A 53,442-nucleotide genomic window follows, 5' to 3' on the forward strand; every position below is an offset into this window, starting at 1 on the left:
ATCCCTTGGATATTCTGGCATTGGGACAAAGTCCATGCCACTCACTACTTTGAACGGAGTTAGTCCCGTGCTACTGTGAACAGCATTATTGTACGTGATCTCAGCGAAAGGCAGGAGGTCCACCCAATTGGACTGCTGATAGTTCACGTAACACCTCAGGTACTGCTCCACCATGGCATTCAGATGTTCTGCCCCCCCATTAGTGCTCAGATGAAAAGCTGAGCTAAGGCCCTGGGATGACCCAATGGACCACAGGAACTCCCTCCAGAACATAGCCATGAACTGGACTCCTCTGTCCAGATGATTCTTCATGGCTTGAAACTTAACATTAAAAAAAAACTAAGATCATGGCATCCGGTCCTCTCAATTCCTGGCAAATAGATGGGGAAGAAATGGAGGTAGTGACAGATTTTATTTTCCTGGGTTCCAAGATCACCGCAGATGAGGACTGCAGCCAAGAAATTAAAAGATGCTTGCTCCTGGGGAGGAAAGCTATGGCAAATCTAGACAGCGTACTAAAAAGCAGAGACATCCTGCCAACAAAAGTGCATATGGTCAAGGCTATAGTTTTCCCAGTTGCAATGTATGGCTGTGAAAGTTGGACCATAAGAAAGGCTGAGCGCCAAAGAATTGAGGCCTTTGAACTCTGGTGCTGGAGAAGATTCCTGCGAATCCCTTGGATTGCAAGGTGGTCAAACTGGTCAGGCCTAGAGGAGATCAATCCTGACTACTCTTTAGAAGGACAGATCCTGAAGATGAAACTCAAATACTTTGGCCACCTAATGAGAAGGAAGGACTCATTGGAGAAGAGCCTAATGCTGGGAACGATTGAGGGCAAAAGAAGAAGGGGATGGTGGAGAATGAGGTGGCTGGCTGGAGTCACTGAAGCAGTCGGTGTGAGCTTAAATGTACTCCAGAGGATGGTAGAGGACAGGAAGGCCTGGAAGAACGTTGTCCATGGGGTTGCGACAGGTCGAACACGACTTCACAACTAACAACAACAACACTTAAAATGTCACTTCCGGTTGGCACCACCGGAGTCGTGGATGGTCTCCGTGGACAGCCCCGTGATTTCGTAAAAGCTGCTTTGACAGCGTTGAGCAGCTGTCTGGCGGCTTGAAAACCTCTCCATCAGGAGAAGGAGAGGAGAGCCAGTGGGTGTGGGTAGAGCTCCCCAAAAGTCCTCTGGAATAATTCCAGAGGCTTGGAGGGCGAGAGCTCCCCGGTCAGCCCACTGAAGCTCCGGATCCGGGACAACTCTGTTTTAAACAGAGCCAGATGTCACGACCAATTCTGCAAGCAAAAGTGAGTTTGACTGAATACAAGCGCAGACAGAGCAGAAACAGGAGAACAAGCATTTACAAGTAACATTGCTTAACTCTGGGTTTACATTGTTTCTAATTGAATCTCTTTGAGTTGGAGGCTGAAGATGGCACCTTTGTTGTGGGCGTGAAAGTGAGAGTTAGAAACGAAAGTGTTTATTGAGAACTTTGCACTTTGAGAGTGGATTAAAGCTGCTGGGAACTGAGAGCTTGTGGAGAAAAGATTATTTTGCTTGACAAATTATAAACTATAAATTACAAGCTTTTGAAAATTGCTCAAGGGATTTTGTGGCTGTGAAAGGGGAAAAAAAGACTTTTAAAATAAAGATGGCTTCTAATCAAGTTAAGCCAGGAGTTTCTAAAAGTGGAGGAGGTTCTCCAGTAGTGTCAGTAGTGACACAGAAAGCACAACTTCCGGCTGATTCACAGAGCCAGGAGGCTTCTTTTAATGAACTTAAAGAATTTATTAAAAAAGCCATGAATAATCAAACTGCAGCTATGAATAACCTAACAGTAATTGTGGAAGGGAAATTTAAAAAATTTGAGGAGGATATAAAGTCAATTAAGGAAGTTGTTGAAGAAAAGCATGATGAAATAAGAGATGATATTGTTCTAGCAGTCTCAGGATTGGCAAAACTTATTATTCAGGTGGATGAGAGAGTAGAAGAAATCAATGAAGCCAATCTGAATTTGGAAAATAAAATGGGAGACATTATGACTAAAACTGAGAAGGTGGATGATGAATTGGTTATGTTACAATACAGATCTATGGAATTTGCCCTGAGACTGAGAGGGCTAAAAGAAAATGGTTGGGAAAATTTAAAGGATATTTGTGCAGAAGCTATAGCAGGGCAAATCAAAGAAAGTCCAGAAGATGTGGCAAGCCAAATTGATAAAATTTATAGGGTTAATTCTTGGGTGGCAAGACAAAGGCAGTTACCAAGAGATGTGGTGATCTATTTTACAACTAGGAGGATCAGAAATGACATTTTACAAGCTTCCTACAAGAATAAGGTTCAAGTGGCTGGACAAAAAGTGGTAGTTCTGAAAGAGATCCCTCCAAAAATGTTAAGAAGCAGAAAGGACTTTGGCTTTTTGGTAAATGAACTGAGAAACCAACAAGTGCAGTACAGATGGGATGTTCCAACTGGTCTAATAGTGAATTATGGTGGAGAAAGATACCAGTTAAACACAGTCTGGAAGGCAAAAGATTTTTATGTTAATGTTTTAAAGGCTGGACATCCACCTTCACCTTCACTGACACGAGCAACCTACAAACGCCAAGAACAACAACTAAAAGTGCAACAATCTCAAGATTCATCTCAAGAAGTCCAAAAAACAGAAGCAGTGGGAGGGGCGAGGCTGAAGAGTAAGATGGAGGAGGATATTCAGCTGATGCTTTTGAAGCTTCGAAAGGCCAAAGATGGCAACTAAATTCTTATCCTGGAATGTTAGTGGTTTAAATTCACCACAAAAGAGAAAGAAAGTATTTCACTACCTGAAACAATTTAAGAACGATGTTATTCGTTTGCAAGAGACACATATTAGATTATTAGACCAAAAATACTTGATAAATTCAAGATTAGGTACACATTTTGTGGCATCAGCACCAGAGAAGAAAAATGGGCTAGTTATATATGTAAAGAAAGGACTATCAGCTAATTTAACTGAGGCAGATACTCAAGGAAGATATATTGCAATTGAACTATTAACTCAGAGTGGAAAGATGCTTTTAATTGGAATATATGCACCTAATCAACAACAGGATAAATTTTATAAATTTTTACACACTAAAATAATACAATGGGACTATAAATCTTTTATCCTAATGGGTGATTGGAATGGAGTAATAGACACACAGAAAGATAAAAAAAGTTTATCAAAGATCTCAACTCGTGCGAAATTACCTAAATCTTTTTTTGATATGATGGAAGATATGGACTGAGAGATATTTGGAGAGAGCAGAATGCTGAGGAAAGAGATTTTACATTTTTTTCCGATAGACATCAATCCTTTTCCAGGATTGATTTTATACTAATTACAAATGATTTTTTTTTCTAGGGTGAAGAAGACGAAGATATGTCCAAGAATCTTAACCGATCATAGTCCGGTCTGGGTGGAATTTGAACAGGAGAGGGGAGAAAGGAGGTCTTGGAGGTTAAATGAAAATTTATTTAGATATGAAGAAAATGTGAATGAGCTTAAAAAACAAATGAAAGAATTTTTTGCTATTAACATGCATAAGGAAATGGTATGGGATGCAAGTAAGGCCTATATGAGGGGAGCTTTAATACATATGAATAATAAACATAGATTAAAACAACAGAAGAAGAGGAAAGAGATAGAGGAAGAAATAAAAAAGAAAGAACAATTACTTATAATTAATCCAGGAGATAAGAAAGTAAAAGAAACAATAAATATATTACGAGAGCAATTCAATATGTTAATGACTGATCAAGTGGCAACTAGTTTACAATATGCTAAACACAATACATTTTGTAATGCTAATAAACCAGGCAGGTGGTTGGCTTACGTGTTGAGGAAAAAACAGAAGTCAAGTCATTGGTAAGATAGAATTTAGAGGTAAGGAGGTTTATCAACAGAATATGATCAAAAAAGCCTTTTTAGTATTTTACACAAAGCTATATGCCAGTGATGCAATACAAGGTAAAGATATAGCTAGATACCTAACAGAAGGGAATATCTCTGAATTAACGTTAGAACAGAGGGAAGGATTGAATCAGCCAATAACCTCTGAGGAGATTATTGCAGCAATTAAACAGTTAAAAACAGGTAAAGCTCCGGGAACAGATGGAATAACAGCTGTTTATTACAAGAACTTACAGTCTGAAATGGTAGACCCACTTAGAGTTTTATTTTGTAAAATTCAATCAGGGGGAGGAGTCCCACCCTCTTGGAGAACAGCTTTTGTTTCATTGATCCCGAAGGAAGATCAAAATTGTGTCAAACCTGAAAATTTTAGGCCAATAAAACTTTTGAACACTGATTACAAAATCTTTGCCAAGATATTAGCGAACAGATTAATGCCAGTTATGCAACAAACAATTCATAATGATCAATCAGGGTTTATAAAAGGGAGGCAAATGAAATATAATGTTAGACAAATTGTAACCTACTGGAATATTTGGAAAAAAACAACCAAATCCCTGCAGCATTCATATTTTTGGATGCAGAGAAGGCATTTGATTGATTGAATTGGCAATTTTTGTTTAAGATAATAGAAAAAATGCATTTTGGACAGTATTTTATACAATCAATTAGAGCAATATATCAGGAACAAATAGCACAAATAATAGTTAATGGAAGTTTAACAGATGTTTTCAAAATTGAGAAAGGAACAAGGCACGGTTGTCCTTTGTCTCCATTGCTGTTTATTCTAACTTTAGAAGTTTTGTTGAACAAGATACGTGATTCTGACAAAATAAAAGGAATTGTAATTAGACAGCAAGATTATAGATTAAGAGCATTTGCAGATGACTTGGTTGTTACTTATCTTGACCTATAGAAACAGCTCCACACATGTTGGATATAATAAGTCAATATGGTAGGGTATCTGGATTTAAAGTAAATCAACATAAGACAAAGATGATAACTAAAAACATGTCTATATCTCAAAGAGAAGACTTAGGAAGAATAACGGGGTTTGCGAATTTAGCAGAAATGGCGAAAATTTCAGCGTATCTGAAGGACTATAGACAAGAAAGATACATATCAGAATGGAGAAGATGGATTGATTATATTCAAAATAAGTATCAGACAAGAAAATATCAAATAGCTTATGAGTGAATGTTAAATTCTAGCCATAGTGGAGTTAAGGTTTCGGGGGGGATTTGGTAGTTTAAGAATAAGTTAGGTTAATTTAGCTTATGATTGTTAATTGAAATGCCCTGTATTTTGCTCTGGGAAGTCTGGGGGGGAGGGAGGGATGGGAAGGGTGGTGGGGGTGGTGGGGGTGGGGAGGGATAGAGGCTGGGGGGAATATTGGGGGGGGAATTTTCTTTGTAAAACTTTTCAATAAAAACAACAACAACACTTAAAATGTAAAAAGTCCCTAGATCCCCATGAATCCAGCTCCCTGCCTTCCAATAGACTGCTGCCCAGGTTCTACTCGACCACATGTCATGAAGGGAGCCCATCTCTCACACACACACTATCTCTGGGTTTCACAGCTGAACAGTTCTTACTTTGAGGGAAAAAATGGATAACCTTCAGTGACATGCCTTGATAACATAGCCATGATTCCATGCCTCGCCTTCTTCAATGATAGACATAAGGACAACTTTTTCTGACATTCTTTTAGGTATCTCAAGATTGGTGCTATATTATATCTGTCAGCTGAAGCATTTGTATGTCTCCAATGACCAGAAAGCAATAGGACAAAATATGGACCTCAAAGATTACATGCTCAAAATGTGCCATAATTGCATACTGTAACCTTGTTACATGACTTACATGAAAAATTTATATAATAAGAAATACTGGTCTAGTACAAATAGGAACAAGAATTAAAATACTTAGGAAAAGAGGTAAAAAACTTTGGTACAACTGATATCACCTTGATGTCTGGAAGCAAAGAACTTAAAGAATGTCATTGAAGCTTGAAGAATTGTTCTAAAACAGAAAAGGCTATTCTGATGCTCCTTGTTGAAAAAGCTTAGATTATAGGATAAGGCAGTGGGCACAAATAGGCAAAGAAGTTGAAGCAGTTACAGGTTTCCCCTTTCTAGGCACAGGGATGATGACTATAGCCATGAAATAAGGAGGAATTTCTTGCTTGGGAGAAAGGTGATGACAGATTTAAACAAAAATGTAGAGACAGCCTTTTGGCAATCATAAACATCTTGCAAAGCGGTGACTTTCTCTCTTGTAAACTGTGACATCTGGACCCCAAGAAAGATGGAGGAGAGAATAATCAATGCCCACTGCTCCAGGAATCCAAAACTAGTATTCCAAGAAGCAAGCAGTTCAAGAAAATGTCAGTCTTGAGTCATAAACTTCCTTTTCAACACAATTAATTCCTAAAAAAGATTTAGGAATACCTCATTGGTTCTGGATTCTTAATGAAACCAAAATATCCCTTCCAAAGTCAATAAGGTCATAATTACATTGAAAAAATAAATTATAGAAAGTTTATTTACATTTCTAAGTGTTGGTAAAATTATCCTCAGGCAGCCTTTCTTCAGTGCTGTAGACCTCAACGCACCACTTGGGAGGCTGCAAAAATATTAACATACATTTTTACAAGAAATTAGTTGCTTAATGAGGCCAGTAATAATGCTGTTATGATTTTATTGGATTTAAATTCCATTGTAGTAGGATACAATAAAGTGTCTAACATGTAAATGACAAGTTGACTTTATTTAATTTATCTTTGACTGACAAAGTCAGGAGATCAATGTCATCATTTCAAGCCAAGGGAAGAGGCATGATTTCATTCAGAGCAGGGCAAAGCAACAAAACTATTCTGTAAAGAGAGAGCCTTAAACAATACCTTTTAAGTAATGGTGGGCCCAGTGGAGAGAAGCCAATGGTCAGAAAATTTGCCAAGCACAGCCACTCCTCAACAGAACAGCTGTCCTAACCTTCAAAGGATTTCCTGGATAACAAGAGACACAAAGCAAATGACTGACTCACCTGAAGGATTGCCACATAGAAATTAGTACAGATTTCTTTGATACTGCTTGGGAGAAAGATGATGACAGATGTAGACATAAGGGCAGAGACAGCATTATGAATTAGCAGTTTCAAAAACAGCAAAGACCACAGAAATGTAGAGCTGGAAAGATCCTTTAATGGAACTTTTTGAAACATGCAGGGAAAACCAATTAAACCATTCTTGATGAACTGTTCAGATTCTTCTTAAAAAACTCCAGATATGGAGAATGTATCATCTCAGCCAGGAAATTTTGCACTAAGTGAAATCAAGGTAACTGCAACTTGTATTCATTATTTCTGGTTCTAATTTCTGTGGGAACGGAAAAGGGTTCTTGAACTTTTATCCCTTTTTACACTTTTAAGCACTGATAAAATCTCTCTCTTTTGTACTCTCCTCTCCAGACTGAACATCCCATGTCCCCTCATCAGAACTGGTAACCACTGGTTGTTACATCTGTACATAGGATTTCCAACAGATCTCGTTAGCACAAAGAAGAGGGGGATACAGTGCTTTGATACAACACTTCTTTGAATGAAATCCTGGAAAAGATAATCAAGCAGAGGATTTGTGAGAACGTAGAAATGAACAAGATGATCTCTAGAAGCTAGCCTGGGTTTGTTAAAAACAGATCATGCCAGAAAGCCTTATTGTCTTTTTTGATAAAGTGACTAAATTGAATTTACCTAGTATACTTGTACTTCAGCAAGGCATTTGACAAAATAGACCACAGCCTACTTCTTGATAAGATAGAACAATGTGAGATAGACAGCACCACCACCAGATGGATTCACAACAGGCTAACAAACTTCACTCAATGGATAGTCCACAATGGAACTACATTGACATGGAGGGAAGCATTTCAACATCTTCATAATGCTCTAGATGAGGGGAAAGAAGGGGAACTTATTAAATTTGCAGATGACACCAAGCTGGAAGGAATTGCTAATACTTTGCCCCACAAAGCGACCTTGACTATGTGTCAGAATGGTCACACAATTGGCAACTCTAAATCTCAACCAACAGCTCTGTCTTACACCTTGGCAACAAAAATCAGAACACCAAATACAAGCTGGGCAGATACGACCTCGTAGACGACCCCCACTCTGTCAAGGACCTAGAAGTACTCATCTCAAATGATCTAAACCCCAGAACTCACTGTAACAGCATCATCAAAAAAGTATTAAGAGTTGCTAACCTAATTTTGCAAAGCTTCTTCTCCAGTAACATTGAACTGCAAACTAGGGCATACAAAACCTTTGCCAGACCAATTCTTGAATAAAGCTCATCTGCCTGGAATCCACTCTGTATATCGGACATTAATACAATTGAGTGGGTCCAGATGTATTTCACGAGAAGAGTACTCCACTCCTCTGGCCACAATAGAATACCTTATGCCACCAGGCTTGAAATTTTGGACTTGGACAACCTGGAACTACGCTACCTATGGTCTGACCTAAGTATAGTACACAAAATTGTCTGCTACAATGTCCTACCTATCAATTACTTCTTCAGCTTCAACCACAATAATACACGGGCAAACAATAGATACAAACTGAAGGTAAACCGCTCTAAACTCGATTGTAGAAAATATGACTTCAGCAACAGAGTGGTCAATACCTGGAATGCTCTACCTGACTCCGTTGTTACATCCTCAAACCCCCATAGCTTCCACCTTAAACTGTCTACCGTGGACCTCAGCCCATTCCTAAGAGGTCCATAAGGGGACGTGCATAAGCACACCATCATGCCTACCATCCCTGTCCCATTGTCCCATTTATTTGTACTCATTACCTGTGCTCATGTCCATGTTTATATTTATACCTGTTATCTCGTACGTTTGACAAACTAACTAAATAAATAAATCCAAAAGGATCTTAACAGACTTGAGCATTAGACCTTATCCACTCAAATGGAATTCAGTTTTCTTTTTGGGCTATGAATGAAATGAATGAATGCTGTCATTCAAAGGCATCTGGCAAAAAAAATAATGTGTGGATAAGCTTAATAATATAGTATTTCTTTTGCTACAAACAGTGGTGGCGCAGTGGTTACAATGCAGTACTGCAGGCTACTTCTGCTGACTGCCAGCTGCCAGTAATTTGGCAGTTAGATCCTGACCAGCTCAAGGTTGATTCAGCCTTCCATCCTTCTGAGGTGGGTCAAATGAGGACCCAGATTGTTGGGGGCAATAGGCTGACTCGGTAAACCACTCAGAGAGAACTGCAAAACACTATAAAGCGTCATATAAATCTAAGTGCTATTGCTAATACAGATCCTTTGCTATTGATCAAAATAATCCACAGAAATATAAACAAAATATCAAAATATCATTTTAACCCTAGCTGCAAGAGGGAGATGAGGATTATAAACTGTTCCACTTCAACAGTCCAAGAGGAGTTGAGGACTAACTTTTAATTATATTTCATCATTACCTCAACAGGATAAAATTCTCGATAAATCCAGTATTCATTAAACAAAACTAATTTTCATTAATTTTTAAACTAATTTTTATTTTTTATAAAATTATGGTTTTATAATCTTTAATTTTTAATAAGTTAAATTATTATTATTAAATAAGGTTTTAATCTTTTAAATATTTTTTAACTTTTAAAATCTTTTAAAATCTTTTTAACACTTTTAAAATCTTCAAAGAATGGTAGAACCCAAGGTCTAATAAATTACATAAAATTGGACAATATTAGAAATTCTGCTAAAGAAAAGATTGTGCTATTAATAAATTCTGCATTAAATCAATTTCTTTGTAAATAAAGAACCACTTTTTTAAGGGATCCTGGTTTGAAATCATAAGGAACATTTGAGTTACAAGATTAATAATATAGTCATGGAAAAACACATAGTTATGGGGGGGGGGAATTCTAACATTGTTGTGATCTTCAAAATATGTGCCATGTATGTATTCATACCTATAGAAATATAATCATACCAAATTATATCTATACCAAAAGTAAGCTGATTGAATTACTTGAGGAAAACATAAAGGCTCTAGAAGATAGAGCAAAGAGTCTAAAGACAAATCTAGCCACTCTGAGACTCAAGCAAAAAAAAATGGCAAACCCCAACTAAAGGAAGAAGACTGAAATCAAACTGAACACCATAAGGAACAAATAACTGTCAGAAATAGTGAACATTTAGAAATAGACTCTCTAAAAGGTGTCATGTCACTCATAGAAGAAAAAAAATCCAATCCAGTCCAGCCCCACTGAAGCTAAACATAACCTCTTCTTGGAAGAAAGCATGCAGATATCTGGAGAAGGAACATTACCAGGTATGCTAATGACAAGGGGACAAAAGTAGACCAGACCAGAATGTAGATCATCGTGTTCAGGACTTATAGCGGAGGTCATCGTGCAACTTCTAGAAGCCACAGCACTTCCACAAATATAACCGAGAAAATATGGATCAGATGATACCTTCACCACAATAAAATAAGGACCAATTAGAGAACACCCATCAATAACATTTTTAAAGAAATCCAGTTTGCTAGAGAAGAAGAAAATAACAACTCGCCACCCTTCCTGGACATCCTGATCAGCAGAAACCACAATGCTAAAGTAGAAATGCAAGTCTACCGAAAAACCACCCATACTAACCAGGTGCTCCACTACCAAAGCAACAACCCAACCTCCCACAAGAGAAGCTATGTAGGGATTTTATTTAAAAGAACCCAAATACACTGCATCTATACAACACTTTCCAACAAAATGGATACCCATGCAACTTTATCAAAATGTCCCTGACCTCTCAACCTATTACAGCACAGCCAACACAAACCCTAAAAAGAATTACACTACCATACATCAAGAATATCTCAGAAACCACCAAGAGACTACTACAACTACATGGAATCAGCGTAGTACACAAGCCAACTAAAGTCCTTCAAAACATCCTAAGCAAACCAAAAGACTCAGCAACCCCAGAAGAAAAAACAGGAGTCATCTACATCAGGGGTCTCCAACCTTGGCAACTTTAAGCCTGGAGCAAAGCTGGCTGGGGAATTCTGGGAGTTGAAGTCCTCCCCCTGCAGACCCCTGATCTACATCATTCAGTGTAAGAACTGCAGCAACTACTACGTAGGACAAACAGGCAGAAGACTGCCAAAACGCATCCATGAATACCAACTGGCAGTCAGAAGACACAATGAAAATTCTTGAATTTCATAACATATAGACAGATTTAACCATAATTTCAATTGGGAAAATGTGATAATCCTAGACCAAGCCAAGTCCAAAAACGGCAGGGAATTTCTAGAAGCCTGGCACTCTAACAAATCAGGCATCAACAGACACATAGACATTAACAACATCTATAAACTATACAAAAGAGACAATCAACCTGCTCAAAATAGAACAAAGAGGCTCCAGCACCTGTCCACCAGTAATCAGCAGCCAGATCAGTATAGATTAACTCCAAGGTTAACATCAGACCAATAATCATGTAAACAAGACCCCAATCAAGAAACTGCCAAAGAGCCATCAGTAAACAGCCCAACCAAAGAATCTCTTAAGGCCACCCCCCACGCACAGACAAGCAAGTCACTGGAATATATACTAACAGCAAACAGTTAGTTCCCTAGTTAGGGTACTACATCTACATTCAGGGAAGTAAGCAGGGGGGTACCCCAACGTTCTGTTTTAGGCCCAGTAATCTTCAATAGCTTCATAAACGATTTAGATGAAGGGGTAAAAGGGGAAATTATCAAATTTGCAGATGACACCAAGCTGGGGGGAATAGCCAACACTTTAAAAGGTAAGGTCATGGATGGAGAGTTTCTCTTCACTTAATGAAGAGAAATCCAACCTAAAGCTAAGAAGAAATTTTCTGACAATGAGATCAATTAACCAGTGGAACTGCTTGCCTCCAGAAGTTGTGGTGCTCCATCACTGGAGTTTTTCAGGAAGAGATTGGACAGCCATTTGTCTGGAATGGTATGGGATCTCCTGCTTGAGCAAAGGATTGGACTAGAAGACCTCCAAGGTCCCTCCCAACGCTGTTATTCTGTATTCTAAATCAATTTTATAATGTCAATAACTTGGTTCCTCTTTCCTCTAACCTTTAGAATAAACGTTTAGCCAAAACACGGTATCAAACTAAAATTTCTGTGGAGTTCTACTGCCATCTTGTGACTTATAGAGGTATTTATTGTAACTTGCTAGATTGAAATGTATTGTATATATACACAGTAAGAAATAATTTTGAAAATATAGTGCTTAGATTTTTTTCCCAAATAAAGCCTTTGTGCTAATTTGTGTTGTTACAACTTTTCCTAAATGCAAATTTTACAGCTGCTTTTGCAGAATAAAGCATGTGTGGACAAACCACCAAGATGCTGGACGGAGGAAAAGCCATTCAGTACAATAGTAACAGGGAACTTTTGACCTCCAAGTTCTTCTAAACCAAGGCTGTCAAACTCGATTTGAGGGCCGCATCAGACTTACAGTTGACCTCAGGGGGGTGGGATGACCGTGGTGGGCCTGACTGGGGTGGGCATGGCCATGGTGGGCGTGGCCAGCTCAACATCGCTCATGGCCAGGGGCGCCTGCGGTGGCCCAGGTGTGGCTGGGGGGATCCATTGTCTCCAGCAGAGGAAGGCAAGACCAGGATGAGTGCCAAACCTTTGTCCACCAGAGGAGCCTTGCCATCCCTCTCAGGCCACGCGGAGGATCCCCGGATAGTGGCACAGGCTGCCCAGAGCCCTGGTGTGCAAAGGAAGGAAGGCAAAGTGTTTGGGTATACCTTCAACCTGCCTCACTGCTATAGCTTGTAAATCCTAACAACTATATAGTAGGGCCAGCTATCCCAACATTTATCATAAATGGAGGCCTTACTCTCTTGGAAATGGTAACATTCATGCTAAAAATTTGAGGATCACATCCTGTTCATATGGCTGGAGGCCTGAAATCATTACAACAGCCCTGTGGGAGTTGATGGGAATTTATTTATTTTACTTTACTTATTAAACTTTTATGCTGCCCATCTCCTCTACAAGATGACTCTGGACCATAATTTGGTGCAAAACATTTGAGTCAACATGGCTTTGCCTGCCTACCAATTGTAGGCCACTAATTCCATAAATATTTCTTCTACATCTTTCTGCAAAAATGATTTACATGTTTACTCTCGGCAGTGTTTATAGGTTCGAAATAAGAAAATATATAGGACTTCTGGTTGACATCGCGGCATGAATTCCTGAAAAATAGAGGCGTTCCGCCAGGCTCCATGAAATGCAGCCGGCAACTGCTTGCTGGGAGACCCCTATGGGGTTAAGCCTCCCTGGAGGGGTGGTGAAGATAGAAGAGACACTTCGTCGATCGTGAGGAAAACACAATTTCCTTGCTCAACTGAAGAAAGTTCTCCTGAATGGCAGCAGGGACGATGGCCATTTTTGGTCAAGTCACAAGCTGGGACAACTGGGATATTAAGATCTTGTGCTGGAACAGTGTGGACAGAGCAATGAAACTGGATGAGAAAATTTCCAACTGTTGTCTTAGAGACTTAATTTAAAGTTCCAAAAATGTTCTCCAAATGCTAAAAAAGTGGCGATTGGATTTATGGAGAAAAATTAAAAATAAAAACTAAAGAGGAAGATTAAAGATTTAGAAGTAAAAGAAAAACCTAAAGGATGATTTAAAACATAGGAAGCCTGGAAAAACCAAACAACTGTGAAAAGTGACTATTAGGAGAAACTGCTGTTCTAAACAATCAGCTGTTTCTGGATTTTTAAATTCTGTGGAATGCTGGAATTGGGAGTAGGGGAGCCATCTGCTGGAGGAAGATTACTGCATTGTAAATAATCCAAAAGGAAATGAAGAGAAAGTAATAACATCTGGAAAACTATCAGACCTTGACTTTATCTTAGTAGGCAATTGGAATGCTGGGAAATATTTACTGAACTTTTTGAAGATTCAGAAGACAAATTTCTCCCCTTTTTAAATGCAAATTTTAATGTGTTAAATGCAAATTTTAATGTGTTTTTAAATTATGGGGTATTTCAAATTTGTTCAGCCAAATTATTTAATTCATTTTTATTCTATTTTAAATTTTTGTATTTATGTGTTTTATCCTGTGGCTGTTCACCACCCTGAGTCCTTCGGGAGTAGGGCGGTATAGAAATTTAAATAAATAAATAAATACATTAAATTAAATTAAACACTAAAACTCTACTGGAACATTACACTGAAAAGCGGATTTGAAAGATTGGAAGAAATTTGGAGGGCTAAATTCGATTTGGGTTATTAACATTACGTGATAGATCCATGATGGCGAACCTATGGCATGCATGCCGGAAGTGACACGCAGAGCCATCTCTCCAGGCATGCAAGCCATCGCCTGTTGCTCTTCCAGGTTCTGGCACACTGGCCAGCTAGTGTTCACACGCGCGAGAGCTCCAGAAACAAGAAGAGCCGCCGCCCGGTGCTCATGTGCACACCGGGAAAATGATTTTCCGGCTTCCACGCCAGCCACCTGGTCTTCAGGTTTCTGGCACACATGCGCGTGCGAAGACCAACTGAAGCTCTTCCGGTTTCTGGTGCGTACACACGCATGCTCCCATTTCAGCACTTGGTGCCGAAAAGGTTCCCCAACACTGTGATAGATCATCTTACGAAGCAAAAGAAAAAAAGTGACAGAAGGTGGGGGGGGAAGGGAAAAAAACATATGCAAAAAGAAAACATGTAACAGGTGCAAAAGTATGCACGTAGCAAAAAAGTGTCCCCAAGAGTGGCGTAGGAGGCTAATGCCTCCTAAGGCAGCATTTAACATCCAGCTGCCTGCAATTACTGCGAGTTCAATTCTCACCAGGCTCAAGGTCGACTCAGCCTTCCATCCTTTCTAAGGTGGGTAAATTGAGGACCCAGTTTGTGGGGGCAATAAGCTGATTTTGTATAAATAAATAAATACAAAAGTATGAAGGCTATTGCTTAAAGCATTGTAAGCCACCCTGAGTCTCCAGAGAAGGGCGGCATATAAATCAAATTAAAAAAAAAAGAGAGAAATCCACAGCACTGCTTGGCAAAAACATCTGGTTACTTTTGCTTACAAGTTGAAAGAAAACATGGTAAAGCAGAAGACATAATTTCTGTACGGTGTTAATTAGAATCTGCAACTGCAGCCAATAATTCATTCCACTATAATATACCATATTTTTCGGATCATAAGATGCACTTTTTCCCCCCCAAAGAAGAGGGTGAAAATCTGGGTGCGTTTTATACTCCGAACGTAGTCCTGCCCAGCTTCTCAAACGGAGGATTCAGAGGCTGAAAAAAGCATCAGAAACGAAGCTTCAGAAAAAGAGACTCCAAACAGAGCTTCAGTAAAAAAAGCCTCAGAAACAGAGCTTCAGAGGGTTTTTTTCTGAAGCTGTTTTGGAGGCTTTCAGAGGCAGAAAAAAAAGTTTTTCCTGAAATGGAGTTTCAGAGGCAGAAAAAAAATCAAGGCACAGAGCTCACAACCAATGAACTTGTTGCTAAAATTCACCTCTGGGAACAGCTGACTGGGGGTATTCCGTGATGCCGATCCACCCGCCAATCAACGTTTTTCTTATTTTCCTCCCCAAAAACTAAAGTGCGTCTTATACTCCAGTGTGTCTTATACTTGGTGAGTTTACAACTTTCCACTGGAAATACAAAAATTGTATTTCCTTGTATTTAATTCAGAGGAGAGAAACTTGTCGAGATAAAGATCTTTTATTAACGTAGTCTGGGAACATATCCACTCCAGACCTGACCTTCTGGCAGAATGCAATCACCTGTGAAGAGTGTTCAAGCATTTGTTAAACCTTCAACAAACTCACATTGACATTTTGAGTAAAGAACAAAGTCGGAGGCTCTGGAAGTGCTGTCATCATTAAGAGAATGGCATTTACCTGCCCAAACACGGATGATCTACAGGAAGATTCACAGAAAACATTTCATCAGATGGAAAGTATTCTTACTGAAGGATGTTTCACATGTTGTTACAAATGAGCAGAATTGTTTGCAATTTATAACCCAAACCTATAATTGCTCCATTCTCAAAGCCGCACATATTTTTTAAAAAAATAAAATGGCCCTCTTATGTGATCAGGCGGCCTCAAGAATGAAATATGGAATGAAACCAAATGAATTCTAGCCATTTTAGCCATGGCAGGGTGAAATGGAATTATTTGTGAGTGTAAAGGTTTCTCCTGATCAGTCGTGCCCCCCTCTAAGGGACGGCGCTCATCCCCATTTCCTAGCAGAGGGAGCCAGCGCAGCCCAAAGAGGCTTCAGAAAAATAGTGTGAAAGAAAAAACAGTGCAAGAATGAATGCGGGAACCGATATCGAGTGACCAAAAGCTTGACAATTCCAGACATGACATTTCAAAGAGTTCTGCGGACAGTTAGAGCTAGAAAAGCAGATAAGCGCTTTCATTCCATGGGTTTGCAGAGGAGAGGTCACAGGATAGATTTACTTTTTTCAGGCATTGCCACAAAAGTATGCGATAACTCAGGTGGAATGTGTTGAGCAAATAAATTAGGAGCCATGTTTGAATTTCAGAGCCTCTGGAGCACATCCTGAAACAAACAAGGAAGTTCCCCCTTGGAGGAGAGGAGAGGCCGCCTGCCTAAGTATGACGAAAGGCACCACTCTGCACCGTGGCTTCCCCTCATACGGTCACTCCTGGGTGTCCGTCTGAGCTATGACAGCAAGTCCCCAAGGCAGACTCCGCTTGCTTCAAACGAGACGGATGACGTTGTGCCGCCCGTCCTCCGTGCTGCTGCTCCTGCCCTGATCCACACCCAGGGTAGGCAAGCAAGCCCCAGGCCGTCCCGACTCAGTCCTCCTTCGGGGTGCCGTTATGAGTCACTGCTTTCAAATTGGGAATGTTGGCTTGATGGCCGCAGGGGCGGTGAGAGGAAAGGCCCACTTCAAAGACCTCGTGGATGGCCTTCCGGAAGCAGTGGAAATTGTAGTCTATGAGGCCTGCGAAGAAAAAGGGAAGAGAGGCGTCAGTTGGGAAGATCTCAGGAAACTTCTGTTCCTTCAGCTTTCCCACTGACCATGGGATCTGATTATGATGGCAACTAGGACTGCAAAGATTGGGTCACTAAGCAATGCAACTGCACTTTACAACTGCATCATCTAATAACCGAAATTCCAGTCCCAATTGCTGTAAGTCAAGGACTACCTGTACTGTATGGCATTTAATGTAATGTTAGTATAATGCCCTTTTTCTGTGGTTGTCATTTGTGCAGGGGTTCAAACACTGATTTAAGAAAAGTTATATGGCCGCCCACTCACTCTCAGTGACTCTGGGTGGCTGACAAAAATAACGTTTTTTAATTTATTATATGGCTACTTAGCTAAGGTATTCAAGCTAAGAGAAATTACCCTCCCTCCCATGCTGGAATAATTATTTCATTGTCTGGAAGGGCAACCTTTAATGCAGCTTTAAAACAATTTCGCCAAAAGGAGTGATAAGTAACAGTTTTATGGAACATTCCGAGCAGCCTCTGCTTCCAATGAACTGAACAGCTGAAGCATTTCTAAGGTTGCTCTCTGATGCTTGGAACACTTGAGCTATGTTCCAACTTTCACCTCTCTAGGACAGGGGTCCCCAACCCCCACGGCCTGTTCGGCACAGCTCATCTTGTGTGCTACAGTTCCCCTCTTGCCCCTCCCCTGCCGGGTTGGGGACTGCTGCTCTAAGACACAGCCAGCTCAGACTAAATATTTCAGATGAAACTGTTTTGCCCCGAGTTTGAAGCAGGGCCTATTTTCTATTTTGGAAAAAATAACAAAACTATGATTATTGTTTTTAATGGTGGTGTTTGTGCTGCTGGTCCGTGACTGTGATAAAGACTGAAAAAGATTGACGGAACAAAATGATGAGGCGCACAAGCCCATTTGCTCACCTTTGCGTTCAAAGCTTTCTTCTCTGAGGATACACACCAAGGCTAGAAATTTTGTCACTTCTTTTAAATATAAAACAGTTGTGTTATTGAGCTTAATAATTGCCATAGATTCCTCGTCATATGCACTACCGCTGCCATCTTCTTTTAACCTAGAGTAGGTTGAAGGAAAAAGACACAGCATACCTGAGATTTAGACTGACCACTTAAACTTGATACAACTCAGATGCCTCATTTATATTTAAGCAACTGAACAGAACTTTACCACAAACGTACAATCTTTACAATTTATGACAACTTCGGAAATGTACATTTGCTTTTTAGCTTGATTAATCTGCAGATACGTTTTAATATCCTTACATTTATATTAATATATATTTATATTAATATAGAAGTCAGCTTATCATAATACTGAAAGAACTTTGTTATTTTATTTATTCATTAAATTTATATGCTGCCCATCTCACTGACAAGTGAGCAGCAGTTATATTTTGACAGAAAAACCTGTTCTGTGATCATGACGTGAGACATACCAGGTTTCATAAGGATGCTTGCTCAGGATTCTAGACAAAATCAGTTTTAACGACAAAATTATGCCAACCATAAGCAAGGCGGCATAGCATCCCCCACCTTATAAACTAAATCCTTCACAATTTTTAAGGTTATCATGCATTTCTCAAAATATCCCTGAACAGTAAAGGATCTTAGAAGTCAGACTTCTTTCACGATTGCTGTTCCATACTTCCAAAGCACTTACTTACCCATATATGCAAGAAACATCAATGACAACGTCAATCATGTCGCAACATAACTCGTAGGACTGCATGTCAACAGGGGAACTGTCTGTTGCAATATAGATCTTGCTGACAACATCAAAAAGAAAAGCTTTTTCTATCCCCGAGTTCTTCAGAACATGAAAAGACAGGTTTAAATTAAGATTACATTTCACAAATGCCCACATTTGTCCCAAGATTCATTTGCTTTTATTTATTTTGCAATACTTTATTGTACATACTCAGGAGGTAAAAATATCCACAATATAACACACTACATATTTTAATCATTTTTACTAGCGTGCAATCCAAATCTTTGATGTACAAAGATTATTAGTTTAAAATGTCTAATATAAACCAGATAATCTGTTAAAGCTCAGCAAGATTCAGCAGTCTCCAGCCCACCTCTGCTTTGGAGGCAAAAGTTCTCTCCAAGATCTCTTGGTGTCAGTTTCATCATCTCCTAAATGAAAATCACTCATTTGCTAACTTTCACCACATTATTCACCCTTTCAAAATGTGGAATAATTAACTGCTACTTACTGATATAAAGATATTCAGCAAGTTTTCCAAAGTGGGCAGCTGTGGAATGAGCTTCTGCACCACCTTACTGAAGGCCTCAAATATTGAGTGATCATAGATGCTGGTCAAATAAAAGCTAAAAAAAAACAAAAAAAAGAACTCTATAATTAGTTACCGGAATGGTTTCAAATGTTACCTGCTGTTTTGGCCAAACTAATACCACCACTGATACCATTCCCCAACTAGAATCTGTTGAAATTCATTTCTTTGTGCGATTCACAATTAACTAATATAGTTATGATTTACTGAAACCACTTGGATCTGCATGGCACATTAAGATTATGAAATCTGCACTAACATTTTCATTTCAATTAACAAACTGCTTAATCTGTAAATAAATGATCTGTTATACTGATCTACTATATTTATACCAAATCAAGAAGAGGACTAATTGGTGAGGGAGGGAAAGAACTTTGTTTCAAGATGAACCAAATTTCAGTTTTCAGAAATTCAAGAAAACGATAAAATCATTTGATGAGAAAAAGTAGAATTGCTAATTGTGACAGCATTTGAGATTCAGAAAAAGTATATTCTGGGCTTTAGCTGTTAGTGCTGAATCATTAAACAATCGTGCAGGTCATTAAGTGGAGCATGAGGTGCCTCAGGCATGGGCCTTGGAAGCTGAGCAGAGGCCCAGGCTCGCCTGCCCTAACCCTCCCAAGGCCTCACCCACCACCACCTCGATGCCCCATGCTCCACTTCTTGCCCCCTGGCCTCACAGGCCTTTTCCCACTCTCACCGGAGGGCCCATTCACCCAGCAGCCCAAACACCCTCCTCCTCTTCCAGAGCACTGGAATGGATTGCTTTGTCGCATGGCTGCATGGCACAATTCTGGAAGCCGCTGCCACTGTGTCTGAGACAAAATGGCGGCCACTTTCAGGTTGCTATCGTGCAGCCTGGGAACAAGATTTGCCATTTTGCTGTTTAAGGCGGATTGCACAGTGCTTTCTGCAGCTTCCAGACCTTGTTAAGGCAGCAAAATGCAGCTTTTGTTGTTGGGGCACTCGGCAGTGGCATTTTCTGGCCAGGGAAAAACGGCGCCCACTTCTGGAATCGTGCCATGGGTACCATCAAATCAGCATTTCTGTACTGAAAGAGGCCTCCCTGCTATCCACGTGTTCTGGCCCCAACTTGTAATTAGTAACAGCCATTCAAAAGCATGTAAGAAACTACAGAAACGTCACTTGCCTAAGATGTAGTTTTTCTAAGCCGGCATCGGCAAGATCATCATTGGCCCTTTGATGGATGTCCCTTTGAGTTTCAATTTTATGGTCGTCCGATAAGCCGTCCACTTTATGAATAAAAACTTCAAAGTTCATTTCTGGGTTGATTTTGTAGGCTTTGGAAACGGTAATATGGAGCCTGGTTAATGCTTCCATGTAGTCATCCTGTAAAAGAAATGGGATATATCTGTTTTTGCAGGATCCTTTTAGTTTACCGGACACCGTAAAAACGTGCAAGATTTTTGCAGGCCTTGGATCTTTTGAGGAATCCCAAGAGCAGCTTGGACTGGGGGCCATTTCTAGACCCTTGAGAAGCGGAGACAAAAGCAGAGGAAACCGTAACAGGCTAATGGCATCGTTACCGCAAACCCTGGTTAGTTTATGCTGAGCTCAGCGTTGCTGGGGGGGCCTTGGCTGGTCCCCCCTCCCCCACCTGCGCGTCGATGACGTAGATGAGCGCTCCGGTGCCTCGGAAGATCATCTCGTAGTCGAAGGTGGGGTCGAAGAAGTCCATCTGGCCAGGGAAGTCCCAGATCTGGAAGTTGACGAAGGAGCTGCTGGAGACGTCGTCCTTGTAGATTTTGTTGGTGCTCTCCAGGAAGAGCGTCTCGTTGGGGGACATTTTGTGGAAGACCACCTGCCGGACACAAACCACGGGCTGCTCAGGCCGGGCCTCCCCCTCCCCCTCCCCTCCCCTCCCTTCCCTCCCCCTCTTCCTCCTCTCCAACTCCCCCTCTTCTCCCCCTCTTCCTCCCCCTCTTCCTCCTCCCTCCCCCTCTTCCTCCTCCCTCCCCCTCCCCTCCCCCCTCTTCCTCCTCCCTCCCCCTCCCCCTCTTCCCCCCCCGCAGCCTGGCTAGCCCGCCCAGCCCCCCCCCGCAGAGCCCGGCCTCCGCCCAAGGGCACCTTCTGGATCGAGGACTTCCCGCTGCGCCGAAGCCCCATCAGCAGGATGCGGGGCTGCTTGGAGGAGTCGCCCCCGCCGGCCCCCAGCCCGCCTCCGGGCCCCGCCAGGCCCAGCCCGCCGCCGCCGCCGCCCGCCAGCTCGGCCCCGTCGTCCTCCCCCGCCTCGTCCTCGTCGGCGCCGTAGCCGAAGTCTTTGGGGAAGGCATCGGCCGCGCCCAGGCTGCCCGCGGGCAAAGCTGCGCCGGACAGCTGCGCCGGCTCCTCGGAGGCGCCCGCGGCCCCGAACGGCATGGCGGCCATGACAGCCCGGCCCCAGGCGGACGCGCAGCCCATTGGCCGGCGCCGGAGGCCACGTGACAGCCCCTCGCCCACGGACACACCTCCCTGGCGCCGGGCTGCTTCCGGGTCCGGGCCGCCGCGGGCGCCCCCTCCGGCCGGGCGGTTGCAGGGCAGCCAAGCGGCAGCCAGCCCAGCCGAGGCTCCTGCAGCCCCCGGGCGCTTCGTCATCGGCGCCCCCCGAGAGTCCGGAGCCCCGAGAGCGAGGCTGAAGCCGGGGAAGGGAATACCTAACAACTCTATATATTTATCCAATAGAGGTATAAACGTAGTTACTTCTAACGACTAGTTTGTTACATTTGTAGTTGTAAAAAGTATCTTATATTTCTATTACTTCTATTATTTTTTGGTCTTGATTTGCCTGGTTAGGAAAGTTTACCTTACTTTACACCTGTACATCTCAGCTTTTTCTTATTTTCCTTTATTGCCATAACCCTTTACTTCTAAACTAAGATGTAAAAGCATCACTTCATCTACTCTTCCTCCCAATCCTAGGCAGATTTTATCTTTTCAGCTAGTAACAGTTTAACTCTGTAATATGAGCAATTATTCCAGAATATTAAAACATTGTCACTGATCTATAACTTGGGGGAATATCTAAACCTGTGATAGACATACAGGCAATGCTCAACTTGCAGTGGCAATTGGGATACTGTCATCATGGCTTTTTGGCCTATCCCTTAGCAATGGCAATCTCTGTAGTCCCAGGTGCCATCATTAATTGAATCTCACATTATTAGGTGTGGCTACTTCTCGCTGGCTTCCCGCAACCATAGTTAGTGGAGAAGGTAGCAAAAACTTGCAAGTCCAAGGACAGCAGGCAGGCAAGTGGCTGCTGCCCAATGGGAGAGGGAGCAAGGGCATGCTGATCAGGAAGGGTGCATGGGAGAGCAATACCGGTCAGGAAGACCTGCCCAAGTAGAGGGGCTGGGTGAGGATACACAGGTGGATTAGGGGAAGCCAGCAGGGAAGGTGGCAAATGGGGAACGTGCAATGATGGAGCGCTACAATCAGTTGTGTGAACCGGTTGCCATTTGCCCAGATTGTGACCACAGGTGTGCTGGGTGGCCAGAACTCCAAGGATCAGTTGTAACCACCATTCGTTCAGCCTCACTGTAACTTCAAATGGTTGCAGAACAAGTTGCTCAACTTTGCACTGAAAGGGGCCCACCTGAACAGCCCTCCAGGTAAAACCACGGCCACAAGAAAAAGTTGCAAGACCCAGACACGCGTCCTTCCAGATCTTTTATTGAGGCATGTACAAGGCTTATTCTCCCCGCTTCTCTTCCTGCGGCGGTTCGTACTGGGCCAGCTGAAAAGGAGGGCGAGGCGGTTAGTCTCCCCCAGGCGCAGGGAGCCAGCCTGGCAGTCGATTCTCCCCCAGGGAAAGGCCGAGGCCTCCCGGGAGACTGCTTTACCTTGGCTTTCAGCTTCCGGTTTTCTTCCAGCAGGGCTTCGTACTTCTCCTTCATCTCGGCCACCTCCAGGCGGAGAGCTTCCACCTCGGGGTTCTCGGGCGCCGCGGCTCCCAGGTGGTGCTTCAGGAAGCTTTGAGGCGGGAGTCAAGGGCCGTGACGCTTCCCAAGGCCCAGCCCGGCCCTCCCACCCGCTCCGCCCGCCCGGCCGGCCGGCCAAGGATACTCGAGGGCGCAGCTGGGCTTCTCGGGCTCCTCGTACAGCGCCACCAGCACTGCAGGGCGAGAAAGCGGAAGCGGCGCTGGAGACCCGGCAGGCAGAACCGAGCGGCGGCTCCCCCTCCCGCCTCTTCCCCCCTCCAGCGCCGAGCCGCCTCACCTTTGGTCAGGGTGTCCATCACGCCGGACTTCTCCAGGTAGCGCCGGAACTGCTCCCTCTTGGAGTCGGCGGCCTACACCGCAGGGCGGGCGGGCGGGAAGGAGGGAGTCAAGCGCGGCCCGCCCCCCTCCAAGCCCGGTCCCGACAGCGCCCCCCCCTCCCCCTCCCCCTCCCCCTCCTCACCTTGTAGGTGGCCATGGGCGCCTTCGGCTCCTCTCGCTGCTGCTGCTGCTGCTGCTCCCGGGCCGGCCACGCAGGAAACGGGAAGACGCGTGCGCCGCCGCCCGCCTCTTGAGCGCGCCGCGGCGTCCGCGCGTCGCCATGGACACCAGGTGGCACCGCCCCCGCGGGCCCCTCCCCTTCCGCCGCCGGCTTCCCCTTGGGCCAGAGGCGGAGGAAGGGGCGGGGCCTCCCTGTCTGCGCGAGGAGGAAGAGGAGGAGGCCCCGCCCCCTTCCTCGGAGCGGTTGCCTGGCCTCGCGACGCTTCGGCTGAGCCGGGACGGCCGGGACGGACCCGCGTTGCGGAGCCCCTTTGGGCGATTGGGAGCAGTTGGTGCTTGAGGAGCTGCGTGAGTCGGGAGTGGAGGCGAAGGAAAGAGGCAGCTCCGTGCAGCCGTCCTGAGGAGCTCTGAAATGGTGGGGGGCCTCCCCGCTGCCTCCCCTCCCTCTTCCCTTTGGGGGGGCTGAGGCTGAAGTTGCAGGGAGCCATTTTGCTGGGTGAGGGAAAGAGAGCCGGTTGTTTCTACAGAAAGTGTAAGGCAGGGGTCTCCAACCTTGGCAATTTTAAGACTTGTGGACTTCAACTCCCAGAATCCTCCAGCCAGCTATGCCGGAGTACAGTACAGCTAGGCTGGCTGGAGGATTCTGGGAGTTGAAGTCCACAAGTCTTAAAATTGCCAAGGTTAGAGACCCCTGGTGTAAGGGGACATGGCGGCCTTGTCTGCCTTTCTGATCTCCTGAGCCAGGCTGAAGCCTGAGAATTGTAGGCAGGAGCCAGGGTCAGAGGCCTTGGCTAGGCTGGAAACCGGCCTTAGCCAGAATTGGCTGCGAGGACAGTTACTCTAAAGCAGAGGTCCTCAAACTTGGCCGCTTTAAAGACGTGTGGACTTCAACTCCCAGAATCCTCCAGCCAGCTATGCTGGAGTACAGTACAGCTAATGCTCGCTGAAGGATTCTGGGAGTTGAAGTCCACCCATCTTCAAGCTTCCAAGGTTGAGAAACACTGATTTAAGGTGTGTCCACTGTACCTGCGTGTGCATGGGGGGAGGGGAGAGAGTAACCTCTTTGCAAAGTAGTAAATAAAATCATTGTTTTCTCTTCGAAGTTTGAGCTGGTGTTGGTTTACTTCAAAACTAGACAACGAATCCCACATGGGTTGGAGTTGAGGCTGTGACGGCTTGTTCCGAGGTTCACTCACGGGACTTTCTGGAGCTCTTGGTGAGGTTGATTTGGGGGGCACCAAAGCCAGAATTGCTTCCTTGATGTAATATTGCCTGCCCCAACCCTCTGGATGCTGCCTAGACTAGTAGCCACAAACACGGCACTCTGGGCCAGTTTATTTGCTAAAGGGTGGAAACCAGGCAAGGGCGAGTTCTAGTCCCCTTAGCTGTGAAAGCTGGCTGGGCGACTCTGGAATCAGTCCCCCTCTCTCATCCCAAACCACCTCACAGGGTTGTTGTTTGGGTTAGGGTTTGGGGGGAAATGGGAGGAGGAAGGAATATTAGATATGCTTACTGCCTTGAGTTATTTATAAAAGTAATATAAATGGAATATAAATAAAATTAGAAATCTTAGCGGCTAAAAGTGGAATGATTTTTTTTTTTGCCCCAGGACATACGTTAACCGGTTCTGGGGTTTTTTTATACGTATAAATTGTGTTAATGTTTTTCTTTGTATGCCACTTAAGAGTCACTTAGATTACATGGGCAATATACATTGTCTAAAAACAATAAGGAAATGAAAAACTACAAGCCAACATAGAATCCCACCTTCTGTGTAGAGAAGAGCTGGGTTCCCACAACCCATAACAATCCCTCCTCTTCTACTTTCCCTTCCTGGCCTTGCCTCTTCTCCCTTTTTGCTGCTGCTGCTGCTACCTGTGTCCGTTGGGCCAGTCACTTACTCTCAGCCCAACTCTTGTATTTATCATGATTAAATGTCACTATTTTCAGCCAGAAGCCTGTTTGCTTCTTGAATAATAACAATAGCAATAGCACTTAGACTTACATACCACTCCATAGTGCTTTACAGCCCTCTCTAAGCGGTTTACACAGTTAGCAAATTGCCCCCAACAATCTGGGTCTGTCAAGATTGAATTCATTTATGCTTCCTATGAATATTAGTGCTTTTCAACTTGCCAAAGAATTGGGGGGAGGGAAGAGGAAGATGGAATGTGGAGGCTGCAGACTCCAACCGTGAGTCCAGCCCCCACCAAGGACACTTCTGCAGGTGTTGGCCAAGACGTGAACTGTTCTCAAAACAAAAGAACAATTCATAATTGGACAGTATAACCTGTCCAATGGGAGGAGGGGAGAACTCTATTCTTTTAACTATATTATACGGGAAAAGTTAGAGCCAGTTTTCTTTCTTCAGTGCCGAAATGATGTATTCAATAAAGTTTTGCTTTGGGGATTTCAAAGTTCCTGAGAATGTCTACGTTTGTTGGGTTTGTTAGTCAGACTGATGACAGAGTCTTTATTTTACTGACCTCAGAAGGATGGAAGGCTGAGTCAACCTTGAGCCGCTCAGAATTGAACTCCTGGAGTGAGCAATGAGTTAACCTGCAGTACTGCATTCTAATTTAGTTTAGCTATTGGAAGAACACGGAGAGAGGAAGTTGGAACTACCTTCCTTTTGCCTTATGCTTGAAGAACATATGCAGGGGCCTTGAAGACTCTTTAGGAGAAAATAACAAACACTTCCAAATATCTCTTTGTGTCTCAATAAGCAAGCCAATTAAAGTTGCTTCCCCAAAACTTGCTGGCTGGGAATTTTGAGAGTGGTAATCCAGCACATCTGGGAAGTACCAGTGGCAGAAGCACTTTCCTTCCTTCATTGCTACAGTTTAAAGAGGGAGCTTGGACAAGCTTATCTCTTCATACCAAAGGAACAGGATTTATGGAATAAAAATGCTAACATTTTCTATTCAGTCTCTTCAAACACCACCACATACAATTGTTTATTTAAAGTTTAATTTTATTTATTTAAATTGATTTATCTGGCCACCCATCTTGATTCTGGGCAGGTAACAAAGATTTAGAAATGCAACATAAATTATATATGTGTGTGTGTGCATATATATATACACACATACATAAAATTTTGTAACAAGTGGTTCCAGAAACACCGTTCACCAACCTTTACCCCCATGCCGAGGAAAACAGGTGTTCTGGACCTTCTGGGAGGTAACTGAGTCAGGACCAGCCAAACTGGTTGGGGTTTCAGGAGGCAGACACAGAGGGAAACAGTTTGCTTTCTGGGATGTTGCATATAACAATCCATGATTGACAGGGCCTAGAGCACGGGTGTCAAACTTGCCGTGTCATGTTGCCATCATGTGATGTTTTGTTATGTTTTTCCCATTCACGGAGCTGGGGTGGGCGTGGCCTGCGCATGATGCATCCGGCCCACGGGTCGCCAGTTTGACACCCCTGACCTCGAGTGAGCCCCTTCTGCCTGACCTAATGCTATGGATAAAAAATGCAGGGATAAAGCCATCCTTCAAATACTTGGCCCTATGTCATGTAAGACTTTATAGGTAATAACAAGCACCTGTAGTTGCACCTGGAAGCAAATTGTGAGCCAGTGCAGATTGCAAAGCAAAGGTATAATATGGACATAATGAAACACACCCATAATTGCCTCTGCTTTTGCATTCTGGACCAAGTGGAGTTTCTTCGAGGGCAACTCCGTGTAAAGTGCATTGCAGTAATCCATTTGAGGGGAGATCAAAGCCTGACTGGCCATGTACAGTACCTCTTCACCCAGGAAAGGGAACAATTGATATTAAACATGAAGTTGTGGAAATCCTCTCTCCACATTCTATCCTCCCATCAACACCGATTGCAACCAATTCCAGAGAAAGGAGGAGAATCAGCAGCACACTCTGCACCCAACTCATATATGTTCAGAAGAATATCATGGACAGTATGTACATATCAAAGGCCCCGGAGGGTAAGGATAGACATGCTACCCCCATCTTTCACCCACAAGTGCAGTCCGTGCTGTTTCAGATCCATATCCCAGCCTGAAACATCCCTTAATAAAAAATGTGTTGGCCTCCTTTCAAAATGAATGTATTTGTCCACTCAAATCAGTCTATTACCATTTATGAGTATTACCATTTATGAAATGATGCTGGAGGAAATGCAATGCTGATGATCTGAGAAGGTTTCCTCTAAAGCATCTGGACACCAGCAAGCTTTCACCTTTCTCAAGGCAGGCCATCTGCGCACGATTGGCTTGTCAGTTATCAGCAAGTTTTTGTGCAAATGAAACTATGGCACAGCACTGCAAATAATTCACCAAAGGCAAGAGTCATTGGAGCAGCCCCTCAATGCTTAGAAAAATCAAGTCAAAAAGGAAGGTGACAGAAGGCCTGGCAGCTAGAAGCAGGAGCTAAAAACTCAAATCCATTACTGACAAAAAATTCTAGCAAAAGACTCCATAAAAATCATAACGACTCTGAAAGTCTGGACAATTTAGCAATTAAAAAGCTTCATATTACAATATATTGTCATACAAACTATAAGATGATAACATGAAAACAAAACAAAGATTTTTAAAAGATTTTTAAAATTATCCTTCAGAATTATACAATGTTATTGAATGTTGCGTTCTACTGGTTTGCTGGTGAGAAAAACACATTGAACAATACAGCAAGCACCACAAAGATTAAAAATGCACTTATACATATCCAGAATCTAGGATCTTTAATGAAATTTTTATCAAAATTGCTGAATATGACATAACCTACTGACATTCCAGCAAGGCCGCCTGCAATGTGGGCCACAAAGGAAACCTTAAGGGGAAAAAACACACACATATATATATTTAATGGCTGTATTTCTGCTTGGAGTGTCAACCTTTGATGCAAACAACCAAAGGACAACACGAAGATTGTTGCAGCATTAGTGAAAATCAAAACAGAAATATTGGCAAATATGCAGGATTTTGGTGCTTCCAGCATTACAAAGCATGGACAAGAACAGCTGCAAAGGGATTTGCAAGAACAGCTCCCAAGTAGCAGACTCTCCCTTAATCAAATAGGGATAAAGAGTGGAGATGCCACAAGAAGGAAATTAGAAGATAAGGAGAAGGTTTCCAAAATAAACCCTAGAGAGCAATTGTACTCAAAGAAGTCCACCTCGCACTCTCGCTCTCACCCTATTCAGAAAGTGTACCTAATTCTGAGGAGAACGCTTGATTCAGGGCCTCTGTGAAATAATTGCTTTCCTCTTAAAAACATATCTCCAAACTGCAGCTCTGAATAAGTTGATCTACTTTCTTCTACTGATTCTATTCATACAGAGAGAATGCCAGAAGTCAGTCATAGTAAGAATTTCTAGTACAGAGTTGCTAGCATGGACCTGATTAGTTCTAATCCTAATACCATTACTGGGCAAGCTGCATTGATTGTGAGTGTGCTTACAGACCCAATTCAAGGTGTTGATTGTTACCTTTAAATCTCTGTATGGCATGGATCCGCGGTACCTATTGAGCCATCTCTCCCCAATGGAACTTAGCCTGTTCCACTTGCACCACAGAAGAAGCCTGCTAGGGATCTCTGCTAATCCGGCAGGCAGGTTCAAGGAGAAGAACTTTTTCCCCTGTGGCTCCGTCCCTGTGGAACACTCTACCACTGGAGATGAAAACTATTCCCACCCTTTTGGTGTTCTGGAAGGGTATTAAAACTTGACACTACCAGTTGGTTTGGGATCCTGACGGGGGTGGAGATAGTTGACCAGATAAGAAGACCTCATTCCTATGCTGCCCATTTCTTAATTTGAGTGTTTATATAGTCTTTAAAATTTTAATCTGCATGTTTTTAATATTGTAATATATTTTATTTGTTTTACAACCTGCAAACCTCCCAGAGTCACCTTATAGAGGAGACGGGCAGCATAAAAATGTAATTAATTAATTATCTTGAGGTTTGTGCTGAAAAGGGAAAAGAGGAGAGAACAAGTCAATGTTATACAAGATATAGAGGGAGAAAATGCAACATTCAGATAATGTGGTAAGAAAAAGTACCTGGTGTAAGTTTGCATTGAAAAGAAATAAGAGAATGCCAGATTTATTTATCAGAATTGGCAGCAGAATGAACCAGCAAGCTAAGAAAGTGAAGGTAGTTTTTAACAGGAAATATGCACTTACCTGAATTCCCATTGAAGGAGAGAGAAATCTTCTGTACAAAGCAAATCCTACATCTGTTCCAACTAAGAATTTAATGCAAATGGTCAGAAACCAACTTTTTAGTGTTGCACGTTAATTGAGAGATTGTTCCCAAAGGAATAACTAGGTAGGTATCATTTAAAACGGCAGAGGGCTCTGGCCTTGGCCCTGGCGTGAAGTCTAAGACTCTCCATAAAAGGCCATACAAAGCTGGAGCCGCCACCTCTGAAATTGTCCCGTCTACTTCATAATCTTCCCCCTAACACATCGTGGAGCACACCAAGGTACAATGTTCCAGGAGCGAAGACTGGGCCTGTTTTTCCATTAATACTGATCGCTTGGGTGGACTCAGGAATGGGGATTTGGGGAAAGCAATCCCGTTATTTGTGCCCTCTACAAGGCACTCTATGAAGCCTGCCTTCTCGCCTCACTTAGTCTGGAGAGTATGCCACATTAAGAAGCCATGGGAACCACTGACGGATCACACAAGATGCGAACAGAATGTTATGGATAACTATGATTTAAAAAGGCATAGGTGAAAAAACCTTTAGTGTGACGGTACCTAATGATCTGATCCTAGGCTGAGAAAATGGACTTGAGCTTTTGTTTCTTAATAGAGCCTCTCCCGTGAAATGCCACTTATAATTTCATCGAGGTCATTAAGGTGAGTTTTACCCAAAATAATTCCCAATTTGCTGCTTTGGCCAGGGCACTATGATAGAGCATTGTCCTTGATTGGGCAAAACCAGAATCAGTCTCCCCCAAAGGCTGGTTTAAATGTATTGCCCATTTTCCAGAAACCAAAGTGCTTAAAAGCACCCAGAACAGACCCCCAGTGACCTCTCTCCAGCTATTCTTGCAATTTTTATTTTTGCAATAAACATCTGCTAAAATCCAAGGATTGGTCAAAGGGGCAACAAGTGACTGAATTGGGTGGGTTGACTGTATTGATTTTACTTGGAATCCACTTGGTTTTTGCACATTTTCCTTTCTCCTATAAACATTTTTCCTATCCATAGCTTGGCTTCAAATGCATTACGGACGACTTTTCTTTCCCTTTTCATTTTTGCACATGCAAGTCTGCCCAGCCTCATGTTTCAGAATTAGTGCAAGGATGGTGAAGTTCTGTATTTCTGAGTTTTGTGTGGAAAGATCCAGAGTGCTCTTCTTTCCTGTTTTTTTTTAGCACTGGACCAAACGGAGAAGCTCTGGGAAGGAAGCCTAGGAACTCCCAGCTAGCTAGGGGATGTCAGGATGTTCTGAGGCACCATTCCATAATGATCTTTTATTGGAGGACCTCTGGATGAAGAAACCAGGCAATTTTTTTTTCTTTTTCACCTCCCAGTTTATATCTGCAGGCAACCACCAAGTACTTTTTAAATTTACAAATTTTAACAACCGATTCCTCACACTGTCATTTTTCTTTTTCTTTCACAAAGCAAAAACAAAAGTGAGAAGCCATTTAATGCATTTTTGTCATAGTCACTACTCCAAATTTCCTTTCCAAACTCCCCACAATTGAAGCAGACCAATCCCTTCAGTTCAAGGTTTGTCCCCAAAGCTATTATTAAAAGTAACATTAACAGCTCCATTGCAGATCTCACTAAGTATATTTTGTCTTTGATAAGACAAAAAAAAAAAAAACCCAGTTGTTTGCTTTTCTGATATTACACAGAACATGGTTTATTTAAATTATCCCAACACACCACCCTTATCCAAACTGTAAGAGGATGTTAAAATATAAACTTTTCTCTCCATGACTAACTGGGTATGTGAAAGAATAGAAGTGTACATGTGCTTCACAAAGGACAGAGAAAAAGCAGGATGGCAACTTCTTCAATTTTAGCTCAGAGAAGAGAACATTTTAAAAAGTTACCTATTAAGCCAATGAATAGCAGTCTTGCAATTCCAAAGAGAGGAATCATTTCTCGGAAGTTCTGAAAGAAAAAGAGATATGAACAAACTCTAAAACAATTCCATTTCAAGCTATAAACTAGTTACCAGAAAGTAAAATTATATTACCAAAGAATTAAATCAAGATCACGGAATTATAAAGATTTGAAAGGGTCTTAAAAGCTTCCCTAGTCTGACCCTCTGCCTAATGCAGAACCCTCTCTGACAGCATTCCTGATAGATGAACTTCCATTATCTCTTTAAACACCATTGTTTCCTAGTATGATTTGATTGCTTATTGTACCGTATGACTGTGACTGGGTGTTGTGCCTTGTGATTCTTGACGAATGTCTATTGTCTTTTTATGTACACTGAGAATATATGCACCAAAGACAAATTCCTTGTGTGTGTCACGATTGCCTCTCCCTCTAGCTTAAGAAAGTGAAAACTTTTGAAATGAGTATTTCAAAAGGAACCTTTTATTAAACAGAAGTGACAGCAATGGATTCAAAGCAAAGAAATGGAGTCAAAGCAAGGTCTGAATACCCTTAGGCAAGACAAGTAGGATTAAAGCAGTAGAGACCCCTCCCATTAGCCAGAATGCAGATTTTAGCCAATACACAAGTGTAAAGATATTTTCTTTACCAGCTGCCCTGAGAACCGGACAATCATGCATTCCCATTGCTATCCTTTGTTATCCTTTAAAGTGAAACATCCCACATGGCTGTCATAAACATTCCCAATGGTAAGGAGATCTCAGGGCACTTTGGCGCCAGGATATAGGTTGTAAAATATCCATTGACACAGGCAATACTAATAAATTGAATTCAGCCCCCCCACCCCCTTCTCCCAATTGAATGGCAATATCACTTTTAGGGATCTGACAGTGTGTCCCATCACACTTGGCCAATAAAGAATTCTATTCTATTCTCCAAGGAAACTCCACCACTTCCCAGGACAATTCCATTACTGAACAGCCGATATGAGATTAACATTTTCACACTATGAGCGTGAATTAATTTTTCTTTTTTTAATTTTTAATTCCAACTTTATTATTTTTATAAATAATTCAAGGTGGTGAACATGACTTTTTCCTCCTCCTATTTTCCCCACAACAACGATCCTGTGAGATGAATTGGCTAAGAGAGCTCGACTGGTCCAAAGTCTCCCAGCTGGCTTTCACGGCAAAGGTGAGACTAGAACTCACCATCTCCTGGCTATTAATCCAAAATCACCCAGCTGGCTTTCATGCCTAAGGCGGGACTAGAACTCATGAGTGTCCTGTTTCTAGCATGGTGCCTTCACCACTAAACCAAACTGCTCTATTTTTATCCCCAAGGAAGTACTACTTTGATGTGGTTGTGGGGCTTGTCTGCGCTGAGCAAGAGGAGAGCTATGCCAGAGTTTCAACCACACTGGGCAGTTCTCATCCAATGAAGGAGACCAAGAAGTCTCTAGCCTGGTGCCTTAACGATTAGACCAAATTGCTCTATTGCAGTCTCTGTTCACAACAATGGAAGTCAGAGCCGCTTAATCCTTAGCTGGAATTGCCTTTCATTTGCACTCAGTTCTTCCCAACCTAATGGGATGTCATATCAGCAGAGTATATCCAGATCTAAGCAGTTTGGCCTTTTGCAATTGATAGACAGAAATTTTGTCAATGCAGATTTTCTAAATGCTATCAAAAGATTTTTTTGGTGTGCTAATAACTACTGAGACTATCACAGCTCATGCATTCATCTTTCAGTTTTGATTTTCAGATCTTGATCTATTCTATTAGAATTTTATTCTCCATTTCTTCTATTATCTCCTGGTATTGCCACCACAATTATCCACGCTTTCTTCTTTTCAACCATAGTTAGATCTAGTGTGTTTTGAGCCAAGATTTTATCAATCTGTATTCAGTAATCCTACAATATTTTAACCTGCTCATTTTTGACTACCGGTATTTTTCATTATGTTTCACTGTTCATTTCACTGGGGAAAAAAAATTGATTTTCAATTTTTCACCATGCAAGCCTGTGCTATTCTCACAAGCCATTTGTTTGTGCAGCTTCTGGAGCCACCATAACAAACGGAGCCCACTAGAGCACTTGGCAACTTGGCAACTTTAAGACTTGTGGACTTCAACTCCCAGAATTCCCCAGCCGGTGCTAGACGATGATGAAAATTGCGCCTGCTGGCAGAATTGCACCTGGTTGCCACGAGGCAGCCTCTGGAGGAAAGCTGAGCTTCGCCTTGCATGGCATTGGCTGGGCACATCTTGCAAAAAGCAGTAAGGTAGGCTGGGTGCTGCTGAGGCTCAGAGTTGGCTGGCCGAGTTCTGGGTAGCTGGATGGGCAGCCTCCATTACGGTCCTATGTCAAAGGCTACCTACAGAATATAGGGTTTTCCATAAATCTTTCCAAAACTGGATTGTTTCTTTCTTTTTTTTTTTTCCCCAGAATTTCTATTGCCATTTATATTTTGGCAGAATCTCCTCTGATCTGATTGAAATAGCTGATTTTGCTTAAATTGGATGATTTGTGCCTCAAAGCCTTCAATTTTCCTAATTACTGCTGTTATTTGTTCCTTTATAATTTCTCAAGTTTTTTCAACTTTTCTGGTGCTATGTCAATATTTTTTATTATGCTTGTCCTGATCTTTTACATTCTTCAATTTTTTAAAAAAACAACTTTCATGATTTTTTTTAAATTATTCACAACTGATCTTAATTTCTTTCTCTCTCTCTCTCTCTCTTTTTTTTTTTTTTTTTTTTTTGGCATCCAGTCTGATCTTCCACTCTGGGACTGAATACAATTTTGCTTTTGATTTTCTAATTTCAGTACGCAGTTGTTCTGTAACCACCACTGTTGTACTGTAGACAAGTTGATTGGTCTGTTCGATTGATGTTATTTTAATCCTTTCAAACGCCTTGTTCACATCCTTTATTATAGGTCTGTTTTGGGCATTGCTTTCAATGCCAGCCGTCTTGGCCTTTCTACTGGTAATTTTGCATATGCCACAATCTTCTCTTTTCATTCTTCTTGTCAGGAGGTTGCTTCATAGGCTGTTCCAGTCATGATCTGTACTGGTTCTGCTGTTATTACTTCTTCTAAGCAATGATGTGTATAGTTCAATCAGTTGTTTCCTTTATATTTCCAAATTGTTATCTGAGTTTCATTCTACCATTGGCTTTGGGTCTTTTATTTTCATAATTTTTTCTGAATCCCTTCCAGTTTTGCTTCCCTGAACATTTATTTCTTGTAACGAATCTCTGATCTGCTAATTGTTGTTCAGTGATATTTGAGTCTGGATAAATTATTTTCCAATGTTCAAATATTCACTTTTAGTCCTGATTAGTTGGTTCCTATTTATAATTACAGTCCATAATGGTGTGATTTTGAAACACAGTTCAGCTTTGTCTTGTCTGTCTGATGTTCTTCCAGTAACCCTACAGCCCTAGGCCCTGGTTGCTCAGCCATCTTGTGAGTCCCCTTAATCAACTGGCGACAGATGCTGAGGGACTCTAACATCTGATGTTGTCCTGGTTGACCTGGGTTAAGACTGATCTTTATCCATGGGCTGTCAGGTTCCTGAATGAAAAATAACTCTACAACAACATAGTACAATTGACTTGCGGGGCCGGCGCAACATACAATAAGTTCACAGGGTGCAATAGGACTGAGTGGTTGTAAATAGGATTCACTGGGCTAGGGAATTTTTTTTGGTCTTTCACTGTGAGTTGTATTGTGTTGTGGGGCGGTGCACGAAGGGAGGCTCAGCCAATCTCATTGCACACATGTTGTATTCTGACAATAAAGGTTTGAATTGAATTGAATTGAATCTGGTGTAGGATTCTTTTTCTGTTTTCTTACCATAATAAATGGGTTAGCGATAGGCTTAGTCTGGCTCTTCTGCTGAGACTTTTCCGGCCTGACCCTTCTAGCAGAACACATTCTGGCCAACTTGGCTCTCAATCTCTCAGAGCATTGCAAGCCCCTCCCCCATGACAAGGGGGTATGCATAGAGAGTATTATTATTATTATTATTATTATTATTATTATTATTATTATTTAATCTTTAGTGAGATTCACAGCCTTTGAGGCTGGTTAATAGCTCAGCAGCTCGAGTCCTAACCAAGGACCTAGGAACTGTTAAGGTATCGTCGGAGGATGTAAGCTGTTCCGAGTAAGGTGGTTTTTTGTAGAGTCAAAATGTTCAAGTCCGGCAAATTTAGAATTTCTAAATAGCGGGTTAGCCCTTTGGGTATTGCTCCAAGGGCTCCAATTACAATCGGGACAGCACACAATTTCTTTTTCCACAGTCGCTCAACTTCAATTTGTAAGTCCCGGTACTTTGTGATTTTTTCTTGCTGCTTATCTTCAATCCGTGCATCACCAGGTATTGCAATGTCAATGAATCATACTTTTTTCTTTTCAACTATTGTTATGTCAGGTGTGTTGTGGACCAAGTGCCTGTCAGTCTGAATCCTAAAGTCCCACAAGATCTTGAGTTTCTCATTCTCTAAAACTTTCTCAACCTGATGTTCCCAGTGGTTTTTGCTGTACTCAAATCCAAACTTCTGGCACAATTTCCAATGGATGATCTTAGCAATGCGGTCATGGCGTTGTAGGTAGTCAGTTTGTGAAATTTTGCTGCACCCACTGATCAGGTGGTTGACTGTCTCATCTTTCTCATTACAGAGGCGGCATTTGCTGTTGGTGGTAAGATGTTGAATTTTTGCCTTCATGCAGTTTATGGCTAGGGCTTGTTCTTGAGCTGCCAAAATAAAGCTTTCTGTTTCTTTTTTCAGTACTCCTGATCTTAACCAGTTCCAGGTTAGTTTCTGGTCAGCTTTGCCTTCAATACTTTTCAAGTATTGGCCATGCAGAGCTTTGCATTTCCAATTTTCAGCTCGCTGCTCAATTACTTCATCATCATCATCAACATCAACATCAACATTATTATTATTATTATTATTATTATTATTATTATTATTATTATTATTATTATTTCAAACTGCTCTATGATACCATGGTTATTAAATCAACAGTACTTGTGAATAATTCTATTTATTTCACGTTATGAGTAGACCTTAAGGATTGAACTGTGGGATCCTTGGTGCTCATTGAGCTTTATTGTTTGCTTGCAGACGTTTCATTACCCAACTAAGTAACATCATCAGTGCAAGTGAGTATGGAGTTTGTTCCCTGTTGATATATACCATATTTACTCGCCATTCAAAAGTAACAATAAACATAGCTAAGAAAACAAAAAGATCAGAATGCATCCTCTCCAGCAGCCGACATCCAGGTAGGCAAAGATCAACACCAGACAAAGAATAAAGCAGAAAACAATAATCAAGGAACTACCAAGGAGAAAACTATATCCTCACCAACACTGGTAGGGCAAGCTATTGTATATAATTGTTGTGACCTCGGCTTCCTGAGCCATTAAAACACACGAGTAGTCCCAAAAACCTCTTTTATTGCAACAGCTGTGAATTACATTCATTCACAGCTGAATCCCAATTAGTTGCAAAAAGTCCTTCGGGAGAAGTCCTTCCGGATAATCACCCATCTTTATCTCTCTTGACACTCTGCCAAAGACCTACTTGGCAAAGCCACAAGGATTCCAGAATCAAATAGAGATGCCGACTGGGAACAAAATTAACAACGTTGCTTTCCCGCAAAGTGCCCACGTGCCTTTGCTCCTCTTTTAAGCCTTATGGGAGGGGCCAATCATCTCCAGGCATTATTCCCAAGTCGTCCCTTTGGTTTTAACTGCTCGTGCCTTCTGGCAGCTCTGTACATGCGCACACTAAGAACAGGCTCCTCCTGATCCTCTGCCTCTCTGCTGTCCGACTCTGGAGACTCCAGAGTCTGCGCATCACTCCCAGATGTCCCTGGCCCCATCTCTGCCTCTGACGCAGAGCCCTCGTCCGGGTCTTCCCCAGACTCCAGGACTGGCCCATGTTCCTCCCCAGCCTCCTCACTGTCCGACTCTACCGCCAGCTCTGCAGGCTGCTGGCGGACCACAACAATAATAGGAAGTAAACCTCACACTCATTCACACTGATGATACCACCTAGTTACTTAGCAAGCAAACAACCAAGCTCAGAGAGAACAAAGGAATCCACTTAATAATCATTACTGCCTGTGTTTCTTCTAAGCTAATTTCCATCTTGAGACATTTTTTTTCTCCTGGATGATATTCTGTGACTGTAAACCCAGGTTTAGATTATGAAAACTTTGGCCAGTGACCCAAAGCATTGAGAGGGATAGTTTTCTTTCAGAGTTCTACCACAATTAGTCCTTGCTTAATGACCCTAATTTCCAACATCTGGTTGCATCGCTGCAATGGGAAATCTTATTCCCCCTCCCATGTCCAAGCAACCTCCTTACCACTAGAATATTCATGAAGTATCCTCCAATCAGAGCATAGACACCTCCTGATGCTCCCACGAGACCCAGCAGAGGATCACAGATGGAACTTGCCAAAGAACCTAAAGAGAATTAGGCCAATTAACCAAGATAATGCTAGCAGTTTGGAATGCCTAATGTCAGGCACTAAGGACCAGGTCCACCCACAAAGGTCTAATTTAACTGCTGTATTGCAATTGATGCCTACGCACATAAATATCAATGGAATTCAAGGCGGGGTTGGACTTAATTCACTTGTGGCCACATAGAGATGCTGGTCAGATTGCTCTTTTGACTCCACCTGCAGGTTCTGCTATTCCTTCCCCTATAACTAAGCAGCTATTAAGTTTGGTTGTTGACATGCAAGTTAAAATGTAATATTTTTTTTTTATTTTGACAGGCTATGTCCCTCCTGCTGTTTTGCATCGAAAAGTGAGTCAATTGCTACCAAGCCTTTTTCTGGCACAACTTACCTCCAATCACTCCTGCAAGATACACAGCTCCCACTCTGTGTCCTTTATGAACTAATTCCAGGGGAATACCCAGGCAGAGCTGGAGAACAAGGTTCCCTATAATATGTTCAATGCTGCAGAAGGAAAGAAGAATTTGAAATTAATACTTATCTCTTCCAGAAAAAAACCCACAGCATACTGAGATTATGTTGTTTTTTATAAAAAGTTTTTTATTTCTTTTAAAACAAACAAACATATAATACATCAGTTTAAAGATTATTCGAACACTGAGATTATGTTAATGATAAAATTGGATACAAATTTAATGAATATATAAATATTCAGTGTTTAGCATAATTATAAAACAAACAACTGAAGTGGCAGTGAAGTAATTAAGTACAATTAGACTGCAGCAGTTCCCCGGGGTTCTAGGTGTGATCTTAGCCCAAGGCCATGAAGCAGCTTCAATCCCAATGGAAAACCAAGTAGAATAACAAAGCCAAGCCCAAAGCCTCATTCAGCACCTGTCAAAATGAGCCTAACCGACTGCTTACCCAGCATGCAGAAACATGTAAGACAAAAATCTCCAGGCTTCCTTTCGCTTCTCGGGCCTATAAATAAGCGGACTTTCCCAGATTCCCACTTCTAGTGTGATCCATTGAGTCTGGGGCTTCCAAACAGCATAATAAATGAACACTGACAGCTAGAAATAAACAAGAGAAAGCCCGTCAGACCATACCTGACTGAGATAACAATACAGGTAAAGACCCAAGCAATTGGCACCTGTTCTCTTCAGTTGACCAGGAGTAAGTCCTCCAGAAAGTTAATCGTAGGAATGAACTTGCAGACTTCCCACAATCTACTGTATCACCATAAGCCACAATGTCTGAAACAATTAGCAGACATAGATCAATAATATCACACGATTTGGGGGAGGGGACATAGGCTTCCCTCCTCACCATTTTAGGTAAAACTTGATATATGATATGGGCTTGCTCTATTGCAGTCCCATGTTCATTTAATATTCTTGATCATGTAGTTTTAGGAAAAATAATGAGTTCTGGAGATGTGAAAGAGAATTTTGTATTATATACAAAACTATTTGGAATTTATCAATATGTGAATTATGATAATACCGTTTCATACCACACTAGTGAGGCCATACTTGGAATACTGCATAAAGTTCTGGCCACCATAATGCACAAAAATGTTGAGACCCTAGAAAGTGTGCAGAGAAGAGCAACAAAGATAATAAAGGAGCTGTAGGCTAAATCGTATGGTGAACAGTTAAGGGAACTAGGTATGTCTAGCCTATCTAAGACAAGGATTAGAGGGGATATGATAACTATCTTCCGGTACTGAAGAGGCTGTCACAGAGAAGAGGGGGTTGATTTAGTCTCCAAAGAACTTGAGGGCAGGACCAGAAGTAATAGCAATAGCACTTAGTCTTATATACCACTTCACAGTGCTTTACAGCCCTCTCTAAGCGGTTTACAGAGTCAGCCTCTTGCCCCCAACAATCTGGGTCCTCATTTTACCCACCTCGGAAGGATGGAAGGCTGAGTCAACCTTGAGCCTGATAAGATTTGAACTGCCAAATTGCAGTCAGCTGGCAGTCAGCAGAAGTAGCCTGCAGTACTGCACTCTAACCACTGCGCCACCATGGCTCAATGAGTGGCAGCTTGTTAAGAGAGATCCAACCTAGAAGTAAGAAGAAATTTCCTGATGGTGAGAACAGTTAATCAATGGAATAGTTTCCCTCCTGGAGTTGTGGGTGCTCCGTCATCACTGGAGGCTTTCAAAAATAGACTGGATAGCTATTTGATCAGGATAATGTAAGATCTCCTGCTTGAGCAAAGGGTTGGACTAGAAGACCTCAAATGTCCCTTCCAGCCCTATGATTCAATATTCTACAAAGGACTGTAGACTTAGATGCTGCCCCCCAAAACAAGATTATACTGTAAACAAAATTATATTGTTACAGTGGAAAGAATGTGCCATAATGATTTACCACTATGAATTAATGGCATGATTTCAATTCTCTGCTCTGATCTGGTAATGAGTAAAATGGAAAATTCACTCATTATTATTCCATTTGTTTAAGTTGTCTGTTTTAAATACGATAATGTGTTTTGGTACTTTTTTTCTTTCCCCCCTTTTTAAATTAGGCATATAATTTCTTTTTTATTTCTCATAGATGTCTTTAGTGGTCCCCTCGGCCAATCTGAACTGCAAACCTAAAGCATTTTGAACAGGTGGCTATCCATCCTTGAAGACCTCCTTCACACAGGGAAAATATCATTTCAGAGGCAGGAAAGTTCTTTAATCTGAGTTTACTTCCTTATCGTTTTGACCCACTGGTTCTTTTCTCTTTTAAAGTTTCCTTCTGTGTATAAAAACTATCAAAATTAAACATTAAATGAGCTACTGGTAGTGTAAGGAAGGAAGAGTCACATTGTTCTTTAGATATATTTCTAAGCAGGGATTTTTCAGCAATCTTGCAAATTTTCAGCAGTGCCCATTGAGTCCCTCCCTTGTCCCCTTAGATCCATGGCTTTTGTGGTCACAAGAAACCTGCAATCATTTGCTTGGCATCTCACAGAAAACTATCCTTCACATCACTTTCCTGGAAAAGAAAAGGGATCTCTGAAATTTTCTCTCTCAGGAAATCTTCTTAGTAGAGATCAGTTTATTTACTCATTTTACTAGGTTTATAGACAACTCCAATACTCAATCAGCTTTCAAACCTACCATCTATATAATTAAAACAGCCCAACATTAATAATATATTTAAAATATTGCTATTCTGAAAACACCACATGATGACATTTCTTCACAGGGTTTCACTGGCCTTTTACTTGTTTATCTTGAATGAAACAGTCTTATATTTGGGGGGAAACAGGTAAGTGAGCACCTTCTGCAAAGCAGGTAAACCAGAACAGAGAGAAGGCCCAGGTGAAGATACCTGTGGAAAGGTCCTTTCCCTGGATAAATTCCTTTTAGGAATTGGTGAAACATTCAGGCTCACTTAAAATGAGAAGTAAAAGGTCTATCATGATTTTTTTTTAAAAAAAAAAATAACACTAGTAAAAAGGGAATTAGAGTCATCTATTTGTGAAAACTAATTCTAAAGATCAGGGGTCTCCAAACGTGGCAACTTTAAGACATGTGGACTTCAACTCCCAGAATTCCCCAGCATTGCTGGCTGGAGACTTCTGGCAGTTGAAGTCTACAAGTTTTAAATTTGCCAAGTTTAGAGACCCCTGATCTATAGATTAAACAAGTGATCCTGGAACATTTCATCCATGGTAAAAATCTTGAAATACGTGTAGAAATAAAATGTACAAATACAAGAGCGAGCTTTTTACCTCAGCTAAGCTGACGGCCAGGATGAAAATGGGCGGTGGGATGCAGCTGGCTCTTTCCAGGTAAGTAGCTCTGGCCTCCCCGGGAAGCATCCATTTGGAAACGGTATTGTGGATGCTGCTGCACCTGATCCAAGGGCATCTGCTCTTCTCCTCCTCGTTCTGCTCCTCTTCCCGCCAGGTCTCCTGCGCGTCTTCCAGGTTGAATCGCTCCAGCTCCATGACGGCCGCTGCCCCTCAAGGGCCAGCCACGAAGGAGCCTCTTCCTTGGCTGGGACCAGCTCTTAGCTGCCTGCAAGGCAGGATTCGGGGCACCTTCACCTTCCCCACCTTCTGTGGTGCCACCTGGATTTAGCACTGACCTTCCCCAATCCTGCCCAGTACCAGCAGATCAAGGAAGAACTTCCCATCCTTTGGGTTAAAGAAAAGAGCCGCCCTGGAGCTTTGGGTAGGTTCTCCAGGGCTCTCCCGGCTCAACACAGGGACCGCTTGGGCCAGTTCTTCCCCGGGGGCGGCCTTTCCTTGACGGGGCAGCTCCTGGAGTCGCCCTGCTCCCCCACCCGGGGGTCCCCCTAACCCTTCTCAGCCCCAGCCAGGACGGGGCGGAGGCAGCCGACGGGGGCCGCCCGACCCGTCTCCGGGGCACAGGAGAGCCGGGGGACGCCGGATTGCCTGAACCAGATGCCGGCTTGACGGAACCAGTCAGGAGAGCGGGTGGCCAACCCCGCCTGCGGACGGCGGAAGGGAGCAAAAGGCCGCCTCCCTGCCCTGCTTCGTCTTGCACGGGCTCCGTTCTCCCTTCCCTCCCCCACGCCCGTCGCTGGGATCGACGAACGGGCCGGCCGGCTAATCCAAGGTAAGCCGAGGAGGAAGGAGCTTCGTCGGCTACGCCCGGGCAGCTCGGAAGCCGCCGCCGCCGTCCAGCCAGCCCGCCAGCCCCGGGCTCCAGAGAGCACCTCAGCCCCGACGGCCGGAGACGCCAGGCAGCGGAGGGAGCCCCGAGCCGGACCAGGGAAGCCGCGGCGGCGGCCAGAAGCTCTTACCTGGGCGCGTCAGCCAGGAGCTCTCCCGGCGCAGCAGCGGGGAAAGTCAAGGCGAGGAGGGCCGGCCAAGCTCTGCGCCCCGCCCGCCCCTTCCCTTCCTTCCCTTCCCTTCCCTCGGCCAGGAAACGCCCGGGTCGGAGGGGGCGGATGCACCACGGAGCTCGCCCCGCTGGAAGGGAAGGCAGGGCGGCGGACACCCGGAGGGGCGCCTATTCCTCGGGGATGCGATGAAGGGAAGAGTTGAGGCGGGGAAAGACAGGCTGATGGGCAACCAAGAGGATGAGGGGACTGGAGGCTAAAACAGACGATGAACGGTTGCAGGAACTGGGCCTGGCTAGTCTAGTGAAGAGAAGGACCAGGGGAGACATGACAGCATCTTCCAATATTTGAGGGGCTGCCACAGAGAGGAGGAAGGGGGTCAAGCTAGTTTCCAAAGCACCTGAAGGCCAGAGAAGGAATAATGGATGGAAACTGATCAAGGAGAGATTCAACCTGGAAATGAGAGCAAATAACTCATGGAACAGAAGTTGCCTTCAGAAGTGTGGGCACTTCATCACTGGAAGCTTTCAAGAAGGGACCGGACTGCCATCTGTCAGAAATGGTGTAGGGTCTCCTGCTTGGATGGGGGGGGAGGGGTTTGGACTAGATGACCTACAAGGTCTCTTCCAACTCTGTTAATCTAATCTGATGTTGCCCCCCGTCACTGTCCCGCTGGCAATGGCAACTCCACTTGGTTGTCCTGGTCTGTAGCCTCCAGCAACTTTAAGGCGGGACTTGTCCATGTGGCAGCCCACAAACCGTTGCTGGGCATGGCCTCCATGGGGAGCAGGGAAGCCGGCCTGGCAGAGAAGCACTGCCCCCCTGCTTGCCCAGAGTTCCCTCCGGGCGAGTCCCCTGAAGGAAGGGCCTGCTGAGTGGGCAGCTGGATGGACTCCAGCCGGCCTGTGGCACCAAGATTATGTCTTAAGAAAGAGTGGATTTATTAGATTTATTGTAATAAACGTTTGTATATGGTAGCATATAAATGTTATATTTATTATTTTAACATCCAGGTTTCTTGATTGCAGACCTCAGATTAAAACAAAGGCACAGAATGATGCTGTAGCACTTTCTCCCCTCCAGCTGGTGTGCCTTTAGAGGGGCTTCAGTGCAACCACTGTTTGTAATGTGGGCTATTTTTGCAAGGGAAATATTAATCTCTCTTCCTTCTGCAATGTAAATATGGATAGGAACATTCAGCTGTCAACCCTCCTCCTCCCCCTCACCCCAAAACATTCCAGCTGACTGTAGAGGAAGAGAAGGAAGTGCTGAGTTCTCTCGGCCCCAGCTGTGTGTGATGCTGGGGGCAAAGAGGATCTTTTCCCAGCAGTCCCAGTGGTGAAATCTGAACCAGTTTACTACCAGTTCGCTGGCTGCACATGCACAGTGCACACCACACACCAAATGTGAGGTGCGTGTACATAGTGCACGCCAAAAGGAGGCATGTGGTAAGTAGAACAGCGCATGAGAGGGGGGTGATCAGCTGTGGCGCACAATCTTTTTTTTTACTTTTAAAAGTAAAAAAAAAAAGCCTCTGATGATCGTGCAGCTCAGCTGTGATCGTCAGAGGCTTTTTTTACCTTTTAAAATCATTTTTTTTACAACTTCTTCAGCAGATGAATGAATGGTTCTATGTCAAGGACTACCTGTAATGAATTTGTGCACCAATGGATTATGTGTGTTTCTGACCCCCATCTCAAGCTTTTCTCCCCAGAATTTGTTAGGTTTATTGATTCTTAATTGATAGTTACCTCAACAAATCTATATATCCATGATGGCGAACCTATGGTACGCGTGCCACAGGTGGCACACAGAGCCATATCAGTGGGCATGTGAGCTCAGCTCCAGCTTCTGGGCCCACCAGTCGGCAATCGGGCCATTTCCAGCCTTCGGAGGGCCTCCGGTGGGGTGGGGAAGGCCGTTTTCACCCTTCCCAGGCTCCTAGAAAGGCTCTGGAGCCTGGGGAGAGTGAAAACGGGTCTACCGGGCCCACTGTGCCATCATGTGCCAAAAGCGCGGGGGGTGGGGCGCATAGACTTATGGATGAGGGCACATGCGTGCATGACCCCTTCCGCTTCCCCCCGCTTTTGGCACGCAATGGTAAAAAGGTTAGCCATCACTGGTATATGCCAAGCTAATCCCAACAAGGGTATCTGAAAACAGCAGGTTAAAGCATTTTGAACATGAGATTTTAAAAATACTAGGCCAAAAATGAAAGAATGCTGAAGCACTCCCATCCCACCCTTTAATTGACCGGCTATATCAGGGAGTGTCCAAACTTGACGACTTTAGACTTTAAGATGTTAAGCCAGCTATGCTGGCTGGGGAATTCTGGGAACTGAAGTCCACAAGTATTAAAGTTGCCAAATTTGGAAACCTCTTCAGGAAGTCAGATACCATGAATAGATAAAATATCAATAGCACTTAACTTATATACCGCTTCACAGTGTTTTATAGCCCTCTCTCTAAGCAGTTTACAGAGTCAGCCTCTTGCCCCCAACAATCTGGGTCCTCATTTGACCGACCTCGGAAGGATGGAAGGCTGAGTCAACCTTGAGCCTGGTGAGATTTGAACTGCCAAATTGCAGGCAGCAAAAGTAGCCTGCAGTACTGCATTCCAACCACTGCACCATCACAGTGGTAGAGCCGTTGATGGTCATTTGCTAGATACAGTTCTTCAACCAGCTTTGAAGTGGGAATAGCAATCATGGAGGTTTTGCTGTGTTGAGTGCTTTGCTGAGGACAAGGTGCCCACTAGGTTCAATAACTAAACTGGTCACTCTATCAAAAGAGATCAAGTTGATCTTGCATGATTAATACCAAATGTTATGCTTGCTCCTGCTCAGGAATGAGTTATTTTCTAAATGCTAACAAGTAATAATTTGCTTAATAATCTGTTCCAATACTTGCCCAGTGTGAAACTAAGCTACAGGTCTAAGTACCTTGGCTCCTCCTTTTTGTAGCTTTTTGCACTTTATCCATCCGCCATGATTTCTCAAAAAATCACAAAAAGTTGCTCCAAGATGATATGCACAAGCTTTCCAAATTTCTTGAAATGTTTGATCTGGTTCTGAAGACAAACATCCTGCCATCAGAACATAATTTGGATTGCCATCTCTCCCCCCGCCCCCCTACATCTTTTGTTAATTGGTTTGCATTTGAACACTGTTTCCTTTTGGGGAAAAAAGACCAAACTAAACCAGATGTTGAGGATCTTTATCCTGTTCCCAACATCTTACTGTCTTCTTCTAGCTTCCGAGAAGAATGTTCATGTTGTATCAGAGTACTTCTGCAAGTCCATGTCAAAACTAAGGCTGAGAGCCCACATCACAACTGGTGCATCGCAACGAAGGATAACTGTCTGACCGGCCTGTTGGCTGTCTCAGGAAATAGAACAGAGTTGGAAGGGACCTTGGAGGTCATCTAGTCCAACCCCCTGCTTAGGCAGGAAACTCTACACCACTTCAGACAAATGGTTATCCAACATCTTCTTGAAAACTTCCAGTGTTGGAGCATTCACAACTTCTGGAGGCAAGTTGTTCCACTGATTGTTTTGTCTGGAAATTTCTCCTTAGTTCTAAGTTGCTTCTCTCCTTGATTAGTTTCCATCCATTGCTCCTTGTCCTGCCTTCAGGTGCTTTGAAGAATAGCTTGACTCCCTCTTCTTTGTTGCAAGTCCTGAGATATCAGAACATTGCTACCATGTCACCCAAGTTCTTCTTTTCATTAAACTGGACATACCCAATTCCAGCAATTGTTTTCATAAGTTTTAGCCTCCAGTCCCCTAATCATCTCTGTTGCTCTTCTCTACACTCTGTCCAGAAAATAAGACTCATGACTCAATTTAATTGAAGGAAAGGAACTTTTATTGAAAGAACCTGGTTGCAGCAAAGTCAGGCAGAAACTGGTGTTCCTGAACAAAATTAATTTATCTATCTATCTATCTATCTATCTATCTATCTATCTATCTATCTATCTATCTATCTATCTATCTATCTATCTATCAAATTTCTATACCGCCCTACTCCCGGAGGACTCAGGGCGGTGAACAGCCAAGATAAAATACAGATAATACAAATATTAAAAATCCCTTAAAATTATTAAATATTTTGGCCGAAACACAGATTAAAACACCCAATTTATAAAATCAAATGAATTAAAAATTTAAAAGAGGAGAGTTAGGCCAGGCCAGCCTGCTGAAATAAAAAAGTTTTGAGAGCATGACGAAACGTGCGCAGGTCCAGGATCCTCCATATCTCTGGGGGGAGCTCGTTCCAGATGGTAGGTGCCCCCACAGAGAAGGGTCTCCCCCTGGGGGCCGCCAGTCGACACTGTTTGGCAGACGGCACCCTGAGAAGCCCCTCTCTATGGGAGCGTACTGGTTGGTGAGAGACTATTGGTAGCAGAAAGCGGTCTCGTAAATACCCTGGTCTGATGCCATGGAGCGCTCTAAAGGTGGTAGCCAAAACCTTGAAGCGCACCCGGAAGACCCCCGGGAGCCAGTGCAGCTCGTGCAGGAGGGGGGTCACATGGGAGCGCCACGTCGCTCCCATAACCACCCGCGCAGCCGCATTCTGGGCCAGCTGGAGCCTCCGGGTGCTCCTCAAGGGGAGCCCCATGTAGAGAGCATTGCAGTAGTCCAGGCAGGAAGTAACAAGAGCATGAGTGACCGTATTTAACGAGTCCCGATCCAGAAAGGGACGCAACTGGCGAATCAGGCGGATAAAAAGTCCCCCTGGCCACGGCTGTCATGTGCTCTTCCAAAGACAGCCGTGAGTCCAGGAGGACACCCAAGTTGCGAACCCTCTCCGTGGGGACCAGTGACTTGCCCCCAATAGTCAGTGATGGCACCAACTGACTATATTGGGATGTCGGAAACCACAGCCACTCAGTCTTGGATGGGTTGAGCCTGAGTCTGTTTCTCCCCATCCAGGCCCGCACGGCCTCCAGGCACCGGGATATCACTTCAAGGGCATCATTGGGGTGGTCCGGGGTGGAGATGTACAGCTGAGTGTCGTCAGCGTACTGATGGTACTTCACCCCGAAACCACGGATGATCTCACCCAGCGGCTTCACATAAATGTTGAACAGAAGAGGTGAGAGGACCGACCCCTGTGGCACCCCACATACAAGGGGCCTCGGGGTCGACCTCTGCCCCCCTGTCAACATGGACTGCGACCGGTCAGAGAGAAAGGAGGAGAACCACCGTAGGACGATGCCCCCCACCCCTAACTCCTCTAACCGGTGCAGCATGATACCATGGTCGATGGTATCAAAAGCCGCTGAGAGGTCTAATAGGACTAGGACAGAGGAACAACCCCTGTCCCGAGCCCTCCAGAGATTATCAACCAACGCGACCAAAGCCGTTTCCGTGCTGTACCCAGGCCTGAAGCCCAACTGGAACGGATCCAGATACGACGATTCATCCAGGTACTGGGGGAGCTGTCGCGCTACCACACTCTCAACAACCTTCGCAACGAAGCGAAGGTTGGAGACTGGACGATAATTTGCCAACACTGTCGGGTCCAGGGAAGGCTTCTTGAGGAGAGGCCTCACCACCGCCTCTTTCAAGGCGGCAGGGAAGACACCCTCACTCAAAGAAGCATTTATAATCCCCTGGAGCCAGCCTCGTGTAACCTCCTGAGAGGCCAGCACCAACCAGGCGGGACACGGGTCCACTAAACATGTGGCTGCGCTCAGTCTACCCAGTATCCTGTCCACGTCTTCGGGCGTCACAGAATCAAACTCTTCCCAGATAATACTCACAAGACCTGCCTCTGTCCTCCCCCCTGAATCTACCCAGTCAGAGTCCAGGTGTTTCCGAATCTGAGCGATTTTGTCATACAGATACTGTACAAAATCCTCGGCTCTACCCTCCAAGGGGTTCTCCCGCGCTTCCTGGTGGAGCAGGGAGCGGGTCACCCTAAACAGGGCGGCCGGGCGATTATCTGATGACGCAATAAGAGCGGCAAAATAGTTATACTTCGCCACTTTTATCGCCACCAGGTAGGTCTTAATATGAGACCTTACCAGTGTTCGGTCAGATTCAGAATGGCTGGCCCTCCAACCACTCTCCAGGCATCTTTTCCGGCGTTTCATCTCCCTCAGCTCCTCGGTGAACCAAGGAGTCAGGCAAGATTGGCGCCGGGTCAGAGGCCACAAAGGCACGACCCGATCCAAAGCTCCAGCGGCCACCCTATCCCAGGCGGCCACCAGCTCCTCAGTCGAGCCATGTGCCAGAGCCTCAGGAAATGGCCCAAGCTCCATCTGGAACCTATCTGGATCCATCAGGCGCCTGGGGCGGTACCACCTCAATGGTTCTGTCTCCCTGCGGCGGGGTGCGGCGGTTTGAAGGTCAAAGCGAAGGAGGGAGTGATCTGACCATGACAAGGGCTCGATCACTATATCCCCTATCTCAAGCTCACTCAACCACTGACCAGAGACAAAAACCAGGTCTAGCGTGTTTCCCCCCGTGTGAGTAGGGCCATGAACTAACTAGGTCAGGTCCATGGCCGTCATGGAAGCCATGAACTCCCGAGCCACCTCAGACGCCTCACCAATGGATGGTAGGTTAAAATCCCCTATGACCATAAGCCTGGGGGTGTCAACCGCCACTGCAGCTATATCGTTGAGCAGCTCGGGCAGGGCTGCCATCACATGGCAGGGAGCCAGGTACGTAACCAGCACGCCCATCTGCACCCCATGACCCCACTTCACAAGGAGGGACTCACATCCAGCCGTCTGAGGAACAGTGGCCTCCCTCGGACCAAGACCTTCTCTAATGACAACCGCCACCCCCCCGCCCCTCCCCTGTGTCCTCGGCTGATGGAATGCGCGGAAACCGGGTGGGCACATCTCAACGAGGGGGACCCCCCCTCCTGGCCCAACCAGGTCTCCGTAATACCCGCCAGGTCCGCTCCCCCCTCCTGAACAAGATCACAAATGAGGGGGGCTTTATTTACCACGGACCGGGCGTTGCACAGCATCAGCCGAAGGCCCAGGGCCTGAGGGTCTGTGCAACCTGGGGAACGAGAGGAGCATTGGAGGCTTTCTTTCCAACCCCCAATCCCTTCCCCATGACCAGACCCCCAGCCAGCCAATGCGATACCACTAAGATGTTTTGAGCAACTCTTGAAGTCTGAAACTGGTAACATTCCATTCTCAGGGCAAATAGCCTTGAAGAGCCTGGTACCAGCCGGTTTGGTGATCTGGTCTTCTTCCATTGTCACGTCCCCCTCCCCCATTTCCCACCATTAGATACACAGGTGTGGATGGCCCCAAATGCCTCCCCCCTCCCTTCCCCTTTGATGGCAGGAACCCAGCAAGGCGCCAGGCCAACAATGGAAAACCTGACAGATAATACATACATCCTGTGATCAATAAATTTTACAAAACAACAAAACAACAAAACAAAGTTTGAGAATGTTTCCTTAGGAAATTTCACGGCACCTGGGATAATTTCATGGTAGCCACACCAGAAACAGTTAAGCAGTTAGATGGTTAGCTTCATTAGATATTGAATTGTAACGTCTATCCTATTTATTATGGAGATGTTATCATGGTTTCATGATAATTTAATATTTTATCTTATATGTTGTATTGTCCACATATGTATGTATGTATGTATGTGTATGTATATGTGTATGTGTATACACACACACTTCTGAATGTACCAATGTATCTGTTGCCCAGGGCATTCCAGCTTGCTGCAGTTTACCTGCCTCCAGCAGAACGTTTATATGTCACCCTGGTGGGGTGGTTTAAGCTTTTATGGGGAGCTGCCTTGAGAACAGTGGCCTCCCAATAAGTCTCCGCACCCCATGGTACGGCCAACTAGAGTAATACTTCAAACCATGAATTCCCTCTGGGTGATTTTGTTCATCACACTGGATCTCCATAGGAAGGATGGTGATATGGAGGATCCATCACATTTTGGGTTGATGGAGCAGGAATGCCACACTTTACCATGATATCTTTGTGACCTGCCTCATTTCTTCCAAAAATATGCCAGCCTGTAAAACCACTTGACGACCTCCTATCTTTCCATCTCATCAGCAGCAGCTGCAATGGGGACTTCCCTTGACCTGTTCACAGGGAGGAACAGAACCTTCTGCTTTGATGGCATGCCATACATCATGAAGTTGACAAAAAAAAAAAAGTCCTAGAGAGGAGGGTGGGGGGCCTTGGGGTGGGGGGGGAAGAGGCAGGACATAAGGAGTCTCCCACATTACCTAACAGGGTTTGAGTAGCCTCCAGAGGCTTTTCAAGACCATCAGGTCTCTTAGAAGCTGCATGGGACCCACTGGATAGTCTTCTATCCCCGGTGTCCCAGAAAGCAGTGCATGACTTAGGCTATCCAGGGGGAAGGGGAGAGAGGACAACTTGGCCAATTTTGTCTTTTAAGGTTTTAAGAAGAGATTGGACAACCATATGTCTGAAAGGATATAGGGCCGTGATGGCGAACCTATGGCATGCATGCCACGGGTGGCACGCAGAACCCTCTCTGTGAGCACACGAGCCGTCACCTAGCTCAGCTCCACTGTGCATGCGCAACCACTTCCTGCCGGCCAGCTGATTTTCGGGTCTGCCCTGCAAGCGGCATGCGTGGGGAGACCTACCTTTCTCCTCACTTTCTGCTGCCTGTGCCTTCCCAGATCTCCGGAGATTCCCCTCCCAGCGATGTTTTGGGAGGCAAAGGCTTTTTTTCCTCCTCCCAGCAGTTTTGGAAACTTTTCCCCACCCCCCAGCCGTTTTGGGAGGTAAAGGCTTTCCCCCCCCCAGTTGTTTTGGGATCTGAGGCCAAAAGGGGGGTTTGTACGTGCATGCAGGGGTCGCGTGCGCATGTGGGGGGGGTCACACGCATGTGCAGAGGGGCGGGCCATGCGGGAGGGGCATGCATTATGGGTGTGGGCAAGTGCGTGCGCAGGATAGCATGTACGTGCATGCTTTTGGCACCCGAAGGAAAAAAGGTTAGCCATCACTGATATAGGGTCTCCTGCTTCAGCAGGGAGGTGGACTAGATGACCTCCAGGGTCCCTTCCCACTCTGTTATTCTGAATGTGTAATAACCAGAGTGACATGGCAGGGAGGCCCTGAGTGCATGAACTATCCTGACCTTCACGGCCAGGATGGGAGGCCGTTGTGCCTACAGGGATCAATGGCAACTTTATCCATTCAGCTACGTCAAATGGCACCACAATGGGCACAATCTCAAGTAGCTAAGGACACAACAGCCTTTACAGAGACAGTTGAGAGACCTTCACAAAATAATGCCAAGCCTTGGCTTTCATCGCAGGTATCTTCAACTTTTGAAGCCCCTTCTTTCCCTTCCTTCTCTACTCGCCCTCTGCCACTCCCCCTCCCCAGGCTCAGCAAATGTACAGGATACATTTTTTGGCCCTAGTATGGACCCTCAACTGCCTCATCAATGCTACGGATCCTTACAGCGGAGAGGCAGTGTTCAGATAAGTTGAGCAAGTGTGAAGATGTGAGCGGTGATAATTTGTCACTGGGCTTCAAATGCTGCTTTGCCTCCCAGACATTGTTGCTATGCAGTCACTACGGTGAGAGGATGGGAAGAGTTCAGGGATGAGGTGGAATGGTGGAAGACGGAAGATGGAAGAATGACGGCAAGGAATATAAATCCTTTCATTCTCCACCCTTCAGTCAGAACTGGAGAAGTTTCTTGGATGACAAGCATCTTCAACAACAACAACAAAAAAAAAACCAAACAAAGTCCAGTTGCCTTTTGAAAAAGCACCTTTGGGACTCCATGTCCGTCCTTAAGTACCTTCTCCCCTGCAAGCCTGGATAGAACTTGAGAGCTGAGGGGTCCCTGGTGCTTTCTGAGTTTGCTTTTTTTCTTAAAATGTTTCATTACCCTAACTAGGTAACATCATCAGAGTTCTAATCTGCTGAAGGTGATCCGATATGGGAGCAAGATGGGAAAAGGTTTAGGTGACATAACATTTTATAGAGCTTCCAGGGACTGATATAGTCTACCTGAAATAAAATGAATTGTTTTGTCTTTTGTCTCTGGAAGCAATCCAGGAAATAAATACATTCTCATGTCCCAGCTTTGAAAGATCTTATTCTGGAAATTATTAAGAAACTGGAAAGGATTAAACAGCTATGCAGCTCAAGTAATGGTCAATCCAGGTTTTGCCTCTGGGTCATGTACTTAATGTACATCTTGCTATAATATGGGAACCTGCTTTGTAATTATGTTACTTTCTTCTGATTTATCTCCCCTAAAAATTAGCCTAGCAGCCTCATCTTATTAACAAGGCTCAAGAAGCAGCCGTGGCTAGTTTAAATTGTGCAATTAAACCTGGGACCTTTTCCATCCCCTGC

At 43.9% G+C, this 53,442-nt stretch overlaps 3 protein-coding genes and 1 long non-coding RNA gene across 7 annotated transcripts; 1 reads left to right on the plus strand and 3 right to left on the minus strand.

The window, feature by feature from the left end:
* Positions 1–15,682: 15,682 nt before the first annotated feature.
* LOC117663278 (ras-related GTP-binding protein C) lies at positions 15,683–21,699 on the minus strand. The gene is made up of 7 exons (XM_034413313.3): positions 21,371–21,699; positions 20,901–21,104; positions 20,433–20,632; positions 19,205–19,319; positions 18,650–18,792; positions 17,892–18,040; positions 15,683–16,959 (listed from the first exon to the last, which is right to left on the minus strand). Exons 1-7 carry the CDS (start codon positions 21,668–21,670, stop codon positions 16,811–16,813), a joined length of 1,260 nt encoding a protein of 419 aa, XP_034269204.1. The 5' UTR covers positions 21,671–21,699; the 3' UTR covers positions 15,683–16,810.
* Positions 21,700–22,937: 1,238 nt separating this feature from the next.
* On the minus strand, positions 22,938–25,668 carry MYCBP (MYC binding protein). 2 transcript variants are annotated; one of them, XM_034413727.3, is made up of 5 exons: positions 23,684–23,842; positions 23,501–23,573; positions 23,348–23,396; positions 23,125–23,254; positions 22,938–23,018 (listed from the first exon to the last, which is right to left on the minus strand). In XM_034413727.3, the coding sequence occupies exons 1-5, from the start codon at positions 23,696–23,698 to the stop codon at positions 22,974–22,976; spliced, it is 312 nt and encodes a 103-aa protein (XP_034269618.1). In that variant the 5' UTR covers positions 23,699–23,842; the 3' UTR covers positions 22,938–22,973. The 2 variants fall into 2 exon arrangements, with proteins under 2 accessions (XP_034269618.1, XP_087732524.1); XM_087876398.1 differs by lacking the exon at positions 23,501–23,573 and having other exon boundaries at positions 23,684–25,668.
* Positions 24,037–40,731, plus strand: LOC117663277 (uncharacterized). Its single transcript, XR_004590664.3, has 3 exons — positions 24,037–24,136; positions 33,840–34,066; positions 38,591–40,731. It is a non-coding gene; the product is annotated as an uncharacterized LOC117663277 (long non-coding RNA).
* On the minus strand, positions 26,675–43,261 carry RHBDL2 (rhomboid like 2). 3 transcript variants are annotated; one of them, XM_087876396.1, is made up of 8 exons: positions 43,051–43,186; positions 42,011–42,299; positions 39,197–39,345; positions 38,664–38,776; positions 38,173–38,273; positions 31,770–31,830; positions 29,876–29,937; positions 26,675–28,520 (listed from the first exon to the last, which is right to left on the minus strand). In XM_087876396.1, exons 2-8 carry the CDS (start codon positions 42,227–42,229, stop codon positions 28,338–28,340), a joined length of 888 nt encoding a protein of 295 aa, XP_087732522.1. In that variant the 5' UTR covers positions 42,230–42,299; positions 43,051–43,186; the 3' UTR covers positions 26,675–28,337. The 3 variants fall into 3 exon arrangements, with proteins under 3 accessions (XP_087732522.1, XP_087732523.1, XP_034269202.2); XM_087876397.1 differs by lacking the exon at positions 26,675–28,520 and adding an exon at positions 29,544–29,659 and having other exon boundaries at positions 43,051–43,174; XM_034413311.3 differs by lacking the exon at positions 26,675–28,520 and having other exon boundaries at positions 29,544–29,937; positions 43,051–43,261.
* Positions 43,262–53,442: the final 10,181 nt, after the last annotated feature.

This window comes from Pantherophis guttatus, chromosome 10 (assembly GCF_059756535.1).
Source record: "Pantherophis guttatus breed Tessera chromosome 10, ASM5975653v1, whole genome shotgun sequence".
In the NCBI taxonomy this organism is placed as follows: domain Eukaryota; kingdom Metazoa; phylum Chordata; class Lepidosauria; order Squamata; family Colubridae; genus Pantherophis; species Pantherophis guttatus.

What these genes read in the sequence shown, in the direction of transcription:
- LOC117663278 (XM_034413313.3), bottom strand. Translation starts at nt 21,670, where the DNA reads ATGGCCGCCATGCCGTTCGGGGCCGCGGGCGCCTCCGAGGAGCCGGCG. An exon ending in TGCTGAATATCTTTATATCA is followed by an intron (nt 18,793 to 19,204) that starts GTAAGTAGCAGT and finishes CATGTTCTGAAG; the next exon opens with AACTCGGGGATAGAAAAAGC. An exon ending in AGAAAGCTTTGAACGCAAAG is followed by an intron (nt 16,960 to 17,891) that starts GTGAGCAAATGG and finishes TTTTCTTCGCAG; the next exon opens with GCCTCATAGACTACAATTTC.
- MYCBP (XM_087876398.1), bottom strand. Translation starts at nt 24,209, where the DNA reads ATGGCTCCCTGCAACTTCAGCCTCAGCCCCCCCAAAGGGAAGAGGGAG. An exon ending in CGCCCATGGCCACCTACAAG is followed by an intron (nt 23,397 to 23,683) that starts GTGAGGAGGGGG and finishes CTCGCCCTGCAG; the next exon opens with TGCTGGTGGCGCTGTACGAG. An exon ending in ACCGGAAGCTGAAAGCCAAG is followed by an intron (nt 23,019 to 23,124) that starts GTAAAGCAGTCT and finishes CCTCCTTTTCAG; the next exon opens with CTGGCCCAGTACGAACCGCC.
- RHBDL2 (XM_034413311.3), bottom strand. Translation starts at nt 42,229, where the DNA reads ATGGAGCTGGAGCGATTCAACCTGGAAGACGCGCAGGAGACCTGGCGG. An exon ending in TGGCCGTCAGCTTAGCTGAG is followed by an intron (nt 39,346 to 42,010) that starts GTAAAAAGCTCG and finishes GTTTATTTCTAG; the next exon opens with CTGTCAGTGTTCATTTATTA. An exon ending in GCTATTCATTGGCTTAATAG is followed by an intron (nt 29,938 to 31,769) that starts GTAACTTTTTAA and finishes TTAAATTCTTAG; the next exon opens with TTGGAACAGATGTAGGATTT.